We start from the raw sequence: 60,948 nt of genomic DNA, 5'->3' as shown, positions 1-60,948 counted from the left end.
CACACACACAGTCTAAATAGCATTGTATTGCTTTCAAATTGGGTTGGGCAATCGAATGCCAGAGCTGGAAAGTTCATATTCATATGGCAAAGACCAGTGATCCCTGAATACAACAGGCGATGTTCATCCAGACAGCGCTATGTTTACTGTCCCCAGAGAGATGGCAATGATGATGATGATGACAATGATGTTCGTAATGGCCCTTCATTGTACATAGAGATGACAAGCCTCTCTGGTCAGATCTCTCTGGCATCTGTGTGTTATGAAGAAAGTCCATTGCCCGAAACGTCACCTATTTATATATGTCATACTTTTTCGTTCAAGGTTGTGTTATTGACAAATGTGTTGAGTGTTTGCCATTTGCCCCTGTGCACCACTGCGATCGAAACGTCGTAATCTATTAATTTTCTATCTACGTGACTTTACCGAAAGAACCAAAGAGTAATAATAATAATACACGTGTTGTCTCTTTCCCTGAAACTCCAGTCTTGCACAAAAACGACACACGGCACACCACTGCGCTGCAGTGATATCACGTGGATATGTTGCTACGCTGCAAGATACTATTACTGTACACTGGTGTAGTGAGAGCTTGGAGACAGGGTGGGAGTTGTTGGTTGCCGTTTGTGATGGCGTGTTTTTGTAAAGGAGCTAAACTAACCTTGGAAAATGCCCCTGGGACGATCCCTGTTGGCGCGGCGAGCCTGGGAACGCTGAGAAAAACGTGGGACAGGTCTGAAATAAGTGAGAACTGCCTTGTGTGAGAAGCGAAATTGCGTCAGCTCCACTGTTTACACTCTTGGCATCGCTGGGGGAAAAAGAGGACTGCACAATCACCAAGTTACTGGGTCAAATCGGGCTAAGACTCAACGTGGAACGTTGGGCCAACAGTTCCAACCATGTGTGAACGTCGGCATGTTTCTTTTTACTGGGAGCAGTCCTTCCCAACCTTTTGCTTGCCCTGTACTCTCTCTCTCGGGTCCCCACCTTTCCCAACTGTAGATCAGACTCAGGTTCCTATATTTTATATTCGTCAGCACGGGGGCTATTGTCAAACCTGTGCAGTTTCCTGCAATACGGTACAGTACCGGTACCAGCAACTGGGTACGGACGTTTTGCTCAAAATATCTTCCAGTATTTGGTGTTAACAGGAGGGTGTGGTGGGGGCTTTAATATTTGAACAAGCCAGATTTTATGCTAATTTATTTGAGTACCGTAATTGCATACAGCAGGAAATAGGCTAAATTTGTATCACGTTTACACGCAATGTACACCCAAGGCATGTAGTTACACTTAACAAGCGGAATAACGATTAACTAAATATCTTTAATTTTAAAATCACACCTGACACACGCGTAACACCAGACGAGAGGGCTTCATTACAGCCGAAGCTGTCCGTGGCTGAGCTCCAGAAAAATGAACCCGTAAAAACAAAGTTTTTCACTATAAATCCTTTATATGCGTGGCATCGGTTTTATTTTATTATTCATTTCTGTTTTTCTTGAGTAAGAGTTTCATTTTTATCACATTGGTATTTTAAATTAAATATGACGGTTTTTTTTTTCCTAAAAAGTGGAAAATTTTGGAAAAAAAATTTCACGAAAATAAATTGTCACGCACAACGAGTCTGTGTGCAAAATGTCAGCTCGATTGGATCACGGGAAGTGGGTTAAAAAACCTACCGATAGATTTGCACGGTCGTAATCGCGCAAGCAAGTGAACTTAATATAAAGGATTTAAAAATCACACCTGACACACGCGTAACACCAGACGAGAGGGCTTAATTTCAGCCGAAGCTGTCCGTGGCTGCCACACCCCATCGTCCCAGAGTCGTGATCGAGGCTTGGGAAAGAAATCCCTGACCTGACAAAACACTCGGCACATGCCACCTGATTTACACCAGACGCTTCTATGCATTATTAATGCACCTATTGTGCGTAGTAACTGCGACATGTTCAAGTCAAGACCACTTTGTAGGGATTTCAACAGTGGGTAGTCCTATAGAGTAGATCGACTTACGGACAGACCTCTGGAACCTAACTAGTTCGTAAGTAGAGGAGTGCCTGTACTGTGTTAGGCTATGTTCGTAAGTAGAGGAGTCCCTGCGATGTGTTTGGATGCGTTCGTAAGTAGAGGAGTGCATGTACTGTGTTGGCTGTGTTCGTAAGTAGAGGAGTCTCTGTAATGTGTTTGGATGCGTTCGTAAGTAGAGGAGTGTCTGTACTGTGTTAGGCTGTGTTCGTAAGTAGAGGAGTCCCTGTAATGCGTTTGGATGTGTTCGTAAGTAGAGGAGTGTATGTACTGTGTTAGGCTGTGTTCGTAAGTAGAGGAGTCCCTTTGATGCGTCTGGATGCGTTCGTAAGTAGAGGAGTGCCTGTACTGTGTTTGGCTGCGTACATTTCCGCATGCTAAGTCATGTTGAAGAAGAGCTACATAGCTCCCGTCGGCCTTACCTGATTAAATACAACATTTTATTGTTAGTTTAATTTTACCACCGAACTTTGCTTCACCGCTTACTGAGTGAACTGATTTTTTAAACGCGTTTTGCGCGCGCGTGCGTCCCACGCGGCCGCCGTAGCGTCCGCGGTTGCCGTGGAAACGGGAAAGCATGGAGATCACCGGCAGCGAATACCGGGGAGACGAGAAGAACGGGCGGTGAGGAGACGCCACCCTCACCACTCACTCACCACTCCTCACCACGCTCACCACGCTCACCACTCACTCACCACCCTCATCACCACACCCTCACCACGCTAACCACCCTCACCACTCACTCACCACCCTGACCACCACACCCTCACCACTCACTCCTCACCACCACACACTCACCATGCTCACCACTCACTCACCACCCTCACCACTCACTCACCACCCTCATCACCACACCCTCACCACGCTAACCACCCTCACCACTCACTCATCACCACCACACACTCACCATGCTCACCACTCACTCACCACTCCTCACCACTCCTCACCACCACCACACACTCACCATGCTCACCACTCACTCACCACTCACTCACCACTCCTCACCACTCCTCACCACCACCACACACTCACCATGCTCACCACTCACTCACCACTCACTCACCACTCACTCACCACTCACTCACCACCACCATACACTCACCATGCTCACCACTCACTCACCACTCCTCACCACCACTCACCACCACTCCTCACCACGCTCACCACCCTCACCACTCCTCACCACCACCACACACTCACCATGCTCACCACTCACTCACCACTCCTCACCACCATACACTCACCACACTCACCACGCTCACCACTCACTCCTCACCACCATACACTCACCACACTCACCACGCTCACCACTCACTCACCACTCCTCACCACCACTCACCACCACTCATCACCACGCTCACCACCCTCACCACTCCTCACCACCACACACTCACCACCCTCACCACTCACTCACAACTCCTCACCACCACCACTCACTCACCACGCTCACCACCCTCACCACTCCTCACCACCACCACACACTCACCATGCTCACCACTCACTCACCACCCTCACCACCACACACTCACCACCCTCACCACTCACTCACCACCCTCACCACCACCATACACTCACCACACTCACTCACTCCTCACCACCCTCACCACTCACTCACCCCTCACCACCCTCACCACCCTCACCATGCTCACCACGCTCACCACCACTCCTCACCACCCTCACCACCACCACTCCTCACCACCCTCACCACGCTCACCACCACCACTCCTCACCACCCTCACCACCCTCACCACCACCCTCACCACCACACCCTCACCACGCTCACCATGCTCACCACGCTCACCACCACCACACACTCACCACTCACTCACCACCCTCACCACCCTCACCATGCTCACCACCACTCCTCACCACCACCACCCTCACCATGCTCACCACCCTCACCACTCCTCACCATGCTCACCACCACTCCTCACCACCCTCACCACACTCACCACGCTCACCACCACCATACACTCACCACACTCACCACGCTCACCACCCTCACCACCACACGCTCACCACCCTCACCACCCTCACCACCCTCACCACCACCATGCTCACCACTCACTCACCACTCACTCACCACTCACTCACCACCACTCCTCACCACCCTCACCATGCTCACCACCACTCCTCATCACCCTCACCATGCTCACCACTCCTCACCATGCTCACCACCACTCCTCACCACCCTCACCATGCTCACCACCACTCCTCACCACCCTCACCATGCTCACCACCACTCCTCACCATGCTCACCACCACTCCTCACCACCCTCACCATGCTCACCACCACTCCTCACCATGCTCACCACTCACTCACCACTCACTCACCACCACCATACACTCACCACACTCACCACGCTCACCATGCGAACCGCCCTCACCACCACCATACACTCACCACACTCACCACGCTCACCACCACCATACACTCACCACGCTCACCACGCTCACAACCACCACCCTCGCCACTCCTCACCACGCTCACCACTCACTCACCACCACACACTCACCACGCTCACCACGCTCACCACTCACTCACCACCCTCACCACCACACCCTCACCACGCTCACCACCCTCACCATGCTCACCACTCACTCACCACCCTCACCACCACACACTCACCACGCTCACCACCCTCACCATGCTCACCACTCACTCACCACCCTCGCCACCACACACTCACCACGCTCACCACCCTCACCACGCTCACCACTCACTCACCACCCTCACCACCACACCCTCACCACGATCACCACCCTCACCATGCTCACCACTCACTCACCACCCTCACCACCACACACTCACCACGCTCACCACCCTCACCATGCTCACCACTCACTCACCACCCTCACCACCACACACTCACCACGCTCACCACCCTCACCATGCTCACCACTCACTCACCACCCTCACCACCACACACTCACCACGCTCACCACCCTCACCACGCTCACCACTCACTCACCACCCTCACCACCACACCCTCACCACGCTCACCACGCTCACCACGCTCACCACTCACTCACCACCCTCACCACCACGCTCACCATGCTCACCACGCTCACCACGCTCACCACTCACTCACCACCCTCACCACGCTCACCACGCTCACCACTCCTCACCACCCTCACCACCACTCCTCACCACCCTCACCACGCTCACCACTCACTCACCACCCTCACCACCACTCCTCACCACCCTCACCACGCTCCCCACGCTCACCACTCACTCATCACCCTCACCACCACACCCTCACCACGCTCACCACGCTCACCACGCTCACCACTCACTCACCACCCTCACCACCACGCTCACCATGCTCACCACGCTCACCACGCTCACCACTCACTCACCACCCACTCACCACGCTCACCACGCTCACCACTCCTCACCACCCTCACCACCACTCCTCACCACCCTCACCACGCTCACCACGCTCACCACTCACTCACCACCCTCACCACCACTCCTCACCACCCTCACCACGCTCACCAAGCTCACCACTCACTCACCACCCTCACCACCACTCCTCACCACCCTCACCACGCTCACCACGCTCACCACTCCTAACCACCACCACACCCTCACCACTCCTTACCACACACTCACCACTCACTCACCACTCCTCACCACCCTCACCACCACACACTCACCACTCCTCACCACCACCACACACTCACCACCCTCACTACGCTCACCACCACCCTCACACCTCCTCACCACCCTCACCACCACCACACACTCACCACCACACACTCACCACCCTCACCACCACACACTCACCACCCTCACTACGCTCCCCACCACCCTCACACCTCCTCACCACCCTCACCACCCTCACCACCCACTCACCACACACTCACCACCACTCACTCACCACGCTCACCACTCCTCACCACCCTCACCACTCACTCACCACTCCTCACCACCCTCATTAACCACTCCTCACCATGCTCACCACCCTCACCACCACACACTCACCACGCTCACCACCACCCTCACAACTCCTCACCACCACCACTCACTCACCACGCTCACCACCCTCACCACTCCTCACCACCCTTACCACTCCTCACCACCCTCACCACTCCTGACCACCACCACTCGCTCATCACGCTCACCACCACACCCTCACCACGCTCACCACACCCTCACCACGCTCACCACCACCACTCAATCACCACGCTCACCACCACCACCTCACCACTCCTCACCACCACCACACACTCACCATGCTCACCACCACACACCACCCTCACCATGCTCACCACCCTCACCACTCCTCACCACCACCCTCACAACTCCTGACCACCACGACCACACACTCACCACGCTCACCACAACGCACTCACCACCCTCACCACCACCACCCTCACAACTCACCACCACCACTCACTCACCACGCTCACCACCACACACTCACCACCCACACTACCACTCACTCACCACGCTCACCACCCTCACCACCACCCTCACAACTCACCACCACTACTCACTCACCACGCTCACCACCACACATTCACCACCGCTCACCGTTCCTCACCACCACCACCACCCTCACAACTCCTCAGAGATTGGGGATTAATAAAGTACAACCATAACCACAATCATATAAATAGAAATCTATTTTATAGCAATATATTGGGGGGGGGGGACATTTTGAGCATATTTGAATATTATCTGACACCCACAGTTGACGGCGGCCGCGCGCGTGTTCCATGTCACCCGAGGCGTATTGTCTTGAGCTTGCAGGATGGAGGGCGAGGGCTGCTACACGTTCTGCACCGGGTCGCGCTACGAAGGCACGCTGAAGGATGGTCTCCCCCATGGGCAGGGCACCATGCACTTTCCCGGACGGGGAAAGTATCAGGCTACCTGGGAGAATGGGCGAGTGGTTGAGGTACGGTGGATCCGATTTGAGACCGAAACGGCAGGAGGATTTCCCCGCGACTCTGGCTGTCGCCTGATGATGCTGGTTGTAATTACCAGCGGAACGTCACTTTGTACTCGATTAGTAGATGTTGTGGGTTTACTCTCCAACGCACCGGTGTGCTGAACTCGTAACGAATTGGCACGTTCTGTTTACATGACAAACCTTTGCCAATCGGCTGTGTCGGGTGGTGGTGGGTTTCACGACACATTTATATTTCCGCGATATAACCCAAAAACCTCTATTATGGACAATATTGTTCGTGAAAGCCTACTTGTTAAGCAGATCCGATTAGTATTGCAACCTTTTCCACTGCAGGCCAACCCCCGGATGAAATTCTCACGTCGGCCTAACGCTATGAAAACGCGGTAGCAAACTGCAATTAAGTTCTACACAAACACCACCAGATCTCAGTAAAATCAAATTCTGGCAATCGACACAACAAATTCCAATTCACGGACTCTCCGGGGTCAAGACCCGGACAGGTGGCAGCCCTGAGGTGTGATTGTGAGACCTTGGTATTCCTGAGCAGACACAAAGCTGCTATACACTTGCATGCACGACTTGCATTGTTAGCATTTAAATGTTTTACTTTACTTCGACTGAATTTAACATGGTGAAGAGCATGAAGCCGCCACCAGTGAGCAGCTTTATCGAGCCAGAATTCGATCAATACATTGGCACGTTGAAATATTAGCTTGGTATAAAGGTGACAATATTGTGGCCGAACCAACCGGTGTTGCTGTACTAGTGACGAATTGGCCACGTTCTGTTTACGTGACAGCCCTTACTAGTTGGCTGTGTCGGGTGGTGGCGGGTTTTATCGACACATTGATATATTTACGCGATCTAACCCGAAAACCTCTATTATGAATGAATAATTTTATTTGCTCTAAAATTCTGAGGTTTAAAAAAAATGATACATAGTATTATTCCTGCATTGCCACATTCTATACTTTTTAAAGTGTTATTTTTTTACCATGTGTCTTGCCAGGGGACATACATATTTGCAGATGGTTTGGTGTACGCAGAAGAAGGCTGGTCGTACTGCACTGGAGACGATCGCCGCTTCTACACAGAGATCTGCAACGGCCTCAAACCAGCTGGTTTGTCCTCCAAACAAGCACACATTGTGGCCTAAACTCGAGCGTGTAGTCAGTAGCGGTGGCGTAGTGGTTAAAGCACTCCGTTATCATTCCATTGATATCAGATTATTGATTCCTGGACATGCACACGGCAGTGGTGTTTCTTAGAGCAAATTGTTTTATTTCCAAGCATATCATGATTGTCTCTTGCATTTCACACCGTCAAGAATTGATACGATACAATGTGGATGTATACAGCGTCTAAATGCGGCTGCATCTCAAGTCACCGTCAGAAACTCAGTGCATATTAATTTTTTATAGCGAGAAAGACAGTCCTGGGTTTCTACGTGGGTCTATGGGTATCTATGTGAGTCTGTAGGTCTTCAAGCAAGCGTAGTGTGGATATTTATATATTTTTATAAAGACAAATATACAAAAGTAGGAAGAGTAAAAAAGGGCAGTCTTGAGCCTGGACTTTTGTAATGAAGGTAAAATAGGAGCAGTTTAACACGCAGGCCTTCGCGACCAATATCCATAACCTGTAAACCTGTGTTATGGGACAAATACTGTAGAAGCAGTATTGGCACATTGTCCATTCAAATCAAGTGAAATTTTGAGGTATCCCAGCAGGTGGCGGTATTTCACTTTGTTGGACGATACAGAACTTTACACGGGGGTCTACAATGTCAAAGTACCACCCACGTTATCAGTAACGTGCGATTAACACAAATGACATGTCGCGCGCTACATTTGAATGGAATTACAATTATTTACATTCTGAAATACAAACTCCGATGGGTCACTTAACACAAATTCCACAGCATCACAGCCTCCACGACCTTCACTTTGTGCTCTTGTCTAGAGGAAGGTCAGTCAGTGTGCGCACCATCGTTCTCTTGACAAGCGCTCGCCAAAACTCGCTCCTCCACGTGACGGGCACAACCTGTACCCCGCGTTACATCACGCGTGACAAGCACAGGTTAACAAACGGCACGCTTAGGTAACTTGACGGTAACGACACTTTGCAGACACCCTGTCATGTTTAGCCCCCGATGCGTTCACTAAGCCAATCATGCGCCTTTGGTGGCACCAGCCAACTTCATCTGGGTAATCCCTTCTGGAGAAGCACCTGCCTCCGAGTTGTGGAAGGATCTGTCCGTCCCAGGATTAGGCTGCTCAACCATCCACAGAAGAACCCCAACAACAGAGGCATCATCTTATAACATGGACAGCCGCAACTGATTAAGCCCAAGCAGAGTGTGTCTCCACTGCGGTGTTCTTCCATATCTCTGTGGTCTCGCTGAGTGTCTTTGAGTCTCCCAGTCCGTTCTAATATACATCGTATAGGAATGAAAATTATTCTAATCGATTGTAATGTGCGCGTATTGTGAGCGCGTGGAGAGAATTTTGACCGATGAAGCAATGCGTCGTTGCGTGGCTGTGGGTATGCACACGTGTACGGCGGCGCAGGTCGTTCACAGCTGACAAACATCGACCCCCCGAGGGAGATCCCGCCGCGCTGCTACGACTGCGGCGACGGTTTCTATGATCCGGGGACCCGTGTGGTGTCCGACTACAATCACGAGTTCCTCCGCAACGCAGGTGCGATCCTCACGCCTGCCTTCTCTACGCAATAAACTATAGAAACTAAAACTAAACTTTTTATTTTCTTTACCAGCTCTTTTTCAGAAGCGACCTGGCCACAAATGATAGCTCAACGAAGTGGCTTATCATCACGTGGATATTTTTAGCAACCAAATACTCTAGATGATAATTTCTTTACAATAGATTGTTGTGTTCAGCTTGTTGTCCTTCCCCCCCGCACCTCTGATCAGCGCGGTTGGCTCCGTATGGTGTGAAAGAAGTTCAGCACGCGTACTGTACGCTTACACTGGGTACAGTCTTGTGCTTGCCCTACCACCTCTTCGATTTGTCTCGTCGGGCTTTGCCGCATCCGTTGCTCATGAACGATGTTAACTTACCCCTTGGCCGTCCACTTTCGCCTTGTCGCTTTCAACGAGAGGCCTTTGGTCGTCTTGTGTTGTCCGTTTGGAGCACACGGCCACGGTTGGTTTGTTCGACTGTGACGCTGGAATCGGATCAGCTCTCGGGGGGGATATCTGCGGTTCTTATTAATTGCGTTCGTTTAAGTTGCTGGAATTTATGGTGCACCTGTGCTGTGAGGAAGGGTCATTACCCGATACGTCGCCTGTTATATATTGTTCATGTTAAAGCGGTGTTATTGACAGATTTGGTGAGGTTATTTATTTATTTATTTTCTGTTCTGTTCGTTGTTAATTTTGGAATAGGTTTATTTTCAATCACACTTCACCAACACACACACGGTCGTGTACTTCACCCGGGGCTTAATGTTTTCACGAGAGCCTTGAACGATGTCAATGGAAGAGCACTGCTTTATTGCTGATGGCTTTGGCAGGCTTCGTATCGATTGCAGAGGTGAAAGGCCGATTTGAACCTTCTCCACGCTTGTCCCTGAGCACTCGAGTCTGACTCTGTCACTCCGATGGTATGACATTAAATCCCTTAAAGCCTGACCTTTGTCTCAAGGTGCATTAAACAGTCCTGACCTGTCAATGGCGTTCCGATGAGTGTGAAAACGTTATAAAGGAGATGCGATTTTCTCATGTTAGCCGTGGGTTGATGAATGCAAATTTGCACAGTGTCTGGGATCAATGCGATATTGAATTGGTCAGCCAGCTGGGAGTGTGACCGGAGGCTTGCCTTTCTCTTACTTAAACGTTACAAATGGATGGTTTTGCACCCATTGATCTGGTACGTTTAGAACATATGGGAGGTGTAAATTAGCCATTTTGTACACCTGCAACCTTTTAGGCATTTTGGCGGTGGCTTGCAGAGCATTCCTTGTTTGGTCATTGTATAATTCACCAATTGTATGCAGTTGGTTTTCTGTTGAGGTCATTGGCTAAGGATCTTGCATCTCTGCATATAAAACATAACACTCGTTACCCAGTCTCATGTCGGTGAGACTGGGTAACCAGTGACTCATTTTACATCAAAATGTCTATTGTATCACTATTCACGAACAGCCCAATTATGTGCTTGGTAATTAAGTAGCATGTGGGGTGATAGAACAACATGACAGACACTGGGTGAAGTGTAAGAGTTTAAAGGACATCATCAACTTAATTAATATTTTCTAAATCTACACCGTATAAACCTGTGGGGGGGTGACGTGGGCCAGCAATAGTAACGCGTTATCCACTCATTGCAGAGGTTAGTGGTTCGGCTCCGGAAGGCCGCCCTGGTTAACACTGCCGGTGTTTGAACCACGAATAATGCGCCATGTGCTTTAAAGTGGACGTTAAAGATCACCTGATCTCACTTGAAACTAGTAGGCCATTGTGTGCTGGGTGTCATGGTCCAAATTTTCCAAATTCTAAAACTTGCCTGAAAATTGCTCAATTGCGAATACACACAGCAGCAATCATCGCCACCCCCCTACTGGCAGACGAATGCCCACCTGCAGGCTAGGCGCTGAGAAACATTGTGCCGCACAAGAACAGCTTGCATTGGGGGTGCCCTTAGAATGTCTGAGATTATTTGTGATGTAACTCACTTAACGCGCATAACTTGCTCCGAGACGCTCCAGGCACTGAAAAACAAACTGTTATTGTTACTCTTATTATCCCTCCCTGCTTGACAAAGAGTTTGTTAAGATGTTAATGAAGCTAAACAATGTCTTCAATGTCTTCTGTGCTATTACATTTGCTCGTGGTGAGAAATCCGTGTGGTGTTCCTTGGGCAACTTTATCGCTGCTTGTTTAACTTAAGAGCGGTGTGTGCCCTTCACATCGGCTTGCCACCCTGCACAATCAGCATGGGCGCAACACGTGTCAGATTGGCATCCTCAGAACTATTCTAACTCTTTCAGAAAAAAAAAAACTCGCACGATTTGACGCGATTGTCGCAAACACAACCGTCTTGCCAGGGCTATGCGATCCTGAAGTACAAAACTTTTGACCGCGTGAGCTTTGTCCATTGTTTTTCTCGCTTCAAAGGGCGCCATGCCAGCTGTGCGCGTGCTGCACGGGGCTGCGCTCGAGCAACTTGCGTCACGTGGAGCACACTGAGCGTGCCCCTAATAATACGTTGCCGTTTGCTGTTGTTGTCGATTTGTTTTCAAGACGACGATGAGCACGACTGGATTGTGCGGAACTGCCGGAAGGGTTGGGACGAGAACGTGGGAGTGCGCATCGTAGATGAGCAGTAGCTTGCGGTCGAGTGCGTGTGCGGTCCGCTTGGCGTCTCGTGGGACATCTTGCCGCCGACAAGCGATAACGCTGGATCAAATAGGTTATTCCAACGATGACCGTACTTCGAACAAAGCCCGTGACTACACCACAAACCTTGAACAAGCTACGGCTCCAGCCAGCCAGCCAGAAATTCCATCATCTGGAGAGGAAAAAAACCGCAGTGCATAATCAAAGTCAATGACAGAGAACCAGATTCACATCTTGTTATTTAGTGATGGAATCGTTGGAGCACTTTTACAAAAGATCGGTCAGAAAGGAACATTCGCCAACACGTGGATCTGGCCCACATCGTCAATATATCCTAAGAAGTGAAACGGGCTTAATACACATGGAAAAAAATACACAATAATTATCATAATTATAATAACTGACTACATTTGGTATTCGCACCATGCTTACAGTGTAGGGCTTTCACGAAATTGCCCTGCATAAAAGACATCGTGTGCAGTAGTTTCACAGTAAGGAGCAGTGTTCCTGTGTGTAATCTCACTTGATTGATTTGCAGGTAATGTCTTTAGCTCGGCAAATTTGGACCCATGACTCCGGCACACAAAAGCCTACTCTTTACGAATAAGGTCACGGGATCTTTGACGCCCACTGTTAAGCAGACAGCTCATGTACCACGGTTAAAACACCTTCAATATGACCCACGGCCACCTGCCGCATTCGAAACACGAACATCTGAAGCAAGCAACAAACAGGCTACCGCTGGGTTATGTCACCACCCCGAAGAGGCATATAATCCACCTTGTTTCCCTTCACCGTTCTGTGACAGATCCCGCGTGTAAAGCAAGTGTGTGTGTGTGTGTGTTTTTAATGGGCTTCGGTGTGCGGTTAACTTCAGAACCGGGTGAATAAATGGACAAGGCTGAAAGCTGCATTCCGTTTCAAGTTGCTTCGCTGTGCACACACTGTTTTTCCTTCTGATACACAGACAACACAACAATGCGCGCGGTCGTTATTGAGTAACCAAAGCTCTCTACCGGCACCCCCCAGTCAAAGTTGATCCTCGCTCCATCCCTAGCCCAGCCGATGGTGTTTGTAAGTGATTTGAGAGGACCCCTATGCCAGTTATTCCTTCCCGACGGGATTAATCTCAGGCTGGAAGGGATGTTCTTGTATGGGATCGCTGGGAATAACAGTGGCGATATGATGACAATCATTTCAAGAAATGCACTCACGATCCACAATTCGAATCAATCCGACTGCTGGATGAAGGTCTCCCTCCTCATGCCCGTGTTGGTCGTGGGGGGTTGATTGACCATACTTCACCACACTGGTCAGTGCAGGTTGGTGATGGGGTGGTGCTAACCCTGTGCAGATATGACTCGCCTTTGATGGCAGTTGACGTCCAGGCCATAGCACATTGTGCTCATCACTGCCTTACCAATTTGGAGTGTAATTGGTTTTATAACCAAAATATGCACGGTTGAATTGGTTTATTTATGAAATGTTTGCTATTGCGATCTTCATTGTAATAAATGTGAGAACATTAAGCGGTGTTACATCGCTATACAATGCTGTTACAAACGCCGCTCAGACGATTGATTTTGATGCAATGTGGTGCACAGTTTAATTGATTTCACAACAGTTTTTGGCATTCACGTATAATGACAGGTTCTGCAAGCGTCCGAGTAATTGCCGTTTGTCAAGGCATACTACCTCCGCACTCTTTAAAATGTAATTTGTGAATCAAATGAGGGGGCAGCCGAGAAAATGACATAACCAGCCACCGGATAATTACACCTCAACCCGGCGCAAATTGTCACGTTTAAAATATTTCCTTCCGTTCACAAAGCGGGGAGGTGGGGGATGATTTAAACGTTAAATGTAATTTTCTTAATCACCGTTGTGGGCGCGTTTGCGAAGCAAAACTTCTCGCGGCTGTGATCGGTGGTCTAAATTTTTTTTGGCTTTTGCTTATCTGGAAACCGGGCGCATTCGCTCCGTGACCTACGTGGCGCAAAACAAAAATACGCGACAGCGGTAAAGGGCCCCCCGTGACTGGCTTGTTGGGCCAACGCAGCGAACGGACACGATTGCTGCGAAGCCGTCCGCGCGTGTCCTTGAGCGCGAGGAGCGACTTATTTTACTTCGTTACAAACCGACGATTACCTTGCGGAAAATAGGCGAGCAATTGTCCCCGTGCGATGCTGTTGGGGTGAGGGTGGAATGCTTCGGCGATGTGGGGTCCTAGGATGGAATGCGCATTATACGTTTGAATTATAATTATTATTGCTGCGTTTTGGCTGCGTTGATCTCTGTATATGGATGTTTTCTGTCAATGAGTATTTTACACGCGTGACGTCAGCATTCAAACATAAGAATATTTATTTATACACGGGGTCAGAACGTTACAGCAACAAACAATACAAAACACGACGGGAGTGCAAAGTACAAGAAGGGTAAACAGATCACCCAAACACGTACAAATACAACACTCAACCAGCCACATCCTACCAGACTAAGCACACTGAGGTATTTACCTATTTTTTCAAAAGCGACCTGGCCACAAATGAGAGCTCAACATAGTGGCTTATCATTTGGGCATTTATAGCAGCCAAAATCATCTAAATGTCTATAAGATAATCTAAATAGACATTGTTGGCGAACTGCTTAATGTTCACAGGCAAGGGATATTTTGTGTAATCAATGAGTCCTCGTTCGACACGAAACTATAATGCCAAATAATCGTTAATCGTCAGGTTATTTTGTGTTATGTTGTTATATTATTTTACCAAAAACTGCGTACAGTGATTGGCTTTCCAGACCAAGCAACATTTGTTTAACCAAGCGAACTCTAAAACAGTATAAGAATAGGTTTTATCCTTTCCGGCAATAAAATAGGTGTTAAGATGTTCAAACACCAAACAGAAACCTTTTGCAAGGACTCATGGTCTGCATTAACCACGCGTACTTGCGGTGAACATGCAAACAAAAACATGCTCTGGTAGTATATGTGTAGTGAGCGTAAGTAGCGCACGAGACGTCGATGGAGGCAACACTTATTTATTAACAAGAGCTACGATACAGCAGCACGTAGCGAACCCTCACACGTGAAGGGGCAACGGCCCCTTCACCCGATTCTACTAGAGAATGTGTTCATCAGCTAACGTTCCTCGTGAGCTCCTACTACACCCCTCTATCTCAGACCATCCTAAAGGAGGCTAACTGTAGATTTGAAGCTTTCGTGACTGCAAGGATTCATACTCTTAGTTCTTTCGGTAAAGTCACGTAGATAAAAAAATTAAATTAAAATTAATAAAAAATAAAATAATAACCGTCACAGCCATATTTGCTGTATCACTTGATGCAGCAAATGTGGCTGTGACGGTCCCACCTGATGACGGAGACTTGTGTTGCCTCCGAAACGTCGTGATTTTATTATTTTATTTTTATAAATTTTAATTTCATTTTTTTACCTACGTGACTTTACCGAAAGAACTAAGAGTAGGAGGCTAACTAACCTGGCCCAGCTTCGGCTCAGGTCCGACCCTCAGCCACTCGAGTCTGGCCCTCACAGTGACCCAGACCTCGCTCTCCGAGGTCGCCCCTGGCTTGCCCTGCTCGGCTCTTATAAGAACTGCGAGACAGGGTAGTAGTCCCAGGGCTCGGCAAGTCGCTCTTCAATCTTCACTAGCTCTTCATTTTCTTCTGGCCCCAACGACTGCCTCGAGCTCTCTCTCTCTCACCGCCTTATATACCCAACTCCCCCCCCCCCCCCCCCGAGGGGCGGGGCTGTGTGGAATCCCAGCCACAACCTCCACACAGCCCCCCAGGGTGGTGACCGTTTGCGGACGTTGATGTAGACACCCCCAACGTTACAGCTCGCCACACCCCGTTACGTAATACCTCTACATATGCAATGTCTTTGAAACTGGTGTTTTCCAGAGACAGACTTCTTTAGGACCTAGTCTCAATCGGTCTTAGACCAGAGGACGCCAAAAGCCGAACAGCACAAAAGCAATGCACTAACATTTATAACTCGGGGTGAACAGCTACAACATGGGATCTTTCTTGCCAGTATCAAAGTATAAGAAAAGGTTTTATACCCTTTATGGTAAAACCTAATACTGCAGACAGGACTCCTTGCAAAAAGGTTTCTGTTTGGTGTTTGAACATCTTAACACCTGAATATTGATTTCAAAGCTTTCGTGATTGCAGGGATTCATATTCTTGGTTATTTCGGTAAAGTCACGTGGAAGGGAAATAATAAAATAATATAAATATAAAAAAATACAATTCTCACGACGTTTCGACTGCAACACGAGCAATCATCATCAGCAACTGCCTAATCGCTGTCCGTGGTGCTGACGTTAAGAAAAAAACGGCACTTTTTTAAATTTTCGTGCTGTGGATTTCACACCTGATTATGATTGCTTGTGTTGCAGTCGAAACGTCGTGAGAATTTTATTGTTTTATATTTTTATTTTTTTATTATTTCCTTCTACGTGACTTTACCGAAAGAACCAAGAATATTTAGCACACCTGTTTTATTTCCAGAAAGGGTAAAACCCTATTCTTACACTTTGATACTGACAAGAAAGGTCCCATTTTGTTAACTCTAAAACAGTTTTGACCTTCTGAGTCTCATCAGCAGTCAGGCTTGGTACAAAAACACTGCTGCATTTTTTTATATATATAGTTGTGTGTGAGTAGCATTGATTATAAATCTAAGCAATTTAGTCACTAGAAAGTTTATTTTGGATGTTGAGTGACGACCTATTCCTTTATCGAAATTAATAAACGAATTAATTGGCTGAAAACATCTTACTACACAGAGGACTGCAGAGCTTGGTCAATCGTTGGCAGCCACCGGTTCACCACCAGGCTACCTTCCAGCTTATCTGTGGCTCCTCAGCGATTGTGAGGTACAATTTGCACGAATAACGATGAGCTATGAAACTGAAACAAATATTTAAAAAATCCGACAGACCAAGTGTGGATGATGTGCTCTGTGCGCTCCATCTGTGAAAAAAAAGCTTCATAGCTCATTGGATTCTTCTAGAATAAATAAAGATGCTCGTTCTGGTTTCGCATCCACAGTCGCAGCGTGGACTTTCCCACCGTCTCCTATCGCTTCAGTAGTATTCAGGCTGCCGCCTCGGCCCGAGACGTCCCTCTCCGATTCTGTGCCGTCCGCTGGATTCCGCTGGATTCGTGTTTGCCGCTCGTAGTTCGGCTCAGACAGGCCGCCCTGGTTACCACTCCCGGCGTGTTGGCTGTGAAATACTCAATGCGCCGCGCCCGTTTGCGCAGTTGACGATATGGGTCCCGTGGTGCCACTCTATTATCGCGGCTGGTTACGCACGGTGCGAAAGAAGTCCGGCGTGCGTTCGAAAAGAGGCCAGTCGCGTGCCGGCGTCGTGGTTCGAATTTACCAGAGTTTGAAAGGAGCCCGCAAATTACTAAATTTGGGAATACGCTGAACAACATCGGCCCCCTACTGCGACAAACCACAGCAGACGATGTCTGTGAAACACAGCGGTGCTTTCCTTCGCGATCATAGCCCTGCGCTATAAAAATGATGTGTAGACCAACCGTTCTAATGATTTGATTTGAGGTTCAGTGGTGAGTCTGCTTTGGCTGTGCCATCTGGACTGTAACAGTTCCCCAGTGTGTGTGCGTGTAAGGCTGTTGTTGGAGGCAGTCGCCCTCCAACAACAACGGAGGGCAAGAGGAGTGACGCTCACAACAACGAGCGGTGTGCCGGGCAGATAAAATACAGCGAGTTTGCACAGCAGGGCATTGCTAGTCATCTCAGTCAGCTAACCCATGGCACCTGGGTCTGTCCCGTGACCTTCTGTCAGCGAGCCTTCGACACTTCACGTGGCCTCAAAGTGCACCTAGCCTGGGCACAAGCGCCGTGGTGACATTACCATCACTTAGCGGCGAATGGCGGCTGTATTGTTATTGTTCAGGCTGTTGGGGCGCAGTGCACTACGCTACAAACCCAGTGATCCGAGTTCGATTCCTGCTCACGGCCAACATCGTCGATGAATATCTGTGCCGGTTCTGGGCCTCCCCTAGGTCGACTCAGACCTGATATTAGACATCAGCACCGAGACAAAGGTGACCAGGCGAGGTGCTGGCTCACACCTCGCACTCACGCAGCGTGTTTCTTCCTTCATAGGCGCCACTCGCTTACGGCACTTCGCCCCAGCGGTGTGTTCAGGTCGTCGGGGTCTTTGTGTGCGCGCCGTCATCCCCACCGTCGGCAGCTGTCGTCTGCGAGCTTGTGCGCGTGTGCCATAGACGCCAGCCAGCCAGCCCCTGCGCTTGGCACTGCACGTTTTATTTGAGCGGCGATTTTTTTAAAATCTCCCTCTCTCTCTCGCAACACGTACAATGTCACTGGCGAAACAATGGACAGCGATTGACATTTCAGAAAATAAATAACGGCGCAACGACCGCCCACACGTCCGTTCCACGTGCAGTATTTACAAGGGACGGCGATAACACACGTGGGGTGGGTACGTTTAAAGAAACAAAACAGTAGCACTGGTGTTTAACACGTAGGCTTTCGCGACTAATATTACGGAGCACTGGTGGTATTTTTAAGCCATGTTGTGCCCTATCCATCGTACTCGAGCTCGGTTTTCATGGCAATACACTGCAGGATGAGGGCGGTGACACGGCCCACAAGACAGCGCGTTTAATGCCCGAGGGTACATTAACCGTAGAAATGCTACATGCCGCATGTGGATTTTAAAGATCCCCATGATGTCATTCGTCAGAGTGGACCACTCACTGTGTATGTGCCGGGCGTCATGGTCCAAATTTGAAAACTTACCCTCAAATTAGTCAATTTGGAATATATATATACACACATACACATATCAATCATTGCTCCTCTGCTCTCGAAAACTTGTCAGGATCCTCCTGACAAAGAGGCTTGAGGCCCTAACCCGATGGGGTCCAAAACCTGGCTGGCTCAGCGGTAGAGCGAGCGGCTCACAGTCGGAAGGGGTGACGGGTTGGTGGTGGGTGGTTGGGGGTGTGGTTGATTCAGCACATCATCCCTCCGATGGGGGTTGATACAATCAGGAATCACTTCGTGAGGATAAGTCAACCGAGTTGTCCTGCGGATGAGGCTCGCACCGCATTAGGGACGTGGAATTTCCACCACGAGCTCACGGGGAGAGCGGCATGGGATGCGGTGCTCGGATTTTTTGTGCGGGGTGAGTTGCCCTCCCGTTCAGGTCAGGCGCCATCTGCGTTACAGCGGACACTGTGAAGACGTCAATAAAAAAAAAAACTACGAGCGGGGCCCATCGAGTTGGTCTTGAGCGGCAACGATTTTTTTGTTCTGCACAAAAAACGACGCAGTAAATTAACGCGCCGTTCAGCGCGTAGCGACATCGTGGTCTCTGCTCTGCGAAGCGGTGGCGGGAGCCTTCCCTGATGGAGAGACCCTCGAGACTCGGCGAGGCTCTCCTGGGTAAACGAGCGGAATAAATACAGCAAATAAACACGTTCACAGAATGTACGTACGTACGTTGGGCGTATTTCGCGCTGCATGTAGCCAGCCGCGCGAGTCGGAGGCGCGGGGCGGCGCGGTTTACAAACAGAAATCGACGCTGTGCTGCCCTGCACTCCCGCGTCTATGTGGGTCCCTAGCAGCAAATGTAGCGACTACATATGTACATATAGTGCTACTACTATGTAGCTACTACATATGTACATATGTAGCTACTTATATATGTAGTAGCTACATATATAGTAGCTGCTACTACTACAAATGTAGTAGCTACGGGCCCCGCACTTTCAAGGGCCCCGGGCTAAATGCTTTCAAGCTATCAATTGCGGTTCAGTGATTCTGTACTTGCTCTATTACTATAGTACTATACCGCCTTCAACTTTTATGAACGACCGGATGTTTAAGGTATTATCTGGCTGTATAGAAAATGAAAAACTACAATTACTTTACGATGCAAGCCACAAACATTTGTGTGTTTTAATATGTACGTGTTTTGTTTTTATTCAGGACCCCTTCATAACATATGCTACAGGCCCCGCACGAGTTTAACCCGGCAAGGATCCCACCTTCACCAAACCACACTGACGCGCGTGGTGAAGTGTGGTCGATTGACCCCACGTCGGCCCGCACGCAGTGTGGATTGACAGCCGGTGGATGAACACGGGGGCGGGTGGTACCGTGAGTAGATAAGCCCCTCCCCCCTCCCCCTTAACTTGTATTTAAGAGCTTGTCTCTTGGATTTTTCCTCACTTGATACAGTAAATTTGGCTGTGACGGTCCCACCTGAAGACGGAGACTTGTGTTGCCTCCGAAACGTCGTGATTTAATTGCTTATTTTCATTTATTATTATTATTTTATTTCTTTTATTATTTGTATTTTGTATTTTTATTTTTTACCTACGTGACTTTACCGAAAAAAAACCTAAGAGTAGAGTTTGTCGTGTGGTGGAAATACAATTTTGAAGAATGATTAATTATTCTATCGACAGTAATATGGAAACCCGGCCAACCGAGACAACTCCCATTTGAAAAATAAACAGTTTTTTTTTGTCTTGAGGTCATTGTCCACCCCCCCCCCCACACCGCGGCACCTTCAATAAGCACGCTTGGCTACGTACGGCGCGAAAGAAATCCCCAACGTACGTACGCGTACACACCAGCAACCGACGCGAGCATCGTCATCCACCCAACGTGCCCGCCACGAAAACCTTCGCTCGCCCGGAGAGGGACATGCCGTGTGTCAAACCCGCTCGGCTGAAGCCAACGGGAACGGGGAGCCTTTTCATCGGCAGGTCCCCAGTGGCCTGGAACGGACACGGCCCCCTTTCAAGTCCGGTCAACCTCCAACAATTGGCGCTTTCAAGTCTTGAATAATAATAAAAAAACATTCTCAATCTCCAGCGACCATCGCAACTCGTCTGGTTCTGTGCCGCCCGCCGCTTCCGTCTGGCGCTATCGCTGAATTATGGAACGTTATATACATTTCACACCGATCGATTTTATGTATGTTGAATTCCTTGCGCACCGTACGTAGCCAATCGTTCTCATCGGAGGTGCAGAGGGAATGACATGACAGGCACTCACAGAAGCTTCCAAAAATGCAGCTTACGAACGGTAACACTACGCACGCTATGAACATCAACCTGATGTACACGGAATTTATTAAGAATAACTTAACGTAGCTTTTCACCGACATCGTATGGCTATTTTAAAACGTACATGCTGCAAAAACGACGACACGCAAAAATACTATTGTTTTCCTAACTGTGCTTCACGTAAGATCGCCGATGTGATTATGAGCACCACGTGCCGTACGCTGTGGACGAGTCAAACAGGTCCGAGTGGGTTCCTGCTCCCTCGAGCGTCGGAGGCATTGGCGCTCATCTCCTGTTTACAACCCTGGGCCAGTGGTGGAAAATGTCACATTCCTGTGACGGGGGCGGCGAGGCGATCCACAAGACAACCACTGGTACTCGTTTTTTTAAAAGTCAACTTTGGACCCGTAATGATGATCTCTAGCCTAGAGAAATCGTGGCAGGGGCAGAGGTCGACATCGGACGAGGTGGGATAGACGACATCAAGTACACGGCCGGCCTTGCCACACTGACCCAGCAACGAGAGGCAGCGAGAGACAGGGCGTGGGTGGTAGAGTTTGGCCGTGGCTGTCACCAGAGGTCTTGCTCGACCTGACGCCACAAGGTGACAATGTGAGGAGGGATGATGGGCTCAGACAATCCTTTGCCGACCAGGATGTGAACTCACAAGCCACTTGCTCGACCGCTGAGACATCTGGCCAGATCATTATCGACAAGAGTCTGCCTCCATTAAAAGCGAAACGTTATAGTACTTAAGCCATTAAACCAATATGTCTTTCAGACAACTCCTCATTGACAGAATTTGTTTCAAGCCCATCAAACTCTGGACCGGTTTAAACGTTTCTGGGTCTCATCAGAGAAGTCAGGTCTGTTAAACGAGTGCTGTTATTTTGCCAGCAGACATTATAGAGCAGCAGCCACCCACTTGTGTGACGTGGATGCAATTTTACACTAGAGAGTTGTTGATTGTCGAGTGCTGTGGCACAGTTGTCTGTGACAGGCCAGACCTCTGTTCCATCAGTGCCCTGTTCCAAACCACCCCCAAAAGTCGCCATTGACCTTGGTGGTCGATCTCACGCGTCTATGATTATTCATAAATAGTTCGATACAAAACAAGTCTGCTGCAAAAGTTAAATGTACACACATGCGCGTTCTGCGACACGGTAACCTTTTTTTTCCCCTAAAACGAGTGTAAAACTCAACACGATAGTCAAATAACACTGCCCTTGAAAACAAATAAATATATACAGGATACAAGAGGCGACGTGCGATGGAGGAGGGCCATTGCCTGAAACGTCGGCCGTTATACTTTCTTGTCTTTCGTGGGCAGGGTTTGTTGACGAACGGACCCGATCGGCCGTCGTTGGTTGCTTCGTGTCAATACAGCGCCACACAAATTAAAAACGGCGTCGTCGTTTGCTATAGCGAGCGGGGTCGTCTTGGAGGCGTCGTTGGTGTGCGTGCGTGCGGTCACGCCGTCTTCACAGCTGATCATGGCCCCAAATTCTGCACAGACGCGACAGGCGAGGGAGCTTCAACGCCACTTCGCATCACCGGCGATGGCGCGGCCGTGAAATCGTTTTTTCGCGGAGCGGTACGACACGCCGGGGAACGTTCACGATGCGAGGGTTGTCACGATTTCAGTTGTTCGTGGTCGGTAGATGTTTCCACAATTTCGTTGTTTATAGTTTTTTTATGTTTTTGGCGGACTTCACGTGCACATGACGATCACTTTAAGCGTCCTGCAAGGGCCACTTGACTCCAGCCAAGTCGGTTTGTTTCATTCGTCGCAACTTTACACAAACCTGTAACGCATATAATGCACACGCGCCGTCAGTCTCGCAATAAATAAGCCAGTTAACTCAGTGAGCTATGAAAGTGATGAGGTCGTATAACCACCATGCTGCCAATTACTCTGGATTTAATTTTTTGCAAAATGCTACTTTAATGCGTTACGGAGATTTACTTAGAACGTTAATTGCCGTGCTTTTGTACAAGAAAAAAGTATATATTTTGTTGTTGTTGTCAGGAAATGTAAAGGGTAATTCAGATACGGCAATATTTTCGCAAAAATAAATATCGAGTGGGTGAGCGAGTGGTCGTGAGAAGCGGTGGAGCGTTGGTCAGTGCGCTGCACTACGAACCCGGCGACCCGAGTTCGATTCCCGCTCATGGCCAACACCGGTGACGACTATCTGACCGGTCCTGGGCCTCCCCTAGGGCGACTCTGCCTCAAACGAGTACCTGGTGTGTAAAACATCGCCACTCGGGAGACAAAGGTGGCTGGGCGTGGTGCTGGATACCCAACGCCACGTGTGCGGTGCTCGCCAAGAGCGCTTGCCTCCAAAAGCCGATCAAGGCTACAGGAGGGAATCTAGGTCTTGTGCGAGTGAACGAGTTCATAGCTGAGTGAGCGAGTCGGCGAGCGAGAGAAAAACAACTGAATAACAGTGTCTTCTTGGTTCTTTCGGTAAAGTCACGTAGAAGGGAAATAATAATTATATAATGTTTTATTTGTTTTATTTTATTATTTCCCTTCTACGTGACTTTACCGAAAGAACCAAGAAGATGAATCCCTGCAGTCACAAAAGCTTTAAATCGAAATTGAATAACAGTGATTGGCCGAGGAGAGCGAGTTAGGTGAGTATTCAAGTCCGTGGGCACGATTTTCGCGGTGGAGATTTTCAATCACATGATGCATCACGCCGTAGCCGCCTCGCGCCAGCCCCGGGCTTGAACCCAGCGGGCTCTCGGTGGGAGGCCTGGCGCTTGCGGAGTCACGTGGGCGCTGGCCCACGCGAGCGCATGCCGAACGTGCCGTGGACGTTCGATCGCGTGCGGCCGATGACGATGAATCCCCCTTTGGCTGAGCGGCTTCGAGGGGGCGGTCGCTTGGCCACGCCGACGGCGAGTCTTCGCCTTCCAGTCCGAATCGGCAAAGCAGCGAAGATTTCAAGACCTCCGCAGATGCGCGGCGCAGCGACAGAAAAAGTTGTCCTGTCCCGTGCGCGGTGTTTAGTATCCGTGGTGCCGCGTTGGCACGAGCAGAGAAGACAGACACTCGCCAATGATTCAATGCTGAACATGTGCCTGAAAATTGCTCAAATCAGAATCAAGCAAAGCTGGAACATCGCCCCCCCCCCCCTCTCCCTCCTTGCTGCTGTGAAAACACCTTGCAGGACCCTCCTGAAAAATAGTTTTGAGACTCAGCGAGGGCCTCCTCCTGGGTAAATGAGCCTAACAGCGGGAACAACAATACAGCAATAAAGAAGCGATTAAACAGGGCCATCGCCCAAAGCATCAACCAGCTCTCTGGATTGTTCCTCTCAGGCCCATAGTGTTATTGACGAAATGTGTTGCGCTTTTGTGACACGTGCCTGTCTGGCTCATGAGCACTCACGGTATTTTGAAATGAAAAAAAGAAATCTAAATCTTCACAAATTCATGAAATAAAATTCAGAGAGGAGTTGGTCTATGATCCATGCACAGTCTTGGTCTTCGTCTTCCACATGGCATCGGCAAACCGACCGAGCCGCGCCAATCCGTTCAACGGCGTCGGCAGTGTGCCCGATGTCGTAGCGTCCCGTGCCTCCTGCGGCGTGCGTGCGTCGCGGGCAAGCCGTCCGCTTACGCGACAAACAGATCGCACGTGCGGCACTGCGCCACATTCGCGATCAGCGCGCCTCTTCTCTCATCGTACGACCCCCGACGGATGAACGCCCGCGACGCGCCGCCGGGTGACTTTCTGACCCGCCCCCTGAACTGGACGTCTGTGAAACAAAACAAAATAAAAGAGCCTCATAGGCTCGCCGGATTTCTCCGGGATTAAATAACGATTGATGATTCTGGGCGAGAGGCGCGTCGCGATTTGCTTCGGAGGAGCGCAGCTGCTGAGAGTTTCTCTGCGTCGCAGGCGTCGTCCCCCCCCCCACCCCCCCGGGGCTCGCAGCTGGCGTTTGTCAAGCGACCGGGGAGCTGAGCCGGTGCTCTCCGGGAGGAAGCCACGCAAACAGTCGGGCCTCGAGATAATCCCTCGGGTGCCCCTCCTCCTCCTCACTCGCTCGCTCGCGCAGGGCGACCCTCTTGTTTAGTGGTGGGGCGCGTGATGAGGGCTGGTGATGAAGAGGTGAGTCTGCGCTTGCAGAGTGGCCGTGCTGGTGCCTGCAATGAGACGCGGGGGGGGGGGGGGGGCGATCGGTTTTTTGTGACGTGTAGCTCACGTGGGAGGGGGAGGGGCGATCGTTTTTTTGTGACGTAACAGCTCACGTGGGAGGGGGGGGGCGTTCTTCGTCGATGGAAAGCCCTGCCTAGGCCTTCACCGCGCCTATGGAGTCTTCAAATGTGATGATGCATCTATAGCTCAGCCAAGACGAATTTTATCGTTCCGTCTCCACGATGGACAACATCTCAGTGGCATTCCCCCGCACCTGCCGATTAGTGCGGTTGGCTATGTATGGTGCAAAAGAAGTTCAACACAAGTACACGCACGACAGCCATTAATGAGTGATGGATAGCAGCAGGGTACACACAACAAGAACATTACTGAGAATAATTAGAGAAAGGAAGGGTTGGATTTCTTGCACGGGTAGTGAGAATAAAAGAGGCTGGATATGAGTGTTGTTTTGTCTACTGGGAAAGTTCTGCATAGCACGAGAATCCAGGAAAGGCAGTGATTTGAGTCATGTAAATAGTTTTAACAAATTGATGCAACTGGGAGTATCGAATACAAAAGCAGTTGAGTAAATATCACGGACAGGCCTAACTGCAAGGAAGAAAATCACGCGTAGAGAGATAAGTTGTAAAATAAAGTGTCATTGCTGTAAATGTATTCATAAAATAATTGATAATTGCTACTGGTCGCGACCTTGAAATCGCGACAATTAATGGAATAATATGGAGACTTACACTGCAGTTAAACTTATACCTCTGGAATATTATTCCATTTCTGTACGTGGCGGCCACCATCCGTTCTAGCAACGCGTCGCTGCACCAAGCCCACTTACTTTTCTTACCAATTTGGACGATGTCTCTACCGACCAAGACATCGGAGCAAAAGCTGAAAATCGTGCAGCGGCAACAGCAATGGACTAGCGTGGGAGAGACGCACGCGTGGAGTTACGTTGAGAGACGGGGAAAAAGGGAAACGCGCGGGTTAGAGGAGGCACGGGTTAGAGAAGGAATACATCCGGGTTAGCGGTGCCACCCAACCTGATGCACAACGTCGCATCGGGTGAGACACGGGGCTGATGGACTATGGCCAAAACCAAGAACGGATTGGCAGCCAAGTGGTTGGCTACGTACGGTGCGGAGGGAAGTCCAACGTCCGTGCGTACGTACAGACGGAGCTCGCTCAAGCGAACGCCCACCGAGGAGATGGAGCGATAAAACGAGTCCCGTGTGCGGGTGGTGCCGGATGAATCGCCGCCTCGCGAGTCCGCGAGAGGCGGCCGCAAAAAAGGTTGGGAGAAGGCGGCCTTCATCCAGCAGTGGATTGGCGACGACGAGGGTGACGACGGCGATGATCGATAGTGGGCATCACCTTGCAGGTAGGTGGCCAGGATGGTGCCCTCGGCGCTCAGGTAGGGCGTGTAGGCCGAGTCCTCGGGGGCGGAGAGCGCGAGGTGCCCCGGGGGCATCCCGAGGCCCGGTGAGATGTGCTTCTTGTGGCGCGCGCGGCAGTTCTGGAACCACACCTGGGGGTGGGGGGAGGGGGCACGGTGACGTCAGCGGGCGTCGGTGGGGAGGGGGGCGAGGTGAAGTCGTGATGGTGATGGATGAACGAATGGCGATGGGTTCTTGTCGTGCAGTTTCTGGTGACGGGGCTGAGAGCAAAGGGACGGGTCACGCTTGGTGGTCTCGGGGCTGTTGATGTTGATTCCCTCGACTGCTACGCAGGAGGTCGTGGATTCGATCCCGACCCTGACGACGTCTGTGTATTTGGAGTTCGCGGTGTCTCTCTCTCCCCGTGGTCGTGTGGACTTTTCTCCGGGTCCTCCGGTGTTTCCCCTCCATATGTAGAATGAACGTCAACGCGTTTAGAATATTTGGCAGCTACTTTACATTTCCAGCATTGTGGAAGGGGGGATTGGGGGGGGGGGCGATGATCTGCACGATGGGTTGGGGGCCACCGAAGCCGGGCGTGTCGCTTTGCCTCTGCAGAGGCTCGAACGGGACGGACGGACAGGGTGGGAGTGGCGACGCGCGAGGGTGAGTGCGAGGGCAAGGGTGAGTGCGAGAGTGAGTGTGAGTGCGAGGGTGAGTGTGGTGAGTGTGAGTGTGGTGAGTGTGAGGGTGAGTGCGAGGGTGAGTGCGAGTGAGAAGAGGCTCGCCTGGATCACCCTCCGGCTGAGACCCGTCATGTCCGCGAGCTTCTGCAGCGTCTGCGCATCGGGGTTGTTGTCCTGCGCGAACTGGGCCTGCATCACCTTGGGGGGGGGGGGGGTAGCACGCGCGGGGTCAACGTGGGGTCAACGTGCGGCACGCGGGGTCAACGTGGGGTCAACGTGCGGCACGCGGGGTCAACGCGGGGTCAACGTGGGGTCAACGCACCGGGTTCGCGCCCGAACTGAACCCCGCCGAGGCGAATAGCCACGGGGAGTTTGGCATCGGGCACGACTCGTGGTATAAAACAGCGGAGTTAAGCAAATTGAATTTACAAAGAGGACCCCTCCTCCCAAAAATATTAATATATAACAGACCCTTGGGCGCCCCTTCAATGTGACGACGCGAAGGGGGGGGGGGGGGGCTGTACCTGCAGCTGCTCAGCCGTGAAGCTGGTGCGGGCTCGCTTGGCCGGCTTGCTGGGGGGCGCCTCTCCGTCGCTCGGGGGGCCCCCCTCCGAGAGAGAGCCCCCTAGGTGAGGGGAGGGGGTGGGGGGAGTCACACATCAGCACAACGCAGCGGCAGACGACGCTGTTGGTGATCGTGTCGTGAGAGAGGCTCCTTGCCTACAACGTCTAATTCGAGCAGCCCTGACTGTGGGGGTCTCAAGGAGTTGGGGGGGGGGGGGTGGTGACCCCTATCGTTCCCAATACCCGACCCCCTTGGATTCTCGCCGCTGAATGACGGTGCCGTGTTTACCGCACGCGGGGTGTTGGAGGCACTGCGTGGGGTCATCTTCTCGTCGTTGTACGGCTGATGATGCAGATGCAGAGCAACGACTACAATTTCACATTCAGGTGTGTCAAGCCAGACAACCGCGTCAGGAGTAGCAGGAGTGCGTCATCGCTGGGATGATGTCTCTTTCATATATGTGGATCGGGGGCATTGCGTCGTTCTACGTTCTGGATGACCACAGTCACACACGGCTGGAGAGTTGTTTCAAATTTTCCATTTGTGGCTCAGGTATCCGCGTCTGCCATGGTTTGTGCAGAGGATGCGATTTAGGGTGGGATCATGAGCTTCGTGGAAGATCAAACCCCAGAGGTCTTCTGCGTTGGGTCTTTCACAAACAGGTGTTTGGAGTGTTGAACTCCATTCAGCTCCATCGCGCGCGAGCGATCCACTCACTCCTCGTGCGTGTGATGGCGGCAGCGGCATCACCGTGATTTAGGAGCTAATTGTCAATGTTGAAGACTTGTTTCTGGCCATGAGGAGCAGTGCCGGATTAAGCTCGTGCCGGGCCAGTAGCATACGTTATAAAGAGGCCCTAAATAAAATAAAAACTCATAAATATTAAAACACAAATTTTTACTTGCATAGTAAAGTAATTATATTTTTTCATTTTCTATACAGCCAGATAATACGACAAATCGCTAACCTTAAACACCCAATCGTTCATAAAAGTTGAAGGCAGTATAGTACTATAGTATTAGAGCAAGTGCAGAATCACTGAACCGAAATTGATAGCTTGAAAGCATTTTGCGCGGGGCCCTTGAAAGTGCGGGGCCCGTAGCATTATGTAGCTACTTGTGCCACTAGGATCATCCGGCACTGACAAGGAGAGGGTTTCGGTGAGCGGGTTTGTGCAGTTCTGATATTCCTCCTCCGTCGACGGAGTGATTCGCTATATTGCTCACATTGTGAGTTCCATGGCCACAATTGCACCGTCTCTCCACGTATCTCTATGGGTATGTATGTCTATATATATGAGTCTCTACGTGTCTATGTGTTTCGCTATAGGTCTCTATGGATCTCTGCGTCTCCATGTATCTCTAAGTGTGTCTATGGATTTACGGTATGATCCACAGTTTGGGTTGCATGGCGAAAAGTCGAACTACTGTGGCACGTGTCTTTCATTTTGCATTCAGGAAGGAGACATGCGCATCGCCCTGTTGATGTTCTGATGCGGTTGATGGCTACACAAGTGGTGAGCGAGTGAGTGGGTGGATGGGTGAGCGAGTAGCTAAGTGAATGAGTTCATGGTTACACCAGTGGCGAGCGAGTGGGTGTGCGAACGAGCTGACGGTAACGACGGGTGTGGACGAGGAGGAACATCTCGAACGAGGAAGGGGCCGTTTCATCCCAGGACCCCATCAACAACATCTATCCAATTTTTCGATTTAAAGCTTTCGTGACTGCAAGGATTCATCTTCTTGGTTCTTTCGGTAAAGTCACGTAGAAGGGAAGTAATAAAATAATAAAAATAAAACATAATAAAATAATTATCACTAAGAGAAGTGATGAAATAATTCTCACTAAGAGAAGTGAGAATTATTGTATTATGTTTTATTTTATTATTTTATTACTTCCCTTCTACGTGACTTTACCGAAAGAACCAAGAAGAAACATCTATCCATACCGCCAGGAAATCCTTCGAGCTACGGAGCTCTCCCCCCCCCCCAAACCACTCCAAGACGATCCCCGTCCACCGCTTCAACCCACTCACCTACGTGCACGGCGCCACCAGCCAGGCGCTCCAGCGCCGCCTGGTAGTGCGAGCGGCACAGCAGCCGCTCACGAAGCACGCCGAACTCCTCGCCCGTTGCGAGCTGCCTGCCGCACGCGCCGCACGCGAAGCACGCCAGGTGGTAGAGGCGGCCGCGCGCGCGCCGCACCCAGTCGCTCGCCTCCAGGCGCCGCTCGCAGCGAGCGCACGCCGCGCCGAACCTCCTGCATGGGTGGTGTGGCCCCGGGGGGAGGGGGTGGGGGTGGGGGGGTAGGGTGGTGGTGTAGCCCGTAGGAGAGGGAAGGGAGCGGTGGTGAGGTGGGGGGTGGTGTGGGGTGGGGGGTGGGGGGGTTGGGTGGTGGTGTAGGGTGGTGGGTGGTGGGGTGGTGGGGCGGTAGGGTGGGGGGTGGTGGGGTGGGAGGGTGGTGGGGTGGTGGGGTGGTGTAATGGTGCGGTGGTGGGATGGTGGGGTGGTGGGGGGTGGGGTGGTGGTGTGGTAGGGTGGGGGGGTGGTGGGGCGGTAGGGTGGGGGGGTGTGGGAGGCACGCCACGGGCACGAGGGGGTGATGGGAATCAGAATCTTTTTGTTTGATGTTTTACTTACGTGACTTAACCGAAAAAACCTAAGAATATGAATCTTTGCAGTCACGAAAGCTTCAAATCTAGAATCAGAATCTGTTTTTCTAAGAACAAGCAAGTGGCATCACTGTCAACCCATACGGTTTGCGCCGTGTTCTTGTCCAGGGAGATTGGAGTTGTCAGGTTCATACGGCGTGACAGCCGTTTCAAGACGGGCAAAAAACGAATACACTTGTATGTACAGCATTTGGCTGCTCTACATTTCCACGTGATAAGCCACTTCGTTGGGCTATCATTTTTGGCTCAGTGTGCTTCTGAATAAGAGCTACATAGCTCAGTGGGCCACACCTGGTAAACTAAAAAAGTGTAATAGTTTTATTAAAGTACAATTAGTTTATTAAGTAGTAATACTTTTCTTCAAGGAGTTTAGCTGTCACTCAGTAGCTTCTATTAGGTAATTATTCATATGCCAATTTAAATCTGTTCACCAGGAGACGTAAATCATATATAATTGCATCCAACCCCACAGTGTAAAGTGCAGTCGTCAATTATCATTATCCACTCTGTCTCTATGGTTGCTCTATGTGCTTTGAAGAAGGGCCATTTCCTGAAACGTTGTCTGTCATGTTTCCTTCTAAAACCGTAGTGTAATTGACAATCGTGTTGAGTTCTTTGCTTCGTCACATCCAACGCCTTGCTGGCTGGTGGAACTAAATTAATTTTTAATGTTTGATTTTTTTTAATTGCCCAAATTAAGCGGGGAAACGGGCCGGACTTCATAGGTGCTCGCCACCAGCACCAGGGTTGCGATTTCCGCATGGAAAATGCGGAAGGAGGGTTCAAATTTTCCCGCATTTTTGCTAAAGTCAACCGCAAACGGTGGAAAGACTACTCCTATGACCGCGCGCTTTTAACAACACGGTAATGCGTTCTATTGGAAAGGATACATGCAAGGCCCAGCATCACGTAGGGCTTTGAGTTACTGATTGGAATGAATATATGATTTCCGCATTTCCGCACAAGAACCACATACTTTATTCAAAAGCGGAGCCGTGATTACGAGCACATGTACATGATGTATCCTTTCCAATAGAACGCATTAACGTGTTGTTAAAAGCGCGCGGTCATAGGAGTAGTCTTTCCACCGTTTGCGGTTGACTTTAGCAAAAATGCGGGAAAATTTGAACCCTCCTTCCGCATTTTCCATGCGGAAATCGCAACCCTGACCAGCACTTGCCCCGACAGTCTGTAAGGGCGACTAAAACGCAGCGAGGTGGCGCAGTGGGGAGCGCAGGGTCTGCGCACCCTCCTGTCATTTCAGGGAGCGCAACCCATCGCTACCCTGCGTCTCTCTGTCCCACAACCTCCCCGCCAGCAGCGAGCCTAGCGTCACGCGCACCCGTCAACCCCTAATCGGTGCCCTGCCTTATTATTACAGACCAATTCAAACCCTATTGGTCACCGAGTGTTGTTATAAATCTCAACGTTCATCATATACACTACACTGTGCACTAAACTATACACTGCACTATACAAAACATCATACACTACTATACACTACACGACTTTACACTACACGACTATACACTTCAATATACACTACACTATACACTGCTATACACTACACTACTACATACCCGCCAACCCCTTATCGATGCCCTACCTTTTGAATACAGACCAATTCAGACCTTATTGGTCACCCCGTGCCCCTTATAATTCTCAACGTTCATCCCACAAAGTCCCATCGCAATGGAGAAGCACAAACACACGGAGAACACAACTTCGCCCCGTAGTGAAACGACCCCACGCCGTCTGGACTTGAACAACTCAATTTCCCTCCTTGCAATAATTCGGGCTGTAACCGCATGGGGCTTGACACGGGCAAGCACGCGGCGCACCTGGCCTGGTGGCACGCACCTGTAGTAGTCGGGCTTGCAGTACGCGGCCTTGTCACGGATGTAGCAGCTGTCCAAGCCTCCGAGGGGCGCCTGGCACACGGAGCACTCCAAGCAGCGTCCGTGCCAGCACTCAGAACCCACCTGCAAGGCACGGACAAAGTTTCTCCACCACCAACACCACCACCAACACCACCACCACCAACACCACCACCACCACCAACACCACCAACACCACCAACACCACTACCACCACCAACACCACCACCACCAACACCACCACCACCAACACCACCACCAACACCACCACCACCAACACCACCACCACCACCACCAACACCACCACCAACACCACCACCAACACCACCAACACCACCACCACCAACACCACCACCAACACCAACACCACCATCAACACCACCAACACCACCATCAACACCATCAACACCACCAACACCACCACCACCAACACCACCACCAACACCACCACCACCAACACCACCACCACCACCACCAACACCACCACCAACACCACCACCATCAACACCAACAACACCACCACCACCAACACCACCACCACCATCAACACCAACAACACCACCACCATCAACACCAACACCACACCCACCAACACCACCACCAACACCACCACCACCAACCGCAAGCCCGGATAGCCTCGACAGACTACGCCGCATTTGGCGAGTGGAGTGGCGTGGCCGGGTCTGGCCGACGTTGCCCACCGCGTTGCACGTTGCCGGAGAAACGTTGCACACGCTGCAACCTGACAATGCTTTCGTTGTTGTCGTATGTCCCGTGGAGTAAGCGGGGGTTGCAAGAATCCTCCCCTAGGTCGACTCAGCCTCAAATGAGTACCTGGTGCGGTGTGTAAACATCGCCACTAGGGAGACAAAGGCGGTCGGGCGTGGTACTGGCCACCCACCCCTTCGTGTACCGTTCTGGCCTTTATAGGTGCTCGCTAACAGCACTTGCCCTTACAGTCTATTAAGGCTATACGGGGGATCTTTGTCTTTGTATATATCCTCGCCTCTTGAGCTGTCACCGGGTCGCTTGGATAATGCCCTCGGATACCCTTCGGATCAAACCCCAGTGCACAGGTGTCAGTCGCTCTCCATCGCTGCTCGTCAGCCGCCGGTCACGTCCGCTCACCTCGCGACGGTGACCCTCGGGCAGGGAGATGCTTTTCGCACGAATACGACGGATGGGTCGGGCCGTTCTCGCGACTCCAACGAATCGCGGCCGACAATGACCGGGGGTGGCTGGACAGGGGAGTTTTGACAGCGATAGCGGTGCCCTCTGTTCTAGATTTGAAGCTTTCGTGACTGCAAGGATTCATACTCTTAGCTTTTTCGGTAAAGTCACGTAGGTAAAAAAACTAAATAAAAATTAATAAAAAATAAAATTAATAAAAAAATAATAATAAAAGTAAAATAATGAAAAATTTTCATTATTTTTTTTTATTTTAATTTAATTTTTTTACCTACGTGACTTTACCGAAAAAACTAAGAGTATGGTGTCCTCTATCGCCGCTATCGCTGCCCCGTGACCCCTCGCCCTCTCTCTCTCTCTCGCTCTCTCTCTCTCGCTCTCACCTTGAGGATGATCTTGTCCCGGATGGGGGCCCCGCAGCGCGCGCACGAGTGCCTCTCGGGGGTCCGGTGAGGAGTCGGTGACGGGGGCGACGGGGACGGGGGCTCAGCGGGGCCCCCCACTTCGTGCCGACTCTGATCGCCGGGCTCGGCGACGGCGAGCTCCTTCAGCGAGAGAGGAGCGGAGGGCGCCAGCGACGTTGATCAGCGGAGGTTTTGTTTTGCTCGCTCGGTTACGCGTTGCGGTTCGAGCGTGGTGAAGTGTGGTTACCGGCAGCGCGAGTCGAATGTGGTGAAGTGTGGTGAAGTGTGGTTACCGGCAGCGTGAGTCGAGTGTGGTGAAGTGTGGTTACCGGCAGCGTGACACGAGTGTGGTGAAGTGTGGTGAAGTGTGGTGAAGTGTGGTTACCGGCAGCGTGACACGAGTGTGGTGAAGTGTGGTGAAGTGTGGTGAAGTGTGGTGAAGTGTGGTGAAGTGTGGTTACCGGCAGCGCGAGTCAGATTGTGGTGAAGTGTGTTTACCAGCAGCGCCACTCGAGTGTGGTGAAGTTTGGTGAAGTGTGGTTACCGGCAGCGCGACACGAGTTTGGGGACCCCATCAACAACCACCGTGACATTTGTTTTCAACAACAGTGTATAAGAACACGACACTTATTTATAACGCGTGTATAGTTCTTATATAGAGCCTAATATTCATAAACTGTGTTATTTTCTTTGAACCTATCTACGTGACTTTACCGAAAGACCCAATAATATGAATTCCTCCAGTCACGAAAGCTTTAAGTCAAGATTTAATAAATAAAAGTTCAGCGATTAGAGGATTGTACGGTGTGCACCTTTCTAAGTAATGCAGAATAAAATTCCATTCCTAAACACGTTTAATTGCAGTTTAAGTCTCTATACTATTTCATTAATTGTTGCGATTTCAAGATCGCGACCAGTTGCAATTATTATAAATTATTGTATTAATACAGTTACTACAATGACACATTATTTAACAACATATCTCTCTACGCGCCATCTATTTCCTTTTATTTAGCTCTGTCCATGGTATCCGTCTGCTGAAATCGTTAACGTGACTTAATTCGCTGCCTTCAATTGCTTCTTGTGCTATGTAGAACTTTCCCAGGAATCAAAACAACGCGCATATCCAGCCTCTTGTTTAATCACTACCTGTGCAAGAAATCCAACCCTTCCTTTCCCTAATTATTCTCACGAATTGTTGTTCGTGTTGTGGACCCTGCTGCTCTCCGTCACGCATTTATGGCTGTCATGTGCAAATGTTGACTTGAAGCTTTCGTGACTGCAGGAATTCATATTCGTTGGGTCTTTCGGTAAAGTCACGTAGAAGGTTTCAAAGAAAAGAACAAAAAACTACGGCGTTTCGATCGCAACACCAGCAATGACGAGCGCTTGTGTTGCGATTGAAACGTCGCAGTTTGTTTTGTTATTTTCTTTGAACTTATCTACGTGACTTTACCGAAAGACCCAAAGAACATGCTGTCATGTACGTAAGTTTAACTTCTGTCACACCGTGCGTAGCCAACCACGCTCATCGCAGCTGCGGTGGAATGACAACAAACGAAACACCAAAGCAGTTCTCAAGAAATTAGTTTTCCCATCTACGTTTAAAAGTGCATCACTTCCAGCGGATTCCTAATATATGAGGGAAGAGCGGTCCAGACGGCCGCAGAAGCGCATCTGAAAGGGCGTGATGCAGTGGCCGTCTTTGTTCGATGCCATGTCTGTCCGTGAAATGTTAACATCCTGCTTATAAACGGTGGCTAGGAGCTGTTAACTACCTCGCCTGGTATACAGTAGGTCGTGGGTTCAATCCCGAACCTGACGCCTATTGTATATTTGGAGTTATTTTCACCGGGTCCTCCGTTTTTTCCCTCCACATTTAGAATCAACTTCACCTCTTTGTCTGGTTACAATTGTCCACGTGAAAAATTACTTCGTTGAGCTATCATTTGTGGCCAGGTTGCTTCAGAAAAAAATAGCTGTATAGTTCAGTGGGCCTTCCCTGGTCAAAACACACAATAGTGGTTTAAAACGACGCCTCTGTTCTTAGTGGTTTGCTTTGTCGGATTGTTGTATTGTTTGTGAATGTAAAAAGACATTTTAATATTTCTTTGTAGCCATGCAAATCGCCTCTCAACACTCGGTGGATTTATGATAGAGGTGTTTTGAGTTAAATCGCGTAAAAAACCCGCCACCACCCGACACAGCCAACTAGTGAGGGTTGTCACGTAAACATAACGTGGCCAATTCGTCACCAGTATAGCGCACCGGTGTGCTGGAGAGCCAAGCCACAACATTTACAATCTGACTACGACGCTTCGCCAGCAACTACAACCAGCTTCATCAGACGACAGCCAGATGGAAATTCATTTATTTATTATCGAGCGCACAGAGATGAAGGTGGGGGAGGGAGAAGGAGGTGGGAGGGGGGGGAACCAAAAGACAATGAACACCCTCTAAACCCATGAGAGGCGAAGTACTCGGTTCACTGATGGGGTGGAGTGGCACACATTCGCCTTGCTGCTTCAGCCGGCCCGCTAACACTGCTGAGTCCACGCAGCTGTTATGTAGACACACAAAGACAAAGATCCCCCGTGTAGCCTTAACAGACTGTAGGGGCAAGTGCTGTTAGCGAGCACCTACGGAGGCCGGAACGGTACACGAGGGGGTGGGTGGCTAACACAACGCCTGACCGCCTTTGTCTCTTCAGTGGCGATGTTTACACACCGCGCCAGGTACTCATTTCAGGCTGAGTCAACCTAGGGGAGGCACAGGACCGGTTCAGATATTCATCACTGGTGTTGGCCGTGAGCGGGAATGTAGACACACACATATATATGTGCACAAACCTGTTAATAGGCTCATATGGGGTATTCGGTACAATCGTATAGGATTTCGCACCTCCGTTAAGCACAGTTGGATGCGTACGGTGCGAAAGAAGTTCAACGTACATATATACATTCATAATGAAGGTTTTTGGGTTAGATCGCGTGAGTATAAATGTTGTGTCGTAACCCTCCACCACCCGACACAGCAAGTAAGGCTTGTCACGTAAACAACGCGACAATTCGTTTACTACTTCAGCCCACAGGTGTGTTGGAGAGTAAATCCACAACATTTACAACTAGTTTATGTTATTGATAGACTGTACCTTGTAATCTAGTGGTAGTGCCTTACGTCAATAATCGCTACACAAAGCCAGGCATATCAGCGTTCTGGTAAATATCGAGTGAGAGTCTAAGTCCTGTGTGTGTGTTATTTGTGTTTATCTCGAGACTCGTAGCAATGCAAAGTGTTACCTTGGTGATCGTGCTGCTGCTACTGCGTTGCACAAGCACGGTTAACGAATCATTATAATTCAACGCGTTCGTGAACAGCAACACCGCGTGGTCTTAAAATAAACAAATACATATCCAGTATATATAAGAGGCGACGTCTCGGGCGATGACCCTCCGTCACGGCGCACGCGATTTATATAATACGAGGGACCATTGCCTGTAACGTTGCTTTTTTCCGAGGGTCGCCCAGACTGTAATGCCCCATCGGCAAAGGAATGGAGCCTATCGCTTCTCGCTGGCGTGGAGCCATCGATTACCGTATCGTGTACAAGTAACGCACGTGTTGCCAATAACATCTGCTCGTTCTATGGGTAGGTTTCACTTTTTTTTATTCAATAAATCTTGGCCGAGGAGAAAAAAATAAAGGTGGAGCATTACCCTACGAGACGACTCTCGCACATCAACAAGACAAAGATCCCCCGTGTAACCTTAACAGACTGTTGGGGCAAGTGCTGTTAGCGAGCAGCGTCTATGCATGCCGGGCACGGCACGCGAAGGGGTGGGTGGGTAGCACCACGCCCCGTACCGCTCATCACACACAACCACAAAAGACAAAGATCCCCCGCGTAGCCTTTCCTGAATGTTGGCGCAAGTGCTGTTAACGCGCACCTATGAAGGCCGGCACGATATACGAGGGGTGGGTGGTCAACACCACTCCCGGCCGCCTTTGTAACCCCAGTGGTATTTTTTTTCACACACCGCAACAGATACTCATTTGAGGCTGAGTCGACCTAGGGGAGGCCCAGGAACGGTTACTCGTGTCGGTGACCGTGAGCGGGAATCGAACTCGGCTCGCCGCGTTCGTCACTCACAATCACACAAGACAAAGACCCCCCGTGTAGCCTTAACAGACTGTTGGGGCAAGTGCTGTTGCACACGAGACGCACGCACGCAGTGGTCGTCACGAATGCGCTGGGCGTCTTGGAGCAATGCGAGACGTCGGAACGAGGCTGCCCCGTCTGAGTGAAATCGATTCAATCTCCTCCGTTTTGACATCAATTCAGGGGGCAGTACGACATCGTTTTCTCGTTGTCTCATTTCTACTTTTGTTTTAATAAGCAAAGATTCGCCGATGTTTGCGTGCCAACGGGTCCCGAGCCATTCTATGTATGACAGCTTGAAAATGTACATCAGTCACTCGGCCGGGATCGTCTGTACATGTACACGCATATATGCACGCACGCACACACACACACGCGCACACATACATACACAGACGCATACATGTATAAAGATAAAGATCCCCGTATAGCCTTAACACAATGTTGGGGCAAGTGCTGTTAGCGAGCACCTACGAAGGCCGGTTCAGCACACGAGGTGGTGGGTGGCCAGCATCACGCCCGGCCGCCTTTGTCTCCCCAGTGGCGATGTTTACACACCGCACCGGGTACTCATTAGAGGCTGAGTCGACCTAGGGGAGGCCCGGGACCGGTTCAGATAATTGTCACTGGGTGTTGGCCGTGAGCGGGAATCGAACTCGGGTCGCCAGGTTCGTCGCACAGCGTAGCGCTAACCGCTACACCACCGCTCCCCACTATACACACACGCATACATATATTCATGTATACACACACTCATACAGATACCACACAATGCATGCATACACAGATACATACACACGTGAACACATCATGAAAAACATACCTCGTGTAGCCTACACAGACTGTTGGGGCAAGTGCTCTCGTAGCGAGCACCCATAAAGGCCTGCGCTGCATAGATTCATCCTATGTATAGCAGAATTAAAATGTACAGGATCGTCTGTGTGTAATGCTAAACGAAGTGGCTTATCGCCACGTGGGCATTCACAGCAGAAGCCAGATACTCTTAACGCGTGATGTTGATTTTAATTGTGGAGGGGGGGAAACCGGGGGACCCGGAGAAAAATCCACGCGAGCACGGGGAGAGAAACCAGAGGTGTGGACTCGAGTCATGTGACTTGGACTCGAGTCAGACTCGAGTCATGAATTTGATGACTTCAGACTCGACTTGGACTTGCATAACAATGACTTTGTCCCACCTCTGAGGTGTGGACTCGAGTCATGTGACTTGGACTCGAGTCAGACTCGAGTCATGAATTTGATGACTTCAGACTCGACTTGGACTTGCATAACAATGACTTTGTCCCACCTCTGAGGTGTGGACTCGAGTCATGTGACTTGGACTCGAGTCAGACTCGAGTCATGAATTTGATGACTTCAGACTCGACTTGGACTTGCATAACAATGACTTTGTCCCACCTCTGAGAGAAACACGCAAACTCCAAATACACCGCAGGCGTCAGTATAATGTGTTTATTATGTGTGTGGCAGATAGCGCTGGGGATATATGATCGCTTAAACTGCAATAATTACCTAGTTTGCAATGCAATATTTGTATCCAAATGTAGTACCAGTTACGCGAATAATTTGGACAGCCGATGGGGCGCACGAACATGACGACGTCCATCCAAACACGGGACACCGTATGTACTATTTTCAAATATAACGCAGCGAGTGCGTGTTGTGTTATAATCAGTTGAATACATGCGGATGAGGCCAGGCACGTGTTATACTCACGACGCTCCCGTGTTGTAACACAGGCAAGAGATAACACCCAACAACAACAATGTTTAATACTCTTTAAATTAAATGAAAACAACCGAATTAAAACAAATCACGACGTTTCGAAGGCAACACAAGCCTCCGTCAACGTGATTTGTTTAAATGTAGTCTGTGTGGCCGCTTTCTGAGCGATGTGTGTGTTGTTTGTTTTGTTTACATGTTACAATAATCCGGAGTAAACATAAACAACCACGGAGACGGGCGAATGACGCTCAAACATCTGAAGAAAATAAAAAAAACCCCGGCCAACCTACTTGCTGTACTGGCCACCAATGTTCCTCTGCCATGAGGGGTGGGGGGGGATCTCACGCTCACGACGACTGACCAACCTCTAGACCACTTCGTTACGAGGAGCGGACGGGTCGCTCATAGGTCAGAGCACCGAGGGCCTAGGTTCGAATCCCAGACACGTGGTGGCGAAGTTGTTCAGCCCAGCCGCCAAAGAACGCACGCAAAACATCAGCACATTTTACATTTCGCTTCTGCGACGAACCGTTACTGTCACGCGACCCGAATGTGCTTGGAGCACGAGGTCTGTTGAAGAACAAATCATCTGAGAGGTAGCGCTGTGATATCCGCTTCCGCGGACCATTCTCTAACACGAGGGATCCGAAAGGAAAACGTCTGTACGGTGACCGTGACGCCGACAGCACAATTCGGGATAACAGAAGGACTCTGATAGCAAACAGATAGACAGACATTTCCGTAACACCCCTGGTCACGACAGAGCATTACGGCGTAGCGCAGTCTGCAGTCAAAGACAAAACTTCCCTGTGCAGTCTATTAACATACTGTCGTAGGCACGGTACACAATTGGTGAGGGTCAGCACTACTCCCGGCCGCATTTGTCTCCCCAGATAACTCGCTTAAAGCTGAGTCGACCGAGGTGAGGTTCGGGAGCGCCTCGATTATTTGCCACGATGTTGACCGGCGAGCGGGAATCGAACTCGGCGAAAAAAAACGGCGGGTTCGTCGTGCAGAGCGCTCACAACCACAGCCGGCCCGGGCCGCTCCCCGTAAATCAACAAACGCGCACGAAGCGACGTGGGAAATTTCTGCGGCCTGACGGAGGCGTGGTGCCTACTGTGGTGAGTGGTTCAGTAAAAAAAAGAAGTGCATTGCTTTTATAATAAAAATTTAGTTGGTGTCTCTTGAACATACAGAAGACGGATAAACAGCAACAGCGAGAAAAAAAAACTGGGAATAAAAAAAATCCAGAAAAATCGAGACCCGTGGACTACTCACACGGAGAACTATAGGTTGAGATACAGAATTGTACACTCGCATAGAGAGCCATAGACGCACACAGACATCTCCACGCGAAGGAGGAGGCATCACCACTCCGCGCTACTCCTGACGCAATCCGCTAGCTCAGTGGTCGGCAACCAGTATCACAAGATGCAGGCATTTTTATTTCGAATTCCGTAAAACCCAAAAAACCCCCTCTAAATATTCCCTGAGCCGCCAATGAACCGCGGTGGTGAGGACGAGACGGCGTCGGTCCTTCAATAATAAGCCACGTCACGAAGCAGCAGCAGCAGCAGTCCCTAGACAGCCGACACGCAGACGCGGAGTTGCCGACCCCTGGCTCCAGCTGTATGATCATAGCAGCACAAGTAGCTACATAATGCTACGGGCCCCGCACTTTCAAGGGCCTCGCGCTAAATGATTTCAAGCCATCAATTCCGGTTCAGTGATGCCGCACTTGCTCTATCACTGTAGGACTATACCGCCTTCAACTTTTACGGACGACTGGGTGTTTAAGGTTAGCGATTTGTCGTATTATCTGGATGTATAGCAATTTTAAAAAATGCAATAACTTTAATATGCAAGTTACAAATTTGTGTTTTAATTCTGGATTTAAAGTTTTCGTGACTGCAAGGATTCATACTCTTTGTTTTTTTCGGTCAAGTTACGTAAGTAAAAAATGTAAATAAATTAAATCACGACTTTTCGGAGGCAACACAAGCTTCCTTCTTCAGGTGGAACCGTCATAGCAAAATTACTGTATGTACCTACGTGACTTTACTGAAAAAGCCGAAGAGTATTTGTGTTTTAATATTTATGTGTTTTTTTTTTTATTTAGGACCCTTTATAAGATATGCCACAGGCCCCGCACTAGCTTCATCCGGCACTGCCCCCCCCCCCCCCCCGCGATGCGAGTTCATCTCTGCTTTGGAAATCGATTCGTTCTTTGGCCTGAGCCGTCGGTGACATCTTCCCTCGTCGGGGAGAGACGCAGCCGTGATGGCACCAATCATCGAAAATTCTAACCCTTTACCCTGCGTCTTTTCCTGACTTCAGTCCCACGGTCCCAGGCTGCACGCGTGGGGGGGGGGGGGGTGGCGTCGCCTTGACAATTGCGGCATCTAAACTCTGGAACTCGTCGTCCTTCGAGATCAGGGGACTTGCGAGGGCACTTACGCATCTTCAAATCTCGACTGAAGTCGTCTCCGTTTAAAACGGCGTTCTCTCTCGTTATTTTCAAACCGTCTTTCTTCAGACGCTGTCTTTCGGACAGACCTGTTCTTCACCTGAGGACGGCTGCTTGCGCTGTGGCCGAAACGTCGTGAGAATTATTTTATATTTTATTTTTTTTATTATTTCCCTTCTACGTGACTTTACCGAAAGAACCAAGAAGACGTCTTTCTCACTTCGTCTTTACATTGTTCTTGTCAACTATTGTACGCCGTGCCATGCGCAGCACCCTGAGAACGTTGTTTAAGGGCTCGCTAACAGCACTTGCCCCAACAGTCTGTTACAGGTTATATAGAAGACTTTGTCTTTGTACTGCGAGTGTGTGAGAATGGCGTGTTGTACATACATATATATACGTGTGTGTGCATATGTGTATATTGCACCTTCATATGTGCACGCGAACGGCACTCGCCCCAACAGTATGTTAAGGCTATAGGGGGGATCTTTGTCTTTTGTATTACATGTTTAAGCATTTGCGTGTGTGTGGGTACGTGCAATGGAAAGCGCTCTTCGCGACGAACCCGGCGACCCGAGTTCGATTCCTGCTCACGGCCAACAACCAGTGACGATTAATTATTTGAACCGGTCCTGGGCCTCCCTTAGGTCGACTCAGCCTCAAATGAGTACCTGGTGCGGTGCGTATAAAACATCAGCACTAGAGAGACAAAGGCGGCCGGGCGTGGTGCTGGCTACCCACCCCCTCGTGTGCCGTTCCGGCCTTCGTAGGTGCTCGCTAACAGCACTTGCCCCTACATCTGTTAAGGCTATACGGGGGATCTTTGTCTTTTTATACATATACGTGAGTGTATATTTCAATCACAGTTCCTATGATCACTGGTACATTGCTTTTATAGCTTTATTTTGGTGATTTCGAAAACGTTTTGGTTTAGCCATATTTGTTTGTTGTAGTACAGAGTTAGACTGATAACTTTCATCTAAATTGTCTTATGGTTGTTATTGTTTGACTTGCATCCCACTGGGATTTTTGCACAAAGCGCTGATATACGGTGCTTTTTCTGTAAGACTTTGCTGTTTTTTCCTAGATTTTTCTGTTTACGAGTAGTCACTTTAAGATGTTTTCTTGTTCATGTTTTTTGTTTGTTGCGGTTGCACCCGATTCAAGAGGCGAATGGCTCACAGGGCTATGCCAAATAAATGAAACTGAAATGAAACTGAAACGTGTATGTATATGAATGGGTTTATATGTATGAAAAATAAAAATAGATTGTATCCTTTCTGGAAATTAAACAGCAGGTGTTGAGGTGTTCAAACACCAAATAGATTCCGTTTGCAAGTCAAGTCTACATTAACCACACGTGCTCGTTGTGAACATGTAATCAAACAGCCTCTGAGAATGTTTATGCTTCGTCTTTAAAGATATGTGTACGTGTGTGAGCGTGTATCGTTTGTATTTTAATACACGTGTGTGTGTCATTAATGTATATATGAGAATGTGAATGTGTGTGAGTGTAACTATGTGTGTTATCGGTGTGTGTGTATATATATGTGTGTGAGTGCACGGCTGTATGTATTCATGTGTGGTGAGTAACTCTGTAGTGATTAGCGCGCTGCGCTACGAACCAGGCGGCCCAGTGACAATTATCTGAATCGGTACTTGGGCCTCCCCTAGGTCGACTCAGCCTCAAATGAGTACCTGGTGCGATGTGTAAAAGCGTTGCTACTAGGGAGACAAAGGCGGCCGGGCGTGGTGCTGACAACCCACCTCCTCGTGTGCCGTTCAGGCCTTCATAGGTGCTCGCTAACAGCACTTGCCCCAACAGTCTGTCAAGGCTACACGGGAGGTCTTTGTCTTTGGTTTGGAGCGGTGGTGTTGTGGTTAGCGCGCTGCGCTACGAACCCGGCGACCCGATTTCGATTCCCGCTCACGGCCAACATCGGAGACGAAAATCCGAACCGGTTACCTCGTGCGATGCGTAATCATCACCACCGGGGAAGCAAAGGCGGTCGGGCGTGGTGATAGCCACATCATCACGTGCCATATTTTCTCACTAACAGTACACATTGACCCAATTATATGTTAAGGCTATAGCGGAGATATTTGTATTTATTGTATATATTGTATATATATGTGTGTGTGTGAATAATTGTACGTGCGCGCCCTGGGCTAGTGGTGTAAATTCCACATTCCCATGGCGAGAACCGGTGTATCCGTATGACAATGGCTGGCGAGACAGATACGCTTCCTGAAGCTTGAGCAGTGTTCGATGTTTGCTGTTAGAATTCGCGCACTTGCTCATAGGATATCGAGTCGAAAACGCCACGCCCTTCAAAAGAAAACGTATATAATAGACGACGTTTCGGGCAATGACCCTCCTTCACAGCACATAGGCCAGAGAGGTGCTGTGAAGAAGGGGCCGTTGCGCGAAACGTCACCTATTATATTAATTTTTTTTAAAGGTCACGCTCAGTGTTATGGATGAATGTGAGTTCATCTTCTTGGTTCTTTCGGTAAAGTCACGTAGAAGGAAAATAATAAAAAAACATAATATTCTTTTTTATTATATTCCTTGTACGTGACTTTACCGAAAGAACCAAGAAGACGAATCCCTGCAGTCACGAAAGCTTTAAATAGAAATTGAATGTGAGTTGTTGTTCTTGTTGACTGTGGCGACGCAGCAGCAGCAGCGGCAGCAACGTCACCACGAGGCCCCGCAGCGCCTCGTGTTGAGAGTATTCGCTGAACGCGAACTCGATGGGGGTATATTGGCCTACTCATCCTCACCGCGCGCTGGTCGAGGGGGGGGGGGGGTCGAGTGGAACTGAATATATTTGCGCCATTGATTCCACTGCCGCGCCGAGAATTGGATGGATTTGCAAGTCCGCAGTGCGACCCATGACGCCGGAGCGGCAGCTCTTCTTGCGCTTCGTTACAAACATTATTCATCTTCTTGGTTCTCTCGGTAAAGTCACGTAGAATGGAAATAATAAAATAATAAAAATAAAACATAATAAAATACAATTCTCACGACGTTCCGGCCACAACGCAAGCAGCCGTCCTCAGGTGAAGAACAGGTCTGTCGGAAAGACAGCGTCCGGTCGTCACTAAATTCAGACGCTGTCTTTCCGACAGACCTGTTCTTCACCTGAGGACGGCTGCTTGTGTTGTGGCCGAAACGTCGTGAGAATTATTTTAATATGTTTTATTTTTATTATTTTATTACTTCCATTCTACGTGACTTTACAAAAAGAACCAAGAAGATGAACCCCTGCAGTCACGAAAGCTTTACATCGAAATTTAAACGTTATTTAAATTAAAGTACGAAACTAACCAATTTTCATTTCATTTTACCAGGTAAGTACCACTGAGTGGGTCACAAATGATAGCTCAGCGACGTGGCTTATCATCACGTGGACATGTATTGCAGCCAAATACTCTAAACGCGTGATGTTGATTCTAAATGTGGAGGGAAAAACCGAAAGACCCGGACAAAAATCCGCGCGACCACAGGGAGAGAGAGACACGCAAACTCCAAATATACAGCAGCAGGCGTCAGGGTCGGGAACGAACCCACGACTTCCTGTATACCGGGCGAGGTAGTTAACATCTCCTAGCCACCGTGGTACCATTGTTACACCACAGCATCCGAATGGACGGCAGGTACAGATTCGCTTCGTGATGTTGATCAGATTCGGCCGATCAATGAGGTGATACTGCGATGTTGATCAGCCGTGATGCTGATTGACCGATAAGACATTGAGTTAATCACCATTCCTCGTGGTGCTTTGACACGGCGAACATTGACAAACGTCAAGCAATGCAAGCGCCCTCGGCGACTATTAATCACCAGCAACTGCTGTACACGTAGCGAGTTTCAAGTTTCATTTATATGGTATAGCCCTGTGAGCTATGCGGCTCTTAAGTCCGGTGCAACCGCAACAAACAAAATATGAACGGAGAACATCTTAAAGCGACGACGCGCAACAGAAACATCCTGGATAAACCAGCAAATCTTCCAAACCAAAAAAACCGCTGCGTGCAAAAATCCCAGCGTGATGCAAGGCGCACCACGGAAAGGGGAGTAAGAAGAGTCACAATAAAAAATATTTATTAAGACTGGAAAAATCCGATGATCTATGGAGCTCTATTTCACAGATGTCCAGTCAATGATGCAATAAATGGGGGAGAAGATGAACGAATGGCAAAGTGAAGAGAGAAGAGAACACGTGGGGAATTTGAGGGGGAAAGGATTGGAAAGTAACGGAGAAACTGGAGACAAGGGTCAGGAGAGATGAGAGGCAGTGGCTACGCAGGTGCATCGACTGTGCTGCACAGAGCGGCGTCTGTTTTCACAGGGGGCGGGGTTGGGGGAAAGGGGAGGAGCTCACAGTGGGGGGGGGGGGGGGGGAATGTAAGTGACGCGGTTTCCTGGAGGATTGAGCTGAATTCTAGATTTTAAGCTTTCGTGACTGCAAGGTTTTTTCGGTAAAGTCACGTAGGTGAAAAATACAATAAATGAAAACAACTCAATTAATCTTCTTGGTTTTTTCGGTAAAGTCACGTAGAATGGAAATAATAAAATAATAAATAGAAAACATAATAAAATAATTCTGAATGACTCTGTCTCCTCGACAGACCTGTTCTCCACCTGAGGACGGCTACTTGCGTTGTGGCCGAAACGTCGTGAGAATTATTTTATTATGTTTTATTTTCATTATTTTATTATTTCCATTCTACGTGACTTTACCGAAAGAACCAAGAAGATGAATCCCTGCAGTCACGAAAGCTTTACATCGAAATTCAACTAAATAAAATCACGACGTTTCGGGCGCAACACAAGCGTCCTTCTTCAGGTGGGGACAGCGTCGTGATTTAATTGAGTTGTTTTCATTTATTTTATTTGATTAAGCTGAATTCAGAGAGATGCGATGGTACGCATTGATTGGGAGTCAGTCGTGTGTCTGCGCACATTCTAACAATTTCCAACTCCTCCGGAAACCTCGGCACAGATGCGTGAAGGCATCTCCTGTGATTATGACACACTTACACAACATTGATCATTCTACAGCACTGTGCATGTAATTAAGTAATCAATTTATTATTAATTGCTTATTAAATTCGTAACAAGTGTAGTCTTAAACGTTCATTATACGCTCCCTCTGGTCTCTCCACGTACGTGTTCTGAAACATGTTCATTGCCCGAAACGTCGCCTATCATTGTTTTCCCCTTTTAATGCTACATTGTTGTTAACGAATAGTGAGGTGTGCGTACTCATAAATTGCGTGTGACTGCCTCGGCTCTGCCTGGCCCCCCTGATCGAGTGGACATCTGTGAAATAGGACATCTGTGCACGTTTGCAGCTCAAGTTATAGTTTGTTGTTGTTGTTTTAAATCCCTTCGTGTACGCGTGTCACGTGTCCGCGTCGCGCTCACGTCACGTGGCACTGGACACCCTCGATCGACGCCGTCGCTAACGCGATGTCCCCCCATCGCAAGGGGCGCCTGTCCAGGTTGCGATGTCCCGAAACAACAAAGAGAAACGCACTGCGTGCCCAGCGGCGTAGCTGTCCCAGTGCACAGGCGGTGCAACTGCGCAGGGAGCTATGGGATGTGGGGGGGGCAGCCGCACGATTGCGGTGGGGGTTGGACAGCCCCCCCCCCCCATGTAGTCCCTTGCACCAGGGTCCATGCAAACCACGCCTCCCCGCGCCTCCGATTAGCACAGTTGGCTACGTACGGTGCGAAAGAAGTTCAACCTACAGAACACACACACATACGCACATACTGTGTGAATGCGAAATCTACAGCGGCGGTCGCGTCCAGAAGAGCCGCGCCAGTCGTAGCGGCAGCCGACCCAACGTGTTCGCGACACCAGGGTTACTGCTGTTTACATGGGCGCGACACACCCTAGAGTTACGCAACCATTCGCGACCAACGCGAACACCAGCGGTTAGAGAGTTAGGCGTCAGTGCTGTGATAATATAATTGTATCTGTATATATAAACGCGTATTTATCTTTTTAATGAGTATAATTTCTCACGGATAACCCCCAAACTGATTTGTGGACATCTCGTTAGCAAGGAGTATTCGGGGATAACGTCAAACAAACACGAATAGCAACACACTTAATGACACGTGTAGACACACACACGCATGCGTGAATACAATTCGCGAGCACCTATTAAGGCAAGCCATGTCGCCACGAGTCTGCGCGCATCCCCCGAATCTGTCTTCACCAAGTACTCATTTAAGTAAAGTCACGTATAAAGATAAAATAATAAATTAAATACTAGCATACGACGTTTCGATTACAACACAAGCAATCATCATCAGGTATAAATGAAATAGAAACACAAATCTAGTATACTTAGAAATGTAATGTAATACAACAGAGAGTCGGATAACATAACAGTCAACGCCCTACCTGGTTGATTACGTTCTTCCTGAGAATGCTAAATTTGTCTCTGGTTCTGTGTTTTATCTCTCTCTCAAATTTAGCATTCTCAGGAAGAACGTAATCAACCAGGTAGGGTGTTGACTGTTATGTTATCCGACTCTCTGTTGTATTACATTACATTGCTAAGTATACTAGATTTGTGTTTCTATTTCATTTATACCTGATGATGATTGCTTGTGTTGCAATCGAAACGTCGTATGCTATTATTTAATTTATTATTTTATCTTTATACGTGACTTTACCGAAAGAACCAAAGAGTAATTCCTGCAGTCACGAAAGCTCCAAATTAAGTTTACTCATTTAAGGCTGAGTCGATCTAGGGACAGCGCGTGGCAGATTTAGACACCGCTTTCATGCATACCGTGCATGTACATCACACAGTCACGTGAACACATTCACATACGCAAATACAACAACACAAAGACAAAGCTCATCCGCATAGCCTTCACATATCTTGTGGGGTAAGTGGTAAAAGCATGTCCCATCACGTCCGCCTTTGTCTCCCCAACGTTTACACACCGCCACAGGTATGCCTTTAGATTTCAGGGCGAATCGACCAGCATTGGTTTCGGTATCACGAGCCACTGATGTTGCACCTTCGATTAGCGCCGTTGGCTACGTACGGTGCGAAAGAAGTCCAACGTGCACACATGTTCGGCGTGTTGGGGAATCGAACCTCCTTCGCCAGATTCATAGCGCACTCCATTAACCATACGCCGACTTGCATCTCCTCTTCACGTCGTTTCACAACTAAGTCGTCTCTTCATTATTCACACCGCTGGCTGATTTGCGTTGCTCACGTCGCTGGCAGCACCGTCTGCCCGTTCCTCGTTATCCGTCGCCACTCAGCCTTCGCCTCCCCTACCCACTGCCCTGTAACACGAACCGCTTTGCGTCGCGCGTAAAGAAATGTGCCGGTCTGTAGAGTTCACAATATATTTATGATACGGGTTTTTTAATGGGGTGGTTAGAGCGTGTAAATATATGTGTGGGTCGTTAAACCCGCCACCACCCGACACAGCCAACTAGTAAGGTTTGTCACGTAAACAGAACGTGGACAATTCGTCACTCGTACAGCAACACACCGGTGTGTTGGAGAGCAAAGCCACAACATTTACAATCTGAGTACGACGTTTCGCCAGTAATTACAACCAGCTTCATCAGGCGACAGCCAGATGTGTGACTAGTAACAAATTGGCCACGTTCTGTTTTTCATTCACGTGCAGGGTTTTAATGTTTTTTTAATACCCTGTATAATTTCTGTTAATGTTTACTGCTGTACGCTAGTGATCAGTACAGTATAGTTTATTTTAATAAGTTCATGTAACGTTGTGGGTACGTCTAGGATTACGATCTCGTGGCGTGCAGGCTGCCGCAAGCTTTGATTTGACGACGTTTCGATATTCCGTCAGACAGCGTCGCATCCTCCGACGTGAACACCATGGGTATTGCGATTTAAAGCTTTCGTGACTGCAGGGATTCATCTTCTTGGTTCTTTCGGTAAAGTCACGTAAAATGGAAATAATAAAATAATAAAAATAAAACATAATAAAATAATTTTCACGACGTTTCGGCCACAACGCAAGCAGCCGTCCTCAGGTGAAGAACAGGTCTGTCGGGGATACAGCGTCGAAACGTCGTGAGAATTATTGTATTATGTTTTATTTTTATTATTTTATTATTTCTCTTCTACGTGACTTTACCGAAAGAACCAAGAAGACCATGGGTATTGCAGCACAGACATAAGCGGAGCCTCCTGAGACTCAGTGAGTCGTGAGACTCAGCGAGGCGATGCTGAGCGAACGAGCGTATGACTCAAAACACAAAGACAAACGCTCCCCCCCCTACATAGCCTCTAACAAACTGTTGCAGAAAGTTGATCTGGCCGAACATGGCATACGAGCGCGGCGCGGGCGGGTTTGGTAGCTAACTCTACGCGCGGCCGCCTTTGTCTCCCCACTGCTGATATTCACACACCGCACCAAGTACTCGTTAAAGGCTAAGTCGACCTAGGGGGAGACCCGACGACTGGATTATATATTCGCCACTGGATCATGTATTCGATCGTATATAGGACATGCGTACGCGTACGTAAATAAATACGCACATGCAAACAAAACACGATACACGCAGACACTAACAGACACACGAATACAACATGACAAAGATCCCCCGTGTAGCCTACACAGACTGTTGGGGCAGGTGCTGCTAGCGTGCACCTGTGACAAGCCAGCGTGTGCGTGACCAACACCACACCCGACCGCCTTTGTCTCCGCAGTGCCGATGTAATCTGCACACCGCACCGGGTGCTCATTCGAGGCTGAGTCGACCTAGGTGGGAGAGGCTCAGAACCGGTTCGGACAATCGTCACCGACGTTGACCGCGAGTCGAACTCAACTCACCATGACGCCCCTGTGGCTCCGCGCGGACCTCACCCTCAGCTTCCTCAGCGTCATTGAGTCTCGGGGGTCGTGCGCGGAGCCGTGGCTCATGACACCGGGTGCCGAGAAGTCCCCGCGAGGATGACGCGCCTCCTCGCCACGCGGAGACGCGGGCGATGAAGACGACGTCGACGACGACGCCGAAGACGACGGCGACGACGAGCGGAGGACGCCCACGACTCGCATTCAACTCTCGCGCGCGCCTCCACCGCCAATGGATCGCACAGCCGCTGTCTACGGCGGTCTTACAACTCGACGAGAAAAAAATAAAGTTTGACTGGCTGGCTGGCTGGCTGGCACGACTGGGCACGTTCAGATAATGTGCGCGTCGCGAGTTCACGAGCCAAACTTAACTACGTAAAATAAAACCCCCCACTCTCAACGTTGGCCTGAACGTGAAATATATAGGCGACGTTTCGGGCAACGGTCCCTGTTCACAGCACTGTCGGTGATGAGGTCTGCGCTCCGCGATAGTACGTGTCGGTGGCGGGCACGTATCTATATATACAGTATACGTGTGTGTGTGTGCGTGCGTGTCTGTGTGACAGGCGCATACACCTGCCCGCACTCGAGATTTGCCGCTCGCAGGGCCAGGCAGCTTGTGCAGAGAATGTGAGCAATTTGTATTTATATATATACACGAGCAGAGCGAGCGATCGTGGGTGCACCGGGCACTTGACAGAAAATTGAGGCGTAATTTGTCAGTCACTGCTCATTCTGCCCGTTTGTCGCGGCCGCTTTTGGCAAAGTCCTCCAGTTAATCGCCTGCTCTTGTGCGGCACCAATCGAGCAGCGAGAGAGAGAGAGAGAGAGGACAGAGACACAGACTCGCAGAGACACCCGCGGAGGATGAACAGAGGACCAACCCTCATATCTTACCCCCCCCCTCCTCCTCCGATCTCACAATCTACCCCGCTCCCCCGTCCGCAATGAATTGCAATCGCCACCACCGCTACCCCCTCTCTCCTCCACGCCAACAAAACAAAAAAAAAGATCCCGCGCGGCGCTGGTAACAGTCAATTAGAAGCGGCAATCAAGGCGAGGAACGACTCGTTAATAACAGTTATTATTAAGACTGCACAGCGCGGGTTGGTTAAATCGCTGCGCGCGCTGGGGTTACGGCTTCGGGGTAGACAGAGAGACAGAGAGAGACAGAGAGAAAGACAGAGAGACAGAGAGACAGAGAGAGATACCCGCGGCGTTACTCTGCGATAACCAAGGTGGTCGTTCGACGAGCCGAGCGCGCCCCGTGGTTGTAAGCCGTGACCCCGAACACAACGCGCAGATAGGCGGGTGTGTATGTGTGTTGTGTGTATGTGTGTGTATGTGTGTGTATGTGTGTATGTGTATGTGTGTATGTGTGTGTATGTATGTGTGTGTATGTGTGTGTATGTGTGTGTGTATGTGTGTGTATGTATGTGTGTATGTGTGTGTGTATGTGTGTGTATGTATGTGTGTATGTGTGTATGTGTGTGTATGTGTGTGTGTATGTGTGTGTATGTGTGTATGTATGTGTGTGTATGTATGTGTGTATGTGTGTATGTGTGTATGTGTGTGTATGTGTGTGTGTATGTGTGTGTGTATGTGTGTTGGTGTATGTGTGCATGTATGTGTGTGTATGTGTGTGTGTATGTGTGTGTGTATGTGTGTGTGTGTGCTATTCGGAGGTGCAGGAGCACAGCAAGTAGGGTCGAGCTAACCGAGCTTCATTCCTAGGTTGCCGTTCGCTGATTTCAACAGCGGGTGTGCTTCTAACGGAATATACAAGTCCTCGGTATGCGAATGTGTAATTTCCACCACTAGCCCAAGTGCAGCCATTAGACATCGTGCGCAAGTTGGAAGGCAGCCGTACTGTCTCAGCGTATCCCCTCCGTTACTAAAATCACTAAAAAAAATGCAAACAGCGCAGGGCAGAGAGCGCGGACGTTGAGAATCAAATAACAATAATCACTGAGCGTTAATCCCCCTCCCTGCTTTTCTCGTCATCGCGGTGGCTGAACACAGATCCGAGGGGCAAAACGCCAAGCGGTCGGCAACAAACAGCACTGTCAGAGTTGTCGTCGACGGGAGCCAACGCGTTTCTCGATGCGAGCGACGTTATTGTCACGGGAGTTATGGGGAGAGGGAGAGAGACGGCGATGGTGATGAGGGGATTACGGAGTGGAGCCATGCGAGGGTAGAAGCGGAAAGAGCAGTGGTGTGACCCGCAGTGTGGTGGGTGAGTGCGTGGTTGAGTGAGTGAGTGACTGGGTGAGTGGGTGGGTGAGTGCGTGAGCGAGTGAGCGTGTTGTTGTGACATGCAGCGTGGTGGTTGATGAGACGAAACATTTTGATGGACCGAATCCTCGACGTGCGTGGAGGAATCCGTAAGGGAAGCTCACTGGATTCGCAACCATCTGATTCTGTCTTGGGTGAGTACATTATGAACATCAACATCATAATAATGACTGCACGTATGTTTCACTTAAAGGACAAAGACAAAGATCCTCCGTGTAGCCTTTAACTGACTGTTGGGGCAAGTGCTGTTAGTGAGCACCTATGAAAGCCGGCATGGTACACGAGGGGGTGGGCGGCCAGCACCACGCCCGACCGCCTTTGTCTCCTCTGTAGCGATGCTTACACACCGCCACCAGGTACTCATCTGAGGCTGTGCCGACCTTCACTGTCACAACAACAACAACCGCCATTCGCCACCAAGTGGCGGTGACGTCACCACGGCGCTTGTGCCAGGCTATGTGCACGTTGAGACCACTGCCACACACACACACACACGCTCGCGCTCACACGGGGACATATTCCTCCGTGAGTCGACCCACGTGGCCACGCGGGTTTGGTTCCCGTTTCAGGCCCCGCGGCGCCACTTCCACGGGAAATTCGGTGGCGCGCGCTGTCCGTGCACACGGGGGTGCTGACGAGTGACGTCACGAGTGACGTCAGCACCCACGACTGCACAGGATTGGGATCCTGTGACGCAGGGTTTTCGGTGGCTAGGAGATGTTGACCACCTCGCCCGGTATACCGGAGGTCGTGGGTTCGACGCCGATCTCGACGCCTGCTGCTGTATATTTGGAGTTTGCGTGTGTCTCTCCCAATGGTCGCGTTGATTTTTCTCCGGGTGCTCCGGTTTTTCCCCTCCACATTTAGAATCGACATTACGCGTTTAGAGTATTTAGCTGCGATATTTTTCCGCATGATGAGCCACTTCGTTGAGTTGTCATTTGTGGCCAGGTCGCTTCTGAAACAGAGCTATAGTTTAGCTCAGTGGGCCTTACCTGGTAGAATAAAAATAGCTTAGTTTCGTGTATTCTTGCTCTAATATCAAAATATCCAGTAATACCTCGATATACCAAGTGCATGCGTTCCTTGAGCTTCGTTCGTACGTTGAAACTTCGTATATTAAATAACTTATAACATTAGTAAAATATGAGTATGTTTCCCTAGCCTTTGTAACTTACCATTTCATTCTATAACTACTTCGTGACTTACCATTTATATTGAAAACGACATTGTTTTTTAATACTGTTCAGAGTAAAAATATAATACCAAATACAAACTGACATAAATAGAATAAACATCATGATGCGCAACACTCACGAATCCATATCTTAATATAATTAAATGTTCAGTGATATATCACCTTAGACGACAACCAGCATTATTTTTTATTTATTCATGTTCATACTTTTTTTTGCTCTTTAATGTAACGGTTATACATCCAAAGTTCGTTCATCGATAATATGCATATCTAGGTATTTACTGCATTTGAAAACAATCCAACGCGCAACTCATTTCCTGAATCTCGATTCCTGCATTCGAAGTCTCGTGGCCTTTGCACGATGCCACTTGGTTCGTACCAGGGGTGGTAACACCGGCGTGGATTTGTATCCGGGTCCCCCCCCCCCTCCGCATTTACAAACAATATCACGCGCCTGGAGTATTTGGCTCACTGCTACGAACGTCTACGAGGCAAGCCGAAGCTTCGTTGGGCTTTCGTTTGTTCTAGATTTGAAGCTTTCGTGACTGCAAGGAATCATATTCTTAGGTTTTTTCGGTAAAGTCACGTAGGTAATTTTTTTTTTTATTAATAAAAGTAAAATAAAAATAAAATAAAAATCACGACGTTTCGGAGGCAACACAAGCTTCCGTCTTCAGGTGGAACCGTCACAGCACGATAGCTGTATCAAGTGAGAGAAATTCCAAGAACACAGTATTTGTATATATACTGGTTGAGAGTGGGAGGAGCCAAGATAGGCCCTGAATATTATCTCACCCAAAAACCTCTATTGTGTAAAAAAAAATAGTTGAGTTGAGTTCGTAGATTTCTCTACGAACCCGCTGGCCTGAGCTCGATTCCAGACCACGGCTAACATCAGTGGCAAATGATGTCCGCACCTGACCATACCGTCTCGTCAACTCACACTGCACCAACGCGGTCACACCCAAAACGCCCTTGTCCTACACGCGGTGGAGGAGACCCGCTCATCCAGCAGTGGAGTGACACGATGCAGCGTTGTGCTCTGCAAGTCGCTTCTGCCCATGGCGTCAGGGTATGGGGCTACTTTACGCAAGTGAGTGGCACTGGTGAATGGGAAACAACGCACAGTGAAAGTGGAAGACCAGCGCGAGGAAGTCTCGTTTGCAGCGGTTTGTGTGCGTGTGCTCGAGGCTATCCATACAAAGCCTAAGGTGACGCCAGCCATCAACCCGCATTGACCGGCGTGGTGAAGTATGGTCGTGCATGAGCGGATTGACAGAGAGCGGAGGGGTGACTGTTTAGAGAAAAACTATGCTTAAACTATACTATGTTTACCCAAGAATGTCAGTGTGTAACGCGCGTGACGTCACTCCACGTCGACCAGCCCCCCTCATTAATAATCATGAACAGGTGACGTCCTCCACATCATGGACAGGCCCCTCATTAATAATCATGAGCGGGTGATGTCACTCCGCATGTAGAACCCCCCCCCCCCTCATTAATAATCATGAGCAGGTGACGTCACTGCACATCGAACAGCGACCCTCATTAATACTCATGAACAGGTGACGTCCTCCAAATGGACCCCCCCCCCCTCCCTTAATAATCATTAGCGGCTGACGTCACTCCACATGGGGGGGGGGCGAGGCGCCTCCTCCCCCCTCCTCGGCGTCAACTCACAACCCTCACTACAAAGGCAGAACCCTCACGTCACGCGATCTCCGTCACGCTGCTGAGACATCAAAGTAAAAAGGACGTCATAATGAACAAGGAATTATAACCTTTCAATTACATAGGTCTGTGTCACCGCGGCCTTACAAAGTGCACATTAATGCAATGAATATATCACGTCGCCGTCTGATTTTCGCTTGCAAGTTTCAGATTAACTGCAATACACCCGTCCTTGGACAGGCAAAAGGCTCGTACATATATCATCACCGAACACAGGTTGAACAAACACAATGATTCGCATAATTGAATGCTGGATCATAGATCCACCTCACTGCTTTACGAACTCCAAGACATCCGTCGACAGCACTGTGGGAGCCTAAGAAAAAGAAGACGAAAAAGCCGAAGAAGAAGTAGGAGGAGAAGAAGAAAATAAATCGACGCCCGATGTTGGTTGCACTTCCAGAGCGCTCGCGTCAAACTTGATAGCGCCTGGGAGGGGGTCAACGGCTGCCTCTTCCTGGGCACGTGCGCTGGGAATGCGCTCGACCCGCGCCACGTGCTTCGCCGAGGGGGGGTGTGGGGGGTGGGGGGGGGTGGGGGGGTAAGTGGGAAGGAAATGTTTGAGCGATGACTCAGGAACCTCATGAATGGATTTGTGCGATAGCAGCGGCGGCGGAGGCGACCACGACAACAGCAGCAGCAGCAAGCCCCAAGCCCCAAGCCACACCCGCAGTTGTTTCTCGCCTCCACCGAGACTCGTTCGCCCTCCTGCATTTGCGCATTCCATCACGACGACGGCGGCGTTGAGTTCACGGCAAAGCCTCCCTCCACCCCCGCCAACCCCCCTTGACCCCGTGAGTCTCTCGCCCCGCCATCCGTCACGCGGCATTGTCCCGAGCGTGGTGAGCCAAGCGGGGGCCGGGCGCGAGAGCCGGGGACTCAACAAAGCCACGCGGGGCCAAGGAGCTGCCGCTGCTGCTGTTGCTGCTGATGATGCTGATGCCGCACAGGGCTCGTCTTTGAGTGTACAGGTGCATGCGGAAAACATCTTTGGAATTCCATAACAGAATGGGGGGGCGGGGCGGGGGGGGGGGGGGTGGAACAACTGGGCGGGTGGGATTGAGAACGTGGCAGGAAAGGAGATGTTGATGTGGACAAGAATCAAGAAGAGGTTGCGGTAGGTCGGGGGCCACGTGTGCAGGGTTGGAGGAGCAGGAGGAGGTGGAGGAGGAGGATGAGGTGGAGGTGGAGGAGGTGGAGCAGGTGGAGGAGGTGGAGGTGGAGGAGGTGGAGGAGGAGGAGGTGGAGGAGGAGGTGGAGAAGGTGGAGGAGGAGGACCAGGAGGTTGTGATGGGTGGGCCACGTGTGCAGAGTGGAGGTGGAGGAGGAATAGGGTAGGCAGCTTGGAGGTTGGTAATATGAGGGGCTTGTGTGTGTGTGTGTGTACACGTGTATGTGCTAATCGGATGTGGGACACGTGTCTAGGGTGGGACCGGTGTTGGGAGTGTGTAAGAGGAGTGAGAGAGTGTGTGAGGGAGTGTGTAAGAGGAGTGAGAGAGTGTGTAAGGGAGTGTGTAAGAGGAGTAAGAGAGTGTGTAAGTGGAGTGAGAGAGTGTGTAAGGGAGTGTGTAATGGAGTGTAAGAGGGTACCCACAGAGTGCGTAACATGAGTAAGAGAGTGTGTAACGTCTCATAACAATGCTTTAATATTTGTTGCAAGTATTGTTGACGTGAAGACGAATATATTAATAATCAGACCCACTTTTCTAAACACAAATCTGATGCGTTGGCGCCGTCTCTGTCTTAATAGGTGCTCGCTAACATCACTCATGTTTCTTGCCGAACACATTTGGACAAACAGCGAAGAGTTCACAAAGAAGCCTGGACAGATCCTTGCTCGGATTTACGACAGAAAGATGACCACGTGGATTGAGAGAACGTGCGTAGGTGAATGGACAGCTTACAAAACCGCTAAGAAAAGTGAGTCGAATTTCGATGTAAAGCTTTCGTGACTGCAGGGATTCATCTTCTTGGTTCTTTCGGTAAAGTCACGTAGAAGGGAAATAATAAAATAATAAAAATAAAACATTATAAAAATAAAACATATTAAATACAATTCTCACGACGTTTCGGCCACAACGCAAGCAGCCGTCCTCAGGTGAAGAACAGCGTCCAGTCGTCACTAAATTCAGACGCTGTCTTTCCGACAGACCTGTTTTTCACCTGAGGACGGCTGCTTGCGTTGTGGCCGAAACGTCGTGAGAATTGTATTTAATATGTTTTTTTAGTATTATTTTATTATTTCCCTTCTACGTGACTTTACAGAAAGAACAAAGAAGAAAAAGTGAGTCGGTTTGTGCAGGATGCGTTGCTAGCAGGGATGATGATGATGATGATCACGTCGACGACGACAACTCATGGTCGAGAGGAATTACGCAGTGATAGCCATAAAGGAGAGAGAGAGTAGTCGAGAGCGACGGGATGCCCTCCTGTGCAGATGGAACGTGACAGCACAGGAGGCCTTTATCAAACAGCGGATTGGTCGTGGCCGATGACGATCGACGTGTCGCAGGAATTAAACACGCCACGTGGTTGGGACGTACCACGTGGCAACCGATGAAGGTTCGCCCGTGCCAGTCGGCTCCGGTCGTCACTAAAATTTGGACCGAGTTCGATTACCGGTAACTTGACTTTAAAATGGATCATTGGTCACTCTGTAATTACCTAAATGATCGATACAATGACCTGTCGAGATGTGTGACTTTGAACAACTCGAGAGACAACAGCGGCTGGGCATGGGGCTGACGCAAGTGCTCACTAACAGCACTTGCCCCAAGCATATTGTATTGGATGGAACGGGAATACTCGTAGATTTGTTTCTGTGCCTGTGTGGTAATCGAGAACAGTGCACGTGGGTCTATGCATGTGTCTTTGTGTGTGTAAATAGGATTATTCAACATCACCTTGCTAGGCATGCTGAGGAGAGGCTTGCAAAGCCCCAATGTGGTTTCAGACCAGGGCGGTCCTGCACGGATGCCATATTCTCTGTCCGTCTGTTACAGCAGAGGTGTAGGGAATTCCAACAAGACCTATATCTCTGCTTTATTGACCTGGTCAAGGCCTATGAAACTAACCACAGGCAAAGACTCTGGGCGGTTCTTCGTGCTTTCGGAGTCCCTGACTGCCCACAATCATTAAGGGTCTTCATGATGGTGGGTAGGCCCGGCTAAAGCTACGTGGCCAGGAGTCAGAGCCATTCCTTGGTCACATTGGGGTGCGAAATAGATGTCCTTTGGCTCCCACATTATTTAACATCATCTTCAACCACGTAGTTCGAGAATCTTTCCATGGCTATACCGGAGGAATTTCCATCAGGTACATATAAATAAGCACGACACGGGCTGGAGAAGTGATGGACTGATCCGTTACGGGAGGATGTGGAACTGAGTGGACTTGCTTATGACTGCTACCAGCGGTGTCAAGATCCGTTGGAGACAGTCGCCCTCCAACAACCACGGCGGGAGAGGAGAGACGCTCACAACAGGGAGTACAGCTGGTGCATCTGACAGTCATGTCAGTCAGCGTGGCCTCAAAGTGCACCTGGCCTGGCACAGACGCCGTGGTGACGTCACCGCAACTTTGTGGCAATTTGACGGAGTATTGGTGTTCATGTGGGGGAGCGGTGGTGCAACGGTTAGCGCTGCGCTACGCTGCGCTACCAATCTGGTTACCAGAGTTCGATTCCCGCTCACGGCCAACGCCAGTGACCATTATCTGAACCGGTCCTGGGCCTCCCCTAGGTCGACTCAGCCTCAAATGAGTACCTGGAGCGGTGTGTAAACATCGCCACTGGGGAGACAAAGGCGGCCGTGCGTGGTGCTGGCCACCTAGTCCCTCGTGTGCCGTGCCGGCCTTCAAAGGTGCTCGCTAACAGCACTTGCCCCTACAGTCTGTCATAGGCTATACGGGGGATCTTAGCCTTTGTTGTGAACATGTATACATACGTGTGTGTGTGTGGTGTTCCGGGCCAGTGTGTGTGGTGTTAGGGATCAGTGTGTCTGCGTGTTTGTATGTCACTCTATGTGTGTGTGTAGGGAGCGGGGGGCATAGGTGGTGCATCTGTCAATCATCTGCTGACAGTTTACTCATAACATCTCGGTCTGCCCCCTAACC

At 49.7% G+C, this 60,948-nt stretch overlaps 2 protein-coding genes across 2 annotated transcripts; one reads left to right on the top strand and one right to left on the bottom strand.

Annotated features, from left to right (window-relative positions):
* The first annotated feature begins 2,509 nt into the window (after nucleotides 1-2,509).
* On the top strand, nucleotides 2,510-13,222 carry LOC133354738 (MORN repeat-containing protein 5-like). Its single transcript, XM_061571803.1, has 5 exons — nucleotides 2,510-2,655; nucleotides 6,791-6,938; nucleotides 7,963-8,074; nucleotides 9,524-9,655; nucleotides 12,220-13,222. The coding sequence occupies exons 1-5, from the start codon at nucleotides 2,609-2,611 to the stop codon at nucleotides 12,303-12,305; spliced, it is 525 nt and encodes a 174-aa protein (XP_061427787.1). The 5' UTR covers nucleotides 2,510-2,608; the 3' UTR covers nucleotides 12,306-13,222.
* A 12,827-nt stretch (nucleotides 13,223-26,049) lies between these two features.
* On the bottom strand, nucleotides 26,050-51,891 carry LOC133354698 (LIM/homeobox protein Lhx6-like). The gene is made up of 8 exons (XM_061571751.1): nucleotides 51,591-51,891; nucleotides 34,335-34,496; nucleotides 32,747-32,868; nucleotides 30,251-30,474; nucleotides 28,175-28,275; nucleotides 27,753-27,848; nucleotides 26,963-27,116; nucleotides 26,050-26,063 (listed from the first exon to the last, which is right to left on the bottom strand). The coding sequence occupies exons 1-8, from the start codon at nucleotides 51,813-51,815 to the stop codon at nucleotides 26,050-26,052; spliced, it is 1,098 nt and encodes a 365-aa protein (XP_061427735.1). The 5' UTR covers nucleotides 51,816-51,891.
* Nucleotides 51,892-60,948: the final 9,057 nt, after the last annotated feature.

The sequence above is a fragment of the Lethenteron reissneri genome, chromosome 48 (genome assembly GCF_015708825.2).
Source record: "Lethenteron reissneri isolate LAM-NWPU_2019-01 chromosome 48, ASM1570882v1, whole genome shotgun sequence".
NCBI lineage: Eukaryota > Metazoa > Chordata > Hyperoartia > Petromyzontiformes > Petromyzontidae > Lethenteron > Lethenteron reissneri.
This window is presented reverse-complemented; position numbering and strand designations above follow the sequence as displayed.

What these genes read in the sequence shown, in the direction of transcription:
- LOC133354738 (XM_061571803.1), top strand. Translation starts at nt 2,609, where the DNA reads ATGGAGATCACCGGCAGCGAATACCGGGGAGACGAGAAGAACGGGCG. An exon ending in GGAGACGAGAAGAACGGGCG is followed by an intron (nt 2,656 to 6,790) that starts GTGAGGAGACGC and finishes TTGAGCTTGCAG; the next exon opens with GATGGAGGGCGAGGGCTGCT. An exon ending in AGAATGGGCGAGTGGTTGAG is followed by an intron (nt 6,939 to 7,962) that starts GTACGGTGGATC and finishes GTGTCTTGCCAG; the next exon opens with GGGACATACATATTTGCAGA.
- LOC133354698 (XM_061571751.1), bottom strand. Translation starts at nt 51,815, where the DNA reads ATGCGAGTCGTGGGCGTCCTCCGCTCGTCGTCGCCGTCGTCTTCGGCG. An exon ending in GGGACAAGATCATCCTCAAG is followed by an intron (nt 32,869 to 34,334) that starts GTGAGAGCGAGA and finishes CGTGCCTTGCAG; the next exon opens with GTGGGTTCTGAGTGCTGGCA. An exon ending in TCAGCCGGAGGGTGATCCAG is followed by an intron (nt 27,117 to 27,752) that starts GCGAGCCTCTTC and finishes CCCCACCCCCAG; the next exon opens with GTGTGGTTCCAGAACTGCCG.